The sequence below is a fragment of the Phyllostomus discolor genome, chromosome 3 (genome assembly GCF_004126475.2).
Source record: "Phyllostomus discolor isolate MPI-MPIP mPhyDis1 chromosome 3, mPhyDis1.pri.v3, whole genome shotgun sequence".
Taxonomy (NCBI): domain Eukaryota; kingdom Metazoa; phylum Chordata; class Mammalia; order Chiroptera; family Phyllostomidae; genus Phyllostomus; species Phyllostomus discolor.
The window spans coordinates 80,058,637-80,130,725 of record NC_040905.2 but is presented as its reverse complement, the minus strand read 5'-3'; positions in this window follow the sequence as shown (position 1 = coordinate 80,130,725).

The window sequence follows — 72,089 nt, the reverse complement described above, 5'->3', positions numbered from 1 at the left end:
TATTTCTCATATTAGAAATATATAGATTACATGTTGATTTTTCCTCCCATTTTGTATGTTAATAAATACACTTTTGTTGTACTTTTAATTACTTTATTACATTCTATATTGAGATAACATAATTTATTTAATTAATTAATTATTTACAGGCCTTTAGATTGTTTCCAAATTAATAACATAATAAAAATGCTGAAATAGAAATAACCCTTCATAGAAATTTTGTGCACTTTCTGCTGTCTCTGCGGGATAATATTTAAGAATGGAAGTACTGTGATACCTAAGTTGCACATTGTAATGATTCTTATATATATTGCCAAGTTGTCTTTTATAAAGGTCATACCAATTTTTATTCCCAAACATATTATTAGAATTTGTTTCTTCATTTTAGCCAACACTAAGAATTCTATCTTAAAAATACTGGCCAATTAATAGACAAAACAATGCTATTTCATTTTTGAATGTGTATGTTTGACTACTTAAAGTGCTAAATGTTTTTCACATGCTTATCAGCAATTTACACATCTTATTTGGTGTCCTGTCTGCTTGTAGCATCTGCCCAAGTCTTTCCCACAAGGTATTTATTTATTCTTATTGATTTTAAGACCTCTTTACATATTAATGATATCAACATATCTCTTTGTCATGTGTGTTAAAATATTTCTTTTATTAGTTTGTGGTTTGGAAAGAGGCATTTTCCAACAGGTTGTGTTTTCTATATTTTACTTATGATAATCTTAAAATGGGTAGGCACAATGACACAGCATTTGGGCAAGGAAGCCAAGGAATATGGGGGATGTGGGAGAAGAGTGGGGCGAAGTGAGGAGGCAGGAGAGCAGAACTTGCTATGTTTGTAAGTTGTGAACTCATATACAAAGGCAAATAACTGACTGTATATTCTTATATAACCATTTGCAAATCATTAAGAATTTTTTTCTCACAAACAGTAATTTGTAGTGGGACAGATTAATGGACAAGTAGTGATAGGTCAGGTTAAGGTGAATAAGCTATTCTATGTGATTAAGATGACAATTAGAAAGGTGCATTAACTCTTAAGGTCATTAAGCTTCCCCATGGTACACTGCAGTTGTAATTTACCAGTGACCTTTAAAAGTGGGTGAACTTTCAAATGTGTTTTTAGAGAGATTTACTCAAAGGAGTGGATCCAGTAGGAGTTGGGGTGAGTGTATGGCCTGTACACACGGGCTTATTAGATGCCCTTTCCTGATCTAACAGCATCAATAATGATCAGATTATTGAAGATGGTGCCTCTGACCACCTACATTGTCTGTCTGTCTCTCTGTCTGTCTGTCTGTCTGTCTGATATGTGTTTAGGAGTTCTTTTCCTTCAGAGCTGTTGTGACTCTAGCTGAAAAAAGTCTTTTCCTCTCCTGGGAGCCTTGTTTATTTACTTTCACTGTCTTATCCATTATTCCAAGGACTTTAGAACTATTAGGGAGATGGATCTTGCACATCCTTCCATGGCAAACAAATTAATTCTGATCAAGAAGATGTCACTTTTTATTCTGTTCTGCGAGGGCTGGGATGTTGAGCTGACTTCACTGACAGCTTTCATGAGTGCATCATTTAAGATAATGGATAAAATGGAACATTTTTTTGAAGCAGGTTTCATTTCTTAGCATGGCATGAATACACTTACATCACTCATGTTAGCAATACAAGTATGTGGTCAAGGGAGGTATGTTAATAAATATATTGTAATATTTTTAGAATAAGTCAGAATTTTTTCTTTTCTCACTCCCTTCTTTTCAGTAAAAATGTGGCAGATTTCTTTTTTGATCATGGCATGCAATCCTGAAAAAACATCCTGGGTAGCTTAAGTAAGGTACCCAGTGGTACACATTCAAAAATGGAATAGCATTTTTTTGTCTATTAATTGGCCAGTATTTTTAAGATAGAATTCTTAGTGTTAGCTAAAATAAAGAAACAAATTCTAAGTATGGTAAGGTACCATACAGGGATATTGTGAGGATTACAGATGATAAAGCTTGAGAAAATGCTTTGAAAAAATTGTAAAATACTTCATAAATGTTATGTACAGAGGCGATTATTTGCAGACAGAGTATGACATCTTGGCCTTTGCTCCAACTTTTGAAGAGGTCACTACTACTGACAGAAAGAATGAATGATCACACTGCTGAGGGCAAAGATAGAGGATAAAAACCACAGGATAGGAGAAGTGTATCTGCATAAATCATTAAACATGGAGGAGGAAGATTTTGAGAGGGGTGGGTAGGTGGGCAGGGGGCCTGCTTTGTTTTTGAATAGACACCTGTGTGGACTCGTAATCACCACATGGAGCCAAGAAGGGCAATCAGTTTATAAAGTCACCCCATTCATCATGCCCTTTCTTCATGCTATAGAGCCAGCACAAGGGGAAGGAGAAGCCTGCACTGGGAGCTGTGGTGTGCATTCCTGTCACACCACAAACTGTATCTGTGGGGCATCTACTTATTCCACCCGTTGCTCCATGTAAAAAGGGGAGCTTGGGAATATTGGCATTTACAAAAGTGAGGTATGTATACAGAGCTTTCTGGATGTTAATGCTAAGTGAAAGAATAAAAAATAAAAACATTTAGTAAAAGTACCAATGAGATACAGATATGGCAAAAATGACAGTTGGTAAATGCTGGGCCAGATTATCTTTAATTTCATGTTCAGCCCTAATATTTATTTATTTAAGATTTTATTTATTTATTTTTAGAGAGAGGGGAAGGGAGGGAGAAAGGAAGGGAGAGAAACATTGGCCCGCAACCCAGGCATGCGCCCTGACTGGGAATTGAAACTGCGACCTTTTGGTTTGCAGGCCAGCGCTCAAGCCACTGAGCCACACCAGCCAGGGCATAGTATTTAAGTACATAATTTCTTAAGGGAGACAAGAAGGTCAGTGGCAAACTTGACGACAGTGTATCTCTGCTCATTTCTATAGGTTTCTGTATCAGATTGGGCCATACATGTTCCTCTGTGTAGAATCAATCATTCCAGAATTGCAATATGACTTTAGAACACAGTGAGTGTAGCCGGCACAAGTTTTTACACGTATCAGAGGCAGGGCAAGCAAGGAGAATTGGATTCAGTGCTAGGCCAGAGCAGTGACAAACTTTCAGTGCACATGGTGTTTCATGGGCTCCTAACCTCATCCAGTCACTGCAGTCACATCCTCCCCTTTCTTTGCATTAGTGCTGCAGACAGAGCTGCCTGGTGCACTGTGTGATTTCACTCATCCAGTGGTTTCTCAAACGTTAAACCGTCCATTATGGAAACCACCCAGTGACCCTTCCTTTGCCTTCTTATGCCATTTTGATAGCTGAATATTTTAGAAAAGCTCTGTTAAGAGAAGAGAACTCTTAAACCTTTTGGGTACTACTTATAGGAGAATTTTGTACAACCATAAGAATACCCTGTGCATCTGATTGTACTGCTTTATTATTCAGTGATGAGAAAAACAGTAAGGCTGCATCGTCTCCCGCTGAGTCTGCGAAAGAAATGAGAAGCAATACCCACTATGTTGCATCTATTCATCAATAGTAATCAAGTACTTTATAGAACTCTTTCAAAAAGTAACAAAGTTACTCGTATCCAATCCTTTTGGGGAAATGGAATTGTAATCAAACAATTTCTTGTTTATTTTGTTCTTTCTCTTGGAGCTGTCAGGACCACTAGCAGCAATTAATGCTGCAGGGTCTAGTTCAAATGCCCTTTGAATGTTCCTCAAATGAAACACAGGCAGAACAAGTAAGAGCAAGTGTATGAGTTTTCTCAGAATTAGAGCAGCTTTGGCAGAAGCTCTGCCAGTGACCTCTCGGTGGGCTAGTGGGAAGAGAGTGATTGTAGGGCATGGCAGTTCACATACTCAGCTTGTGAGCGGGGTCAGACAACTTGCTAAGCAAACAGCAGGATTAGTCATTTCTTTTGGTTTTGGGAAAGGGTAGCAAATGTTTCTGCTGCCAAGGAGAGGTCTTTCATAAACTGACAAGTTCACTGTTTTTATCTATTTGGAATCCGATCATGTTGGAAAGAGTGTAGTGTGGTGGTTAAGAGGCCTTGCAGTCAAATTGACCTGCCTTCACAATTTGGCTCCATTTGTTAGCACTCACATGTTAAGCACTCATGGGTTAAGAGTATCTCCCCTGCGCATTTGTAAGATGGGGATAATGAGTACCTAACTCATATGTTTTCTGTGAGATCGTATATCAGATGCTTCTTTTGTACCACTTTGAATCTTCTTAATCCGTTTCTTATCCCAGCTCCTGGGCAGGTTCTGTGACTTTTGCTTCCTGATTTGGAGTTCTCTGATGCCTCAAATATGGAAAACTGACAGAACTTACTTGGTACCCAGCTGGGAGTGATATACATCAGCATACTGTTGACATAGTTCTCTGATGCATTTCAGGTTAATATTTAGTACATGGTATGAGGCAAGGATTGAAGTTCTCTTTTTTCCCCCTTTCAGATAGAGTTGATTCAGTATCATTTGTTAAAAGACTTTCTCTTTCCCATTGATATGACTGTCACTTTTGTAAAAAAATCCATTGACCATGTATGTGTGGGCCTGTTTCTGCTCTTTATTATATTTCGGTGATCTCAGTGTTTATCTTTTGCCAGTACCAAATTGTCTTCATTGCAGTAGCTTATACAAAGTCCTGAAATCAGGCAGGATAAGTCCTCCAAATTGCTATTGTTATTCCAGGATTCTTGCATTCCTATATAAATTTTAGAATCAATTTGCTAATTGATATAAAATGTCCTCTAAAATTTGGATCAGATTGGCATTTTTAAGGAAAGTTTCATATAGTCAACTTTGTTTCTCTCTACTGCATTTTAGGTTGTGTTCCTTCCTAGAAATATCCTTTTTTCAAAAGCTCTAATATTTTCTTCTAGAAATTTAATTTCATTTTTTACAGATATGTATGCATATACATATATCTATATATCTTTGTATTTGTTCTTATGTGTTCATGTGACTTATGATATAGGCATATAAAAGGTGGGGCAAAAGTAGGTTTATAGTTGTACATGAAACAGTTTATTCTTCTATCATTATTTATTAATTATTGTATTATTTTCCATATGAAAAACTGTAAATGTACTTTGCCCAATCTTGTATAGTTCATAAATGGTTACCCAGTAGTTTCAATATCATCAATGGAAAAGAATCCTCTCTTTTCCGAGTTGAAATGCACCATCACCTGAGCTCTCATGTATATTTACTTTGCTTGGTTTCTTAAGTGCAGCCTGGTCCCCAAATCTCTTAGTGTTTAAAAATCATATGTAATTTATAATGTCCATTTTTATATGATGTACTTACAACTGATTATGTATTTGTTTCATCACTAGTCTGCTTTACAGATATTATACTCCTAGTTAGGATATTAAGACCTCATTGCTGTTCAGCACATAGTTTTCTATCCTTCTTAGATATGAATATACCCTAAGATTTATGCACTGATGTGGTATAACTTCTGTTACATTAAAAGCACTGATAATGGCATGTCCCTGTAACCATGGCCAGATGACAAATGAGTCACACACAGTGTTTCTAGTTAATTAGTGTTTGCTTAAAGGTAAGGAATGGTTTATGTGAGCAGTTTGACTTAGTATATTGGGATGTATTTGTGGAAGGGAGAAGGAATACTATAATTTCTAAGCCCTTATAGAGGTAGGCACCATGCCAGGTACTTTAGTGGCTTATTTTATTTTATCCTTACAACAAATCTACAAAATGGCAATATTTGTACCATTTTACAAATAATATTACAGCCTAAGAGATGCATATTAAGAAACATGCCTAAAGTCTAAAAAAGATGTTAGCTTGGACTGAAATCTGAAATCCATAGTTTTATGGGATTACAGCTGCCTTAGAGAACATCTAGAACACATTTTGAAAAATTATTATTATTTTATAGGAATTTGGTTGGAGGAGTTGTGTTTCCTGCTCAACTTTGTGAAGTGAATTCTAGGACAGAAATCCACTTTCTGGGTTCTTGGCTCTTCATAATTTTTACCAAGGAAATTACAGCATAAACACCTGGCCTGATTTTGAATGAAGCTTCATCATTCACTGGGCATGCCATCTTGGAAGTCAATAAAGTGGAATACAAACAGAGTCTCTCCCTTAGAGTTATTGCAACTACATATATGCAAAGATCTTGTGCAAATAGTAAGTGCTCAGTAATAAGTATATTCTGCCATTGACGATAACCCTAGGATCATTTTTATCTCTTCTTTTATCATTGTGAGATCACAAAAACAAGTCAGCTGTCACTCTCTAATACACTGGTGTGGATTTAATTCTACTTATTGGTTTTCCTGTAGAATTTTTTTGTGCATTTTGTGCCTTATTTCTCATTTTATCATGGTTTGCAAGTGAGAAGATGGAAAGAATATTTAGAACCTGTGTTCATATAAAGGAGGATAAATAGGCAATTCAGAGAATTCTTGAAATCATGTTATTTGACACAAAGCTGCCTACCAAGTTTATGCCTGTGGCTTACAGTAGGATAGAGAAAGTCATTGTTTAAAGATCATGTTCCCTATAGTCAGGTGCAGACATATTTAGAGCCACATACTTCAATGACGACATAGCAACTGTTGGAATAGAAAGCTACTCCAGAATGAAGCAGTAGTACCTGAGAAAAACAGATGAGACTATTCATATGTGTATTAGGACAAGACCTAATTTGCTTCCTATTTTGCAGGAGCTTGGAAAATACTCTAAACTAAGATTTAGGGAACTGCATTTGAATTCTGACCTTAGACTAACTTCTTTTATTCCTTTGAAAAACCACTGAAATTTGTATTGATTTATATTGTCCAAAGTAGTAGCCACTAGTAACATGTGACTATTTAAGTTTATTTTAATTAAAATTAAATTAAATTAAAATTCAGTTTCTCTGTTGCATTAATTATAAGTGCTCATTGGTCACTTGTAACTAATGGCTACTATGTTGGACAGTAATGAATAACATTTGTGTCATTGTAGAAATTTGTTTGACAGCACTGAAAACCTGGCTTTACTTTCTATCTGCTCAAAATTGGACAGTGGATTTCATGGTTTCTCCTAGTTTACGACTCTAATACTTGCATGATAACAACTTACCCTGGGATGGGTAAGCCCAGGTTCTGTTAGACTATAATGTTTATGAAGATTCCAGTATTGTCTGGAAGAACTTGGTGGTAAGCAGGATGCACTGTCAGCAATAGCCACCGTTTTTTGTTTTCTCCCCACTCCATTCCCCTCTTCCCTTTTTTCCACTACTCCTCCCTCCTCTTTTTTCTTCACCTTCCTCTTCTTCTCCCTCTTCCTCTCCCTCTTTCTCTTTCAAGATAAAGACCATTTGACCTGAATCATAAAGGTGAGCCAACAAATTTCATAGGCGGCAGGTGGCTGGCTCTGTAAAGGTGGCATTATTGCCTCCCTTAGTGTGGCAGTAATAATCAATATGGGATGGATTATATGGGTAACAAATAGCACCCACACCTCAATAGCTCAAAACACAGGTTTATTTCTCTCTTATGTTAAACACCCACTGAGGCCCATCGTGGCCTCTGCTTTGCATCATTCTTAGTCTTGGATCCATGCTCCTAGAGCAAGCAGTTCTTCCCTGTAGCAAAGGGGAAGTGTGCGACTTGTGTGCAGATGCCCTCTCATTTATGACTTTTCATTTATGTTCACATTTCCTTGGCCAAGGTAAATTCAAGGCCACATATCACCCCAAGAGTGTAGGGAAGTATAATGCTACATTGACCCTGGGAAACAAACTGGAAATATTTGATGGAGAGGAGGAATGAACACCACTATGTCCCTTGGTTAACACTAAGTAAGAATGCTGTCCATGGGACCAGGAAGGGAAGCTCCAACACTTCATGCAGTTGCAGAGTGACACCAGCTGCTGTAAATTATAGACTTCACACCCATTGCCCTTCAAATTGTTGAGACACAGGTATGCTTGATCAAGTCTGCCAGATCTCCTCATTTCCTCCATTTTCAAGGGAATCTGGAAATAAATAGTGTTATATGAAGTATCTTTATTTTTAAAAATATTGGCTCATTGTTTAGAAACATTGTGTGGATCGAAGACTGTGCAGTATAGCCAAGTGGAGCACCCGCACACAGCGCCTGAAGTCTGGAATGGGTAAAAGACATAGTGGAGAGGCTGGCCGGGGAGGTAGGAGAGCCGAGTGCTGGTCCTAGTGCTATAACAAACTGCCTGTGTGACACTGAGCGAATTACCAGCCCCTCTTTCCTTGTCTATGATGTAGAAAGACTGTGCAGGACCCATGACAAGGCTAAGTATTTTAGAGTGGTTCCGGCAGTTTTATGAGCAACCTACGGTGATAGACAAAGTTACTCCTTTGTCTTCTTGCATCTGATAGCACAAATTTGATGGGAATTACACTGTAATCCCTTTCTCCGTTTTATTAGCCATGGAAGCAGAGGGCCAGCAATCTGAGAGAAGGAGATACAGATCTTAATCAGAGTTGACCCAGGACAACACAATTTCTCAAGTCCTTTTTTTCGCAGAAAAATAGTAACACTGTTCAGAGTATCTTGAAAAATGGGGTAGTTAATAAATTAAGAGCTTCGACTTTGGTATTAGATAGACTTGGGTTTAAATTGTGCTTTGCTCATTACTAACTCTATGACCTGATCTTATTACTCACTCTGCTCTGCCTCACTTTCTTCATTGATAAAACTGGAATGACAAATACAGTAATGATACCTACTTCATAAAGCTGTTGAGAAGATTAAGTTAGAAATACATATAAGGTGCTTAATATTTAAACTGTCTGTGCCCTGACTTCTTTCCCCACCCATCCCCTCCCACACATGACACTTTAGGAACATAAATATGTGATGCCACAGATTTCCCTGAAATTGACTCAGTGTGCGGTGGCAGAAACTGCTGGGTTTATGACTTCCCAAGTTTTTTCTAATCAGATCTTATGTAAATGTAGCTTTATGCCTCTGGAGTTAGGAATCCAAAAAGAGATGTCTTTATGGGGATTCTTGTTTTGGACTTGTTTTACATGAATATTTCATTTTAAAAATTATGTCTATACTAACCAGAGGGGATTTTTATTGTGTTACAAGTCTGGTAAGAACCTGAAATAACTGCTTAGAGCTTTCAATACCATTGATGTAAATCCAGCTGGCGTAACTAAGGCCAGCAAGATTGTTCTTCCAATTCCATCTCCAAGTTAGAAGATTTGAAACAGGCTGGCAATTAGCAAAGAAAATATTTCTTGATATTTATTGAGGTTGTGTTTTTCTTGTGATGAATTTGGCCACCTGTGGACTCCGAGGCTAACTAGAATTATTGCAACATCAAAATTATGTTAGCCTTGATTTAAGCTTTGAAGACCCTCTGAAACTTAAGCTACTGTGGCATCATTTTATTGGGTGTTTATCTATGATGTCATTGCAAGGACCAGATTTGATCATTGCATAGTTGAGTATCAAGACAATAAATATGTTATATCTATGATTCTAGGTAAACTTTATTTTTTCTCAAAAAGTATGATTGCATATGTTAGATTATACTTCAGTAAAACCTCTTCAACTGTTTGTTATGCGATTCTGAAAATAAGATGACTTCGGGGTCTTTTTTTAAATCATGAGCACTCAACTTGTTCATCTGATAAAACATTTGGCTTTTATTACACTAGTTTTGTTTTCAAAGGCAAAATTGAGCTGTTTTTTTCTCCTTCAATTAGATTCTGTCATAAATGCTAGTTATTAAATTCAAAAGGAATATGCACTTTTTGGAATCAAGTTAAATTTTAGTTCTAATCTGTTAGAGCTGTTCCACAAAAGACAAAAATCTGTGTAGGTCTTTTATGGAAGTACAATGTGCTCTTTACAAAAAGGGAGGCTTACGGTTTTTGCCCTGATTTTAAAATTATATATGCTCATTGAAAATATGTAGATGTCTCATATTTCCCTACCATGAACAAATAATACTGGTTATACTATGGTTTCTCTTCAGAATGAACAAATCTTTCACCATTTACCAAATAATACTGGTGATATTTTGAAATATTATGTTTTTGTCTCTGCTCATGCACATAGCAACATAAAAATTATATGCCAAATGATTCCAAATTACTTATAACATTTAAGTGGGGGCATCTTTTAAATTTTTAAATCATTGTTTTGAGTTATAATTTATATATAATAAAATGCACATATCTTTAAGTGTTCTCATTCATAATATTTGACTGTAGTAAAAATCAAAGCAATCCACTACCCAGAAGAAGATGAGTACTTGATCACAATGGGAAGTTCCCACCATTCTGTCAGCTCTCCTCCATCAGCCTGTAAGAGGCAATCATTGTCCTGATGCCTGTCCATGGATTTATTTGACCTATTCACAAACTTCATATCAATGGAATTATATATTTTTCTGAGTTCTAATATTTTTACTCAATATAATGCTTTTGAGATTCATCTTTTTATTGCATATCAATAGTTTGCTCTTTTTACTTGGTAAGTGTATTCTATTGTACAAACATACAGTTTGTTTACCTAGTCTCCTTTTGATGGAAGACTATTCCAGTTTGGGATTATTAAAAATAACAACACTGTAAACATTCCTGTGCAAGTGTTTTATAGATAAATATTTTCATTTCTCTCAGTAAAACCAAATGTGGAATTTCTGGGCTGTGTAATAGTTGTTTGTTAACACTTATAAGATATTGCTAAAGATGGAGGCATTTTTGTATGGTCACATTTTATGTCTCCTTTTCAAATACCTACATTTTTAGTTACAAAAGACATTTGCTGGTGGAAACTATAATTCCTGCTTAAATCTTCAGGGATATAAATTTAGTTGATGTACTTTCTTTGCCTTTTCTGCCTTGGACTGACTGTTTTTTGACCTACTAATGGGTGGGCAGAGAAAAGGAAAGACACTGAACTTCTGAACTTCATATAAGTCGGTTTTGCTCCTCTTAAGAGCCCACAAGCTAAAAGGGGTAGAGAACAGATATTAGACACCAATTAAACAGTGTGATATAGAAACAGATAATCGAGCATAAGGGTAACAAGGAAATAACATCAGTAATGTATCTGCATCTTTTCTAAGTTAAACGACCACGTTAAACTCTTAATAGTCCAATAAAACAGTAACTATATTTTAATTGAAGTAAAGATAGTTAACCATGTTGGAAAAACATAGTCTTAAATCTAAATTTATTCAATACTTATATTATGCCTTTCCTGGGACAAGTAGTATTTATAGAGGTTTGGTTTTCTTCCACCAGAGTGCTTATTCATTATTCAAAAATTTCTAGATTCTGCACCCATGTCCCTTGTCTGTTGGTTTGTTTTTAAGGTACTCCAGTGCGTATCAGTTTGTGTGGACTTCATTGTTTTCTAAAAGGAAGTTTGTCTGCCTTCTGGGATTATCCAGGTGGCTCCATATTCAAAGCATCATGGGAATGAGACTGTTACCTTCATGTGTATCTTAGAAATTTCTAGGGTCTGACATACTAGACCAGAAAAAAATGAAGCCAAGAGGACTGCATGGCACTGGGCAAGGGTTCACTAAATTCACTGGGGGAACAAGAGAGTGGCATCTTCCTATTGTCTCAACTGTTCATGCTTTTCTATGTCAGAGAGAATCACCTTTTCAACCTGCTACCTTGAGTAACTCAATTCTTGGCATGGCATAAAATCAGGCAATGTACTAGGAAACCTCACTCAATTGCCTGACTATTGTTAAAATCTTATCTTATTAAATTCATGGATAAGACAAGTTCTTTCAGTTTTCATGGTCAGGAGGTGACTCAGAAATGAAGACTACAATTAAATGTGTAATATTCAAAGTCATTTCATGGTTTTGAGGTAGAAATGTCTCCTTGCTGTGTGTTGGGAAATCTTCCAAACTCCCCTGCTTGATTTCCAAATGGTTGGAACTAGAAGTAATTCTGCTTTGACAATCTGCTAATGAGCCCTTGCATCATCCTTCCAGCTGCCTTATGTTCAGTGGAAGTGATCAAAACACCTAAAGAAGATTCAGATATCCAAAGGGCCTTAAGATTTCTACTTTATGTAGGTTACTTTGAAAAATAGATTTACTCTTCCCTGCCCACCAATTTCATATGACATCTCTTTAAACACATAGTAAACTCTTTTTAGGTCTCCCTATCTCTTGCTTTATGTATCCCCACAATGCAATGAGTTCCTATAAAATGAACACATGAACGAATGAATGAAAGTTCTTGCTCAAAGAAGAGATATATAAATTAAAATACATGATGCCCATCTGAAAAAGCACAGGAAGCCATTCCTGAAGGGATATTAGAGCAAAACTATAAAGCTAAAAAAAGTCTGGAGTGCCTTTAAGGAACAAAACATCATTTTTTTTTTTTCTGAGGGTAGTTAGTGGAGAAAAAAAAGGACTGGAGAGTTTGGCTTACTATATATTTGCACATTTTTTATTTTAACTATGTGTTTATGTAAAATTATCCAGTTTTGGCTTCTACCATACTACTAGACCATAGCCACAAACATAACACAGAAGTGACTTACATAAACCCCATAACCCATGTGGTCTAGTCCTAGCATGGAGCCAAAGTAACAGCAATTCAGTAAGAAAAAATGAAAGATATAGACTCACAGTGAGTGTGTGTGTTCAGTTGCAAAGAGGCACATGAATGATAGCTATTGATGATTTGATTTGAAATTATTGAGGGTTAGTTCAAGTTCATTTGAGAAAAAATGATGTTCTCATTTTTTTCCTGGGATCCTGTGCTCAAATTTCCAATGTTCTCCCATAGCACTGCTGCTCAGTCCCGGGGGAGTGTGTGAGGGCTCTGGGCTGCCTGGATTCTCTCCCTGTTCTGCACCCTCATTAACACTTTACTCTGGGTCAAGAAAGTTCCCAAGCAATGTAATGCTTTATTTTTCCTCTTTGTAACACTGCCATCATTTCTTCCTGAGATTCTTTGCATTGTCCCCTTAAGTTAAAAGCTGTCTTATCTATTCATGAGCATGTGCTACCACTGAAAACTTAACCTTACACTTTCCCTTCTCTTCCAGCTCAATCTCTGATTATTTCGATCAATGACGTTGTCTTAGTCCATTCAGTCTATGGTATTCTGTTATAACAAAATATCATAGACTGGATAGTTTATAAATAGCAAATTTATTTCTCATGGTTTAGGGGGTTGGATCAGGGTGCCAGCAGGGTTGGATGGGGCCCTCTGCCAGGTGGAAGGGGTTAGGGGCTCTGTGGCATCTCTTATAAGTGCATGAATCTAATTCATCAGGGCTCCACCCTCATGACCTAAGTACCACTTAAAGGCCCCACCCCTACCACCTAATTGGGAGTCAGGATTTCAACATATGAACTTTGAGGAGACACAAATATATAGACTGTAGCAACTTTGATTAAAACAAGACCAGTTTAGCCCTGACTAGTGTGGCTCAGTTGGTTGGATATTGTCCCACAAAACAAAAGGTCACTGGTTTGATTCCCAGGCAGGGCATATGACTGGGTTGTGGGTTCAGACACTAGTTGGGGTGTGTATGAGAGGCAGCAGATGGATGTTTTCCCCTCACATTGATTTTTCCTGCCCTCTCTTTCTCCCTCCTTTCCCTTCTCTCAAAAAATATATTTTTAAAAATGCAAAAGGAAACTATAAGCTTTCTCTGTGAAAAGCATCAGCAGGAGTTGTCAGAATATACAATTTATTGCTTTTCATCTGTTTCACAGTGAAGGATCATTTGGGCATGAAGAGCTGTCTTAAATAGACTTGGTGTACTGCAGTGCCCTCTGACATCTATATTAGCAAGGTCAAAATCAAACTAGTAGCCAGAAAATGTTATTAATGGAGCTAAAAGTGATTTGGTCTCTGACCTTATTCATTAATTGCTGTTAGCTATATCTTAGTCATAGTTTTAGCTACTGCTATTTCCCCAAGGGAAAGACCAGTTTGGAGTAAAATACAATGGCTAAATCCATAATGATGATGTCATTATTCCTTAATGATTGAGATCCTAATTTAATTTATGTACTACTTTAGTTCAGGAAATTAACTGATGAGTCCATTTGTTTTAGACACATAATTGTAAAGCACAGATGTGTAGCAAGGCTTTTGAATTAAACAGAGCATTACTTCACTTCATCCCCTTTGTGATACTTGGCATTTTATTAATATTAGAGATATAAAGTCTGATTACATGAGATTACCAAGATGGGAGCCACATTCAGTGAACGGCAGCCACTGTCTAGGTCTGTGGGACATATTCATCCGGCCCAGAGTGGGGGCGCAGAGCAGACTCATTTATGCAGCCTCAGCTCCTTTGAAAGTACTGTGGGGACTGGGTTTTTCCTAGGCTGTCTGCAGGTAGCATGTGGCTGATAGGGCATGAGTACAGGGAGCGACTGAAAGTTCATATTTGCTTGCTGATGGAAATCCTCAATTTGATGCAAGGCCTTCTGTTCTGAAAACATGCTTTCCTTTTTTCCCTGCCTTCGCAACACTGTGGACTTTAGGACAACTTGTAACCTGTTTCCTAGATAAACCGATTAGTGGCTGTGTGACCCAGTGGCTATTGCTGAAACTTCACTGAGACAGTTTGTTTATTTTTACATGGAGCTCTTGGCCTGTGTGTGTGCGCATGTGTGTGATGGAGTGAGATAACGAGTTTAAACTAGGGCCTGATGCACAGGAGCCATTACTCAATATATTCAGTCTTTTTTCCACCTTTCATTAATCTCATCTTTAGTGGCTGGCATCGTTTGACCCTGAAAAACTATTTGTAACATATTTGCTCTGAGCAGTGTGTTTTCTAGGATACTGACAATGGAATAGCAGGAGCTCTGAATCAAAGCATTTATACAGGATTAGGAAGGGACAGGTTCAGAGCTGAGAGGAAATAGATTAATTTCAGCTTCAATTTTTATAACTTTATTGGTGAGACATAGTACAAATGGGCTGCCTAGGCTAACAAATTAAGTGTTTGTGTCTAGGGACAGACTTTAAATCACATCTCTCTCTGTCTCATAGGTGTGATCCCCTCTCTCCACCCCACACCAAATTCAGTTTTGGTTAGAGATGTTTGGCTGCCTTTGTTTTCTAGGGCAGAGTTTCTCTGGAGAGGAGCATTTCTTCGTAATTTAAAGAATATGAAGTAAGGTGGGGAGAGTTGAAATGTCTCAAAGAACACTGATTAAAATGATGAAAGATTGAATAAATGGGTCTTTAAAGTCATTCTAAAGTCTATTGAATCTCAGGAGAAGATTTTAAAGGTGATAGGGAGACATAACAAACCTACATTAAACAATATGCATGTGCCAGTGAATAGCTGTTTTCTGTTTCCCTTCAAGGGAAGAAGAAAGGGGCTTCTTTTCAATACTAAGAGTAATTTGGGTGCAATGTGAAGATGCAGCTCTTGCCTATAATGGTTAGCAGATACCAGAATCCAGCCAACAAATGAGCCTTGTGATTTCTTTCTCAAAAGAATTGTGTTGAAAGAAGACTTATAGTCTTTCTGATGTGGACGGATAGCATCTTGCCCAGTGGCAAGCAAGTTGGCCATTTTTTCCCCTGTGACCCATGGAAGAACCATTTAGACACAAATTTCAAACTGTTCTTTGCTTTTAAGTAGTTCAGGTGTTTATAGTTCTGTGTAAGATTTCATTTAATGAAAGGGTTAATGCTGATAGAAAGTGTTTAAAATTTACGGGTCTAATGGGAGATGGAACTTTATCATTGGCTAAAGGCAATGAAAACTGTGCATTGCTCTGGGTGCTTTACTTGTATCATTTTATTTCCTATTTACCATAATCCTATGAGGTAGGCATAACTATGCCCATTTTCTGGATGAGAAGGCTGAAACTTAGAGAAGCTGGACGGCTTGTCCATGCTGGTGCCTGCTGACTTGGAAGCCTGTGCTGTCTCCATAGCTCCACGTGCCTCTGTGCCCCTTCCCAGCTCCTGTGACCAAAGGCATGAAGGCAGATGCCTGCTTCCTTCCCTTCCCTGGGGACACAGCAAAGTGCATTGGACAGAGACTGAGTTTGAGGATGGCTTTAGAAGAATTCACCTTCTCTTGCATTTTCCTGTTTATTTAGAAATACTGTCTTGTGGTTCCCTAATCAAAAAACTAACTTTTTAGAAATGAACATAGACCCTCAAGTGTTTCTGAAGCCTGGAGAATTTAGTAAGGTAGAATTTACAATGATCTTCTACTTCAGTTTTATCATGTGGGTGAACATTTAAGAAATTATAATAAACTTATTGTTAAAATGCCATCCCTACTATTTCTTAATCTATCAAACTATATTTTTAAAGATTTAGACTTTTAAATTTCTAGTGACAGTTCATCACTAGATTAAAGAGTTTGAGGTCACTTTCTAGATGACAGTATTTTTTAAAATAATGTTTCCATTCTTTTTTTTTAAGATTTTATTTATTTATTTTTAGAGAGGGAAGGGGGGGATAGAGAGAGAGAGAAACATCAATATGCGGTTGCTGGGGGTTATGGCCTGCAACCCAGGCATGTACCCTTGTTGGGAATCAAACCTGCAACACTTTGGTTTGCAGCCCGTGCTCAATCCACTGAGCTATCCAGCCAGGGCTAGATGACAGTATTATTGGAAAAGTAAAGGAGAGGATGGGGAAAAACAGATGAGAGAAACTCAACAAATAAGAGCCAGTCAAAGATGGGAATAATTGGTTCCTAAAGTGAGAAATCTCTCTTTCTTCATGCAATATTTTAGAACCAAAGCCTCTTTCAGTTCATGGCTCTAAACCCCGAACTAATCCATGACTTTACTTCCATTCTCTTCTTGAACTTGGAAAATAAATATACTTAAAAAATATCACCATTGTTCTATACTAGCACAGAACTTCAGAATCAAATTAGTTTATCTGTGTTAAAATATTTTTATGTGTTTTATTTCCTAAATATATTATGAGGTGATCATTTATTTCTAGAATCATTTTCAAGGAAAGCTAGTGCTTACTATAAAAATGAAATATGTGAAACTAAAAATTACCCAAATGCCCAGTAATAGTGGAATGAATAAATATGTTATTTTTATACAGTGAAATACCACATAGCATTGAGAATAAAGCTCTATATCTGCAGCAAAATGGGTGACTCTCACAAATGGAATGTTAAGAAAACAAAGCCAGGCACCAAAGAGTCCACAGTGTGTAACTGTTCATGCTCTTTAATTCCATTAATATTAAGGTAAAAAAACTAGCAAAATGAATCTTTGCTGTTCATAGTCAGCAAAGAAGTTTTCCCTAGGAGAGGAATAGCAACAAGGAGGAAGCGCGGAGGAATTTCTGGGGTGCTGATAAATATTCCGATCCTTGTTTTGGGTGCTTGTTAAATAAGTGTGTTCCCTTTGTGACAACCCACTGAGCTGTGTGATGAGAATTTGTGGATGTTCCCATGTCTATGGTTCTTCAATCCAATGGCCACTAACAGTCCAATCTAGGCAAAACAAGCTACTAAACATCTCCCAAACTAACTAATGGATCATTTAGGCACCAAAAATAGTCTTTAAAATTAGGACACTGTGAAGACAAGGGTTTTTATGATGCACTTATTTTCAAATTATATCATCTTTGAAATTAAAATATATGTAATAATTCACAGTGTCTTATTATAATTAGCAGTGCTTCCTCTTTCTTAATTGCATATAAGATAATGGCATCTAAATATTGATGGTGTGCTAGATTTGATGAACTACAGTATTAAAATTGTATTACATGATATAAATAAATGCCTAAATAAGTGGAAGATTGATATTTGTAGAAATGAATTCATTGTTTTCATTTGCAAATACTACAGGGAGGTTTTATGGCATTTTACAACATTTCTACAAAATTTGTTTGGAGGAATAAAGTATAAGCAAACCTAAAATATTTTTGAATAACAGAAATGAAAAAAGATCTTATTTACCATTCTAAAAATATTTTAAAACTAAATGAATAAACTTGAATAGATAAGTAAAACAGAGTAGGGTCATCCAAAAAGTAACCAAATACATATGAGAAAATAATGCATATTGAAAGTGGCATTTAACATCAGGGTGGAAAATTCAGGGGAAAAAGAAAGAAGGACATGAGTGAAACATGACTGGCCCTTCAATCTCTCACATTTAGTTTGTGTTTCCAAGAATTATGCATGAGAGACAGAAGGTATCCGGGCTTTGGCTTATGACAGACAAGCCTGTCAGTCTCCCTATGTCAATATTGACCCTTTTTCTCCTTAGGGTACTCGTGTTTGCCTGAGCATGGCACTGTATTGGGCTCCTTTCACTTCTAGCATCTCCAGCGAGCTCCTGGATACGAAGCAGGCCAGCCTTCTATGAATGTGTTGACAGAGACATGTCATTGATAGAGAAAAATCTCAACACCAAACAGTGACTTTAAAAAAGTGAAAGCTGTTGCCTGAAAGTCATCCTACTCCATCTACTTCACATCACAACCCTCCCTCCAAAACTTAAAAGAACCCTTCCACCCTAGCTCCTGAAATTAACTGATACTCTAAGTGTAATGGGGTAGGAGTATTTGGGCTTTTTAAACATACTATTTATAAAGGGAAGTGATAGAAAAGTCTGTTTCCAGAAGAAACTATTTCTTATTAATGGAGTATATGAAATTCATAGGACACAGATCTCTTGTCAGTTTTTAAAAAAGTTAGGTCAGGAGAAAAAAACAAAAAAAATTCGATTACATTTACAGCAGCAGCTGAAGAACAAAATCAATGAAAGGAGCATACTTATTAGAGACTTGCAGTTGCCATAAAACTGAAACAAAATCACAGCAACAGTGTCTGAACTTCAGATAAATTACTCTGAATTCAGAATGGGAACCTGGAGAAATAATGGAAATGATATTGCAGTCAGTAGAAAAAGGCCAGAGCTTTTTATATCCGTTGCTTTTTTGAAACTTGTAGTTATTGTCATGATCAAGTAGTGATTTATTTTATTTTAATTTAATTTAATTTTATTGTGGAGGGGCCTCTGTTATTTCTCCAGCAGACAATTTTACCTTCCATATTGTACCTGCATTGAAATGCTGGAGAGTTGTGATGCTCAGATGTTCAGAGCAGAAGCAGAGTTTTCTGGGAACCCACAGCAAGCTGCCCCTCAGGGAGAATCTTGTTTTCTCTGAAAAGAGGGCAGATTGATAAAGGAATGGGTGAAGAAAGTCCATCCAGTTCCATCCTGTTTGCTAACTAGAGACACAAATCATCTTGGTCCAGAGGCCTCTTCTAAGCTCCAACCTGGTGTCGAAAGTCTTTTCTTCCCCAACCTCCATGCTTTCATGTGACTTATATCAGGCTCACCACATATGTCTTTTGGTGGCATCCAAACTTTGGCAAATGGTTATGAAATGCTGCTCCTGTCCTTAATGATTGCAGACAACTTGTCAGCACACCAAGATCTAGAAACAGTATACCAATGTAGAGTGAGTCCTTACAAAGAGCTTTTCTGACCTCAGAGTCACTCACAAGATCTTCTAGGGTACTATGCATTTTCAAATTTCTCTTTATTGCCCTGGCCAGTTAGCTCAACTGGTTGGAGCATCATCCTGTACACCAAAAGGCTGAGGGTTTAATTCCTGGTCGGGGCACATACCTAGCAATGTGCATGGGCAACTGATTGATGTTTCTCTCTCTTTCTTTTAAATCAATGAATATATCATATATCCTCAGGTGAGGATTAAAAAACAATAATTTCCTCTTCATTGGCGTTTCACTCAATTTACTGTTTTTAAGGGAAGGGTGGACATAGAATAATGATTACAGGAAGAAGAGAAGAGAGGTTTTACTTTTATCTTTCTAGATAGAAGAGAGAAGTATGTTTTCAGGCAAAGGAAAAAGACTTATAGAGGTTGAATGCACAAGAAAGACACGGTAATTAGTTAAGAGGGCAACATCTTTAGGGAAACTTGAGTGGGTGAGATATGAAGCACAATGAAGAAGTTCACTGTGCAGGGGGAACTAATGGATAGCAGTAAAGATGATGATGGCAGCAGGGAAGAAGGAGCAGCTGAGGAACTTCTCAAAAGGTGAAGTTGCTTTTCTTAGTGAAGAAGAAGGCAAGGCCATTGGCCAGTAGTGGGAGACTAGGGGGTACATGATTTGAGGAGAATGGGAAACATTTGAAATAAGGGACAGAGGGAAGTCACAAACATCAGTTAAATTTAAAGACTAGATGAATAGATTATCATTTGCAATTGCATCAATACATCCTAGTGTGTAATTTTTTTTTCCTTAGTGGTGTTAAGTCAGAATGTAGGAGAGAAGCTAAGGGGATGGCTTGATTCTCAGCCACATAAGCTCCAGGGCAGTTGATTTGATTCAGTGCTCTACCCCCAGTGCCTAGGGCAGTGCCTATAGGAGTAGGTTTTAATATGTATTTGTTAATTGATTGAATAAATGAAGAATAGGAAAAATGGAGAGCAAGAGAATTGAGGGTAATACTGAGTTTCTGAAGTGTTTCAATATGGGGTACACATAAGAAGTAAAAGGAGATGACTGATGGACTGGCAGAAAAGAGGCAAAGAGGCAAAAGTTCTCAATAATAAACTATATTAAGTATACTAAAAATAAGAAAGTGATCTATAAGTGTAAGAGATTGTGGTCTAAGACTAAAGCACTTCAAGATAGTATTATATTATCTTCTCATTTATACATTTTTCTTCCACTAACTTAAGAGTTCTTTGAAGGTGGGACCTTTTCTTTCATTTCTTGGTATTTTTGATAGCACCATAGAATACAGTCAATAAAAATGAATAAATTAATAAAAATACATGCATGAAATCAAGGCCCATCTTCATAGCTGACTTCCCCTTCAACTGCAAATAATTCACTCAGCACCCCTGTACCTCAGTTTCATTGTCAGCAAAAAAGTAAGATGATATTTTTATTCATGCTTTTGGTGAGGAATAAGTTAATAACAGTGGCAAATAACTCTAAGTATCTAGCAATTTTACTTTTATTCCTTAGTTTGAAAATGACCAATTCATTTCTTGAATATTCTTCTTCATTTAAGTCAATATAATCCATATTTTTTATCACTTTCAAAATATGCAGCTTCTTAGATCCCATTTTGGAAAAGACTATTAAAAGTTATCCATGACCTTTCAATAAATAAATAAGAATTTATTGAGCACCTATTATGCTAATGTGGGTATGAGAAAGTGCCAACTGCAGAGGAACATTTAGAAGTATCAGTCTTGACTCCTGAGCCAACACTAATAGATATATGAAATAATAGTGAAAATATGTAGTGATGTATTGTTACATCCTAAATTACCTGGTGCATTACATTGGTGCTATGGGGATTTAAAAGAGCTGAGGTCAATGAGGACTTGCACGCACAAATACGTATTCATGGAGGAGTGGGAATATATCTGAGAATGTCTTGATTTCCCCTTCATTTCTGAAGAATATTTTTGCTGAGTAACGATCTGGCTTGACAGTTTCTTTTTCTTTCAGCACTTGAAATATATTGTACCACTAACTTCTGACCTGCATGGTTTCTAATGAGAAATTCATTGTCACTCAAATTGTTTTTTTCTTATAGATAAGGTATCATTTTTCTCTTGCTGCTTTCAAGATTTTTTTTTCTTTGTCTAATTTTACAAGGTCAATTATGCTATGTCATGGCATGGGTTTCTTTACATTACCCTTTTTGGTGTTCATTCAGTTTACTGAATCTGTAGGTTTATATCTCTTCCCAAATTTCAGAAATTTTTAGCCATATTTGGGGAGTACTTTTTAACCCCACCTACTTTTTCCTTTGCTTCCACATGAATATTAGTTATTTTGTTAAACCCCATGGATTTCTAGCCCTGGCTGGCATAGCTCAGTGGATTGAGCGCGGGCTGGGAACCAAAGTGTCCCAGGTTCGATTCCCAGCCAGGGTACATTCCTGGGTTGCAGGCCATAACCCCCAGCAACCGCACATTGATCTCTCTCTCTCTCTCTCTCTCTCTCTCTCTCTCTCTCTCTCTCTCTCCCCCCCTCTCCCTCCCTCCCAATAAATAAATAAAATCTTTAAAAAAAAACAAAACAAAACAAAAAAAACACATGGATTTCTAAGGCTCTGTTCATTTATTTTTTTAATCTATTTTTGTGTATTTTTCAGATTAGTTAGTTTTAGTTGACTGGTTTTTTCCCCTCCAATTCTGCTGTTGAGACCATTCACTGGACTTTTTTTTATGTTAGTTACTATATTTTCTAGTTCTAAAATTTCCATTTAGTTTTTCTTTGCTGATATTTTCTACTTATTTACTAAGGCTTTTTGTTTTTTTCATTTGTTTCAAGTATATTGGTAATTTCTCATGGAAGTTTATTATTTTAAATTATGTTTGCTTAAAATCAAATAATTCCAATGTCTCATACTGTCCATGTTGGCATCTATTAAGTGTCTTTTATTACTAACTTTATGGTCTCCCTGATTCTTGGTATGAGGAGTGACTTCTAGTTAAAAGCTAAGACATCTTAGTATTATTACATTATGAGACCCTGAATCTTATTTAAATCTTTTGTTTTAGTTGGCTTCCTCTGACACCACATCTATGAGATGGGAGTGTGCCATCTCATTCTTGGCAAGTAAAAGTCCACGTTTTCCATTTGGCCTCTTTTGACACCAAGGGTTTAGGGGGTGAGGATTCTCATTGCTGCCAGATAGGGGTGGAAGTCCAGGATCCATATATGGGCTCCGCTGGCTGCTAACACTGTTGGGGAGGAGTTGGGCTCCCACTGGTGATGGAAGTCCCAGCTTCTTCCTCAGTCTTCTCTAACACCACCCCAGTAGGGGACTGCAGTACCTCATTACAGCCTGCTGATGTTGGAAGTGCAGGCACTCTTCTCAGCCTGGGCTGGAAGTGTGGGGGTGAGGCCACAGTTTTTTCCTGGGATGTTTGGCTGGAGTAGAGTGGCTACTGTCTAAAGGATTCTATCTTGCTAAGCTATCCTTTTCCTTATTATTTGACTACAGAAGGCAAGCTATTGTTTGTCTGTACTTGCTAGCATTTCTGGCTTAGTAGCTTCTTTAACTCTATGTGTAGGATATGTGAGGCAAAAACAAAACAAATCAAGCAACTCTCCACTGTGTTGACTCCTGGGGCTCTGAAGTCCCTTGACAGTCTATTGTCCTTTCCATATTTAAGAATCTTTATTTTTTGTCCTGGCTGGTATAGCTCAGTGGATTGAGCATGGTCCTGTGACCCAAAGGGTCACTGGTTTGATTCCCAGTCAGGGGACATGCCTGGATGGTGAGCCAGGACCCCAGTAGGGGATGTACGAGAGGCAACCACACATTGATGTTTCTCTCCCTCTTTTTCTCCTTCCCTGCCCCTCTCTCTAAAATAAATAAATACAATCATTACAAAAAAGAATCTTTATTTTCTTCTGGCTGGTGTGGCTCAGTGGACTGTGTGCTGGCCTGAGAACTGAGGGGTTGCCGGTTCAATTCCCAGTTAGGGCATATGGCTGGGTTTTGGCCGGATTCTCAGCTGTGGATGTGTAAGAGGTAACCACACATTGATGTTTCTTTCCCTCTCTTTTTCCCTCCCTTCCCATTTATTTAAAAATAAATAAATAGAATCTTGTTAAAAAGAATATTTATTTTGTTTGTTTTATATAGAATGCTCAGGATATTAAGTTATACTTAGCAATAGAAATAAAGAAAAGAATGTCTACACTATCTTTTTACTTTATTATATTTTGATTGTAATATTTTGCCATTTTAGTCTCTGTTTGTGCTTTGTTAATTATGCACTTAATTTATGCTGCAGTCAATATGAAAAATGTCATTAATGCAGAGACATTGATAAGTTATTTCTGAGAATAAATATATTTCACTACCTTGACAAATAGAAATACAGATAATTGGTTCATGGGCTCTCAGTGTGAGTCTGTGTGAGGCAGACAGCACATGAGAGGATGAGTGAAGTAGTAGTATTTGTTATCAGTCTAATGTGAAGCTGGGTACAATAGCATGTTTCCACTAACTAAGGAAAGGCTGCCATTGCCTGGATTTAGCAGTTGTTAGTACTGACTACTTTAGGAACAGTTCATTTAGAATGATAGTCTTGAGAGTACCTTGTTCATGGGCAACTATTGATCTGGGCCACATCTCTAGATCCTGCTTGAAAAACACAGGTCTTATTCTAATACATACTTTTCTATGTTTCTGGGATCATCCTCTATGACATACCCACTCTTGTGTATTTCTAAAAGTTGGAGGTGATTTCCATTTTTTCTAGCACTTTATTTTACACAGCTTCTATATTCCTAGTTAAATTTCATCTAAAGTCAAACAAGAGTAAATATGCATATTTTATTCTTTTAAGAATCAAGTTGCAGTGAACTCTTAAAATTTGTTTGCAAATTTACTTCCCTGGGATATATTCCCCAAGAAAGTTTACTTAAATTTACATAAGACCATATAATGTTTGACTTGAAAGATCTCAAGACTTCCTAGAATTGCTGGGAACATATTCACTGAATTTCCCCAAGAGGAACTAACTCTAGGCAAAGCTCCTAAACCACAAGAATCAAATCTTTCTTGCTAGCTCATTTTCTCTGGAGGAAACTTTCTAATTTATTTTCCATCTGGAAGACTTTGCTGAGTTGGAGTTCATAGCAATGCATCCTCATGGCATATATCAGTGTCCTGGCACATAACCTGTCTGTGGATAGATTTCATCAGAACTAATGGGAAGATGAATGTGTTTACCTCTCAGTCCAGTGAGCTGTTCCTCACTGAAGTTGTTCTGTCATTCAGATATAAGTCAAAAGGTAAAATTATACCATGGACAGATGGAGGGTAACCAGGATGCAAATTTATTAATTATGTCTTCTATAATTAAAATGAGATGTCACACATACACACAATAAAAAAACAAACAAATGTATACAAGAAGGAGCAACCTCTCTATATTGTCATTTGTTTTCCATGATATTGGCTGTATCTCAGGCATAAATGGATCGATGATTTTGCTAGTGTGTCAAAACTCTATGTAGAAAAAGTGGTAAATGTTTTTTGGGCTTCATGTAAGTTTCATGATGTCCCGTGCTAATGACATGCTGTGTTAGTTATGATAAGATTTATTGACAACTTAGACAGAGAGTATTAGCAGAAGAAATGAGATACCTCAAGTCTGGGTAGTAGAAAAAAGAAAGTTGCCCTGCCAGCAGGTTGAATGTGCTACATGAAGCCTTCCAAAAGGGGGAGCCCCACTTCTGCTCCACTTTACATATTTACATTAGTGCAAGTGAGTGGGAGGAAAGACTTACTAAGTAAAAGCAGCTATTATGGGACATCGTTAGGCCATCATTGGGAGACCTTGGAAGTTTTTGTACCAAGGTCACTAACATTAACCAGAGGACTTACAATTTCTCCAGCCACCCAATCCAGCTGGGCCTGACTATAAGGAAGTAGGAAGTCAAGGAAGCCTGATCATTTTTTTCCTGAGACCAAAGTTTTATGTCTTTTACTGGATGAAAATCACAATCCATAGTATACTGGTCCTTCACCATGAGAAAGGTCCTGTCAGAGCCTCTTTCTCAGTCTACCAAGCCAATGCCCATCAATATCCACTTCTAATGAATTCTCTTCTATATGCTTTATATAACACCTTTATTTTTCTTTTAAAGAAAAAGCCAACGTGTGATTACCATTTATTTTCCAAGCACTATTAGGTGCTAGACATCAATGTACTACTTTAACTACTGTAATTCTAAGATGAAGGCATTAATTTATGTAGTTTTATGTGAGAGAGCTGTGATCCAAGGAGGTTAAATATGTGTCCAAAGTCAGATACCAAGTTGAAAGAGTGTGCCCTGATGCCACAGAGTTAAAGGAAACAGATGATAAGGGAGTTTACAAATACATAAACAATAAATTTAGAGACTGAAAAGTACTAAGAAGCAAATAAAATAGGGTGATGCGATGCAGTCACTGGAAGGAGTGCTGATTTACCATGGGTGGTCAGGGGAAGTCTCATTAAGAAGTGGCACAGGGTCTGAGATGTGGATGAAGAAAAAGAACAAGTTCAGTGAGGGTTGGGGAATGAGTCTGAAAAGAAGAACAGAGGGAAGGAAATGAGCCTAACATGCTTGAGAAAGAACAAAGGAGACCAGGTCCATGTAGAAAAAGGACAATGGTAAAGGATGAGGTGGGAGAGGAGGTATATGGGTCAGACTTGGTAAGGGGTTTCATTTGAGTTGTAAAGAACAACCATTCTGCATTCATGACATTTCTCACATGCCAAGCCTTGTTTAAACAGCTTTACATACACTTAGTCATTTTATCTTCATAGCAATTGAACTAGTGTTATTATTACTAGTCTCATTTTACAAATGAGAAAACCGGAGCACAGAGAGTAAAGTAACTAGTAGTTGGAATGTACTGAGCAACAACTGGAAAAATTAGAGTAGGGTAGTAATAGAATGTGATTTGCATTTAAAATTATACCTTTGGCTGCTCTGTGAAAAATAAATTAGGGAATTTAGGCAAGAGATGATGGTAGACTCCTCTCTGGTATTAATAATAATAGGGGAAATTGAGCTTAAGGGTTTTGTTTATAATTTGTACTGCTACTGGAGTGGAGGTAGGAAATAAAATTACATGAGAAATCAGGACAGACTTCTGGGTTCCTTGTTTGAACAACCAGATGGAAGGCAGTGTCCTATGTGATAGTAAATAGTGGGAATTTGGGAGGAGAAGGTTAGGACAGTGTGAAATGGTCGTATTAAGACAGTGACACTTATTAGATATTCCAGGGGTGGTGTCAAGTAGGCAGATGGGCACGCGTGGTGTGGAACTCACTGGAGAGGTTATGTAGTGTTTGTATGCACATAAAGCCTAAGACTTTGGTGGAGGTGTGTTTTCATAAATAGATCTGGGAACAAAGTTTGTTTTTGTGGTAGATGCCTGAGCAGGGTTTTTCTGTTCCTTGTTAAAGTCATGTTAAGGATTTATATGTTTCTTCTAAGAAAAAATATGTTTATGTGCCTGATGAAGCATCCCTCCTAGTGTCAGGAGAGGGAGAAGTCCGTTTTTAGGCTTTTCTCTTCTGGATTCATTCAGCTACAGGCTCACACATTCTAGGATTTTGTTGTCTCTGACATTAGTCAGTGCATCACTACAGAAGTTCAAGGGGAATGTTGTTTAAAAACATTTTAGCTTAGTCCACTCATGGGAACAGGGATGGTACAAGGTGGGTATGAACTTCTGAAAGATGATAGCTACCCAAACACAAACAGTATTTTTTAAAAAGTTCAAACTGAGCATACTTAAAATGGACAATGATAAATTGGGGATTTGGGAGATTTTCAATGTTCTGTGATGTGAATAGTCCAATAATTACTTTCTTAGGTGCTAGCTTATCATGTGTTTCTTTATGCCTGGATAGTTCTCCCATAAAACTGAATTTGTTTTTCAAACATTTAGCAAAATCTCAACAACCATGTAGATTGGATGTCTTGGGCTTGCTTTACATTACTTTTTAAGCATCTCTTCCTGAGCTCTATAATATGAAGGCACTTTGATATGATAGCAATAACATGTCAACTACTAAACTCCATTACATTTCTTTAAATGTTTATATCCAATAATAATATTCTGTGAAAATCCAGAGATATTTTTTCTTTAATTTTAAGAGGGGAAATTTAAAATATTGTAGTAATACCTCTGATATCAGAATGCATCTTTCAATTATAATTAGCAGTGATTTTGGTTTCTTAGTGATGTATAAAATAGCTGTGTGTTTTATAATTGATGGCATTTTATATTGCTGAAAGCCACTAGTGAATAGACTTAACATCCAATAATTGATAGGGAAGCAACATGTAGAGAAAGGAAATGGATATTTAGTGACAATATTGGAATTAAAGATATATAATGCTAATTGTTGGTTGGGTATTTCTTGATTTTGGTGCTTTTTTGATAGCTAACCCATTACTTAAAAAACTATATTTTATTGATTATGCTATTATAGCTGTCCCAATTTTCCCTTTTTGCCCCCCTCCACTCAGCATCCTCCACTCCCTCAGGCAATCCCCACACCATTGTTCATGTCCACAGGCCGTGTGTATAAGTACTTTGGCTACTCCAGTTCCTGTACTGTGCTCTACATCCCCATGTTATATTGTATAACTTCCTCTTTGTACTTCTTAATTCCCCCATACTCTCCTCCCATCTGGCAGCCATCAAAATGCTCTTCGTATCCATGACCCTATCTTTGTTCTTGTTTGCTTAGTTTGTTTTTAGATTCAATTGTTGATAGATATATATTTACTGCCATTTTATTGTTCATAGTTTTGATCTTTTTCTTAAATAAGTCCCTTTAAAATTTCATATAATACTGGTTTGGTGATGATGAATTCCTTTAGTTTTTTCTTGTCTGGGAAGTTCTTTATCTGCCCTTTGATTCTAAATGATATCTTTGCTGAGTAGAGCAAACCTGGCTATAGGCCCCTGCTTTTCAAGACTGAATATTTGTTGCCAATCCCTTCTAGCCTGCAAAGTTTCTTTTGAGAAATCAGCTGACAGTCTTATGGAAACTCCCCTATAGGTAACTAACAGATTTTCTCTTGCTGCTTTTAAGATTCTCTCTTTATCTTTAACCTTTGCATTTTAATTATGATGTGTCTTGGAGTGGGTCTCTTTGTATCCATCTTGTACTTCTTATTGGTGATCCACAAAGCAATTTTTTTAAAGTTAAATATGAATTATTTTATTAACAATTTTATTAAATATTCTTTTTTTTAATTTATTTATTTTTAGAGAGGGAAGGGAGGGAGATAGAGAGAGAGAGAAACATCAATGTGCGGTTGCTGGGGATCATGGCCTGCAACCCAAGCATGTACCCTGACTGGGAATCGAACCTGCGACACTTTGGTTCGCAGCCGGCACTCAATCCACTGAGCTACGCCAGCCAGGGCTTATTAAATATTCTTAAATTTTAATTTCAAGGAGGTGCATTTTGACCTTTTGATTGTGACAGAATTTACTGTTTATTCTACTTTACTAACTCACTCTGTTTCCAGTGACTTGAGAAATAAAACAGAAGATACAAATTAATATTTTAAAGGTTAAAAATTTTTAGATCCAGGACAGTTCCTTATTAGATAGTCAGAAATTGTTGGCTTATTTTTGGAGGTTGAAAGATATACTTAATAGATTCTCCTTATGACCATTTATAACACTAAGTTTTTCATTAACATTTTCCTCTTTAAATGATGGGCTGAATAACTTATTTCCCAGAACTTGTCAGTGATTTTCTGTGTCCTGTCCTTTGTAGTCTATGCCTTGATAAAGGCACTTTGACAAACAGAATCATCTGGATTGTGTGGGACATTTGTCAATATTGGATTTATGGGGGATAGCATTTGCCCTAGTCATGTTCTAAAACCTTGGCTCTGAGTCCATCAATCTGCCTATAAAGGACAACCCTATTTCAAAAGTGACAGAGTCTATTTGTAGTAGTGCAGTCAGTTAGAAAAGCTGCCTATGAAATCAAGAAAAGAGGAAAAGGTGAGAGATAGGGGTATAAATTTGTTAAGATCTTCAGAAGAGCTTCGTTTTCTAAACAGAGCTAGATAGTATCCTACTTCTTCTACCTCTTAAAACAATAAAAGCATTTTGAAGAGGCAATCTTTTTGAGTGCCTCCTCACTGCCTCCTGCCTTAACCAAACAGCAGTATGGCAATTTATTTGAAGATGTACTTTTATCACTAGAGAAAAACATTTCAGAGAGCAATAGGCCTGTGGTGTTTTACCTGCATTGCGTAGGATGGTAATGTCATTGGGTTTTGCATGTATTCATTTCTATCATGATGAGCTCATATTTTTCTCTCCATTCCTTTCTTCCTGGGGCAAGATACTTTTCCACCATTCTCCTGGGGCCACAGAACATGTCAAGATAAGGTAATACAAGGGGCTTTTGCTAGAGAAAAAAAGATACTTTTTAGCATACTATACCAGATACTTCATAAAAGTGATTGACAATGTTAACAAGAGAAAGATTAGTTTTTCTAGTAGCTGTTTCACTATGAGGTTAGGCCTGAAGGGCCATTTCTTCATTTCCCGCTTCTATAGGTAGAACCTTAGTGGTGAATTACCCCTGTCTCTGATAATAGCACCAAAAGCAGGTACAATAGAGGTTTTAGTATCTCTTCCCTCATAACACCCATCAATACCCACTCACAACAGGCAAAAAAACCACCTCTGTTTATTAATAAAATGCTTGTTTTATAAGTCAAGCTTAATAAGTCTACCAGCTTCTACCTCCCAGCCCACCCACACTTAACAGACTACTGCTCCTAAATACCATCTGTGTATGAATTCTGGAATAGCCCCAACTCCTGTCAATTCCATTGGGTGATAACCCAGCCTTAATGGCAACCTGGGACAGCAGCTGTGAGAAAAAGGAGTCAGACCTTCCAAGATAGACATAGGGCTGAAAAGGCACCATACAGGGAACAGAGCAGAGGTGGGGGAACAGGGGAGGATGGAAATGAGATCAGAGGGTCTTCTCTCTGAAGCCTGCCAAGGTGAGCTCTGTGCAGACCAAGAGATGACTGGAGAGAAAATTAAAACATTGTTTTGGAATCTCCAAAAATCCTGTATATGGTTGGTTGTTTAATTGCAAAGACATCTTAATAATGTACTGACCCGTCCCTGTCTTCCAGATAGCAAGGTCATGGCTATAGGGCCACACAATCATAGGGATCATAGGTAATAAAATGGTAAATAATGGTTACTAAAGCTGGGAAAAGAGACCCATATTTGGTACTAACTCAAAGTGAAGGGAAATAATCTTTCATTAGTCAAAGATTTGATTTGGTGAATTTCCATTCCTTCAAATGTAAAATAGGGGTATTGGATTAGATAGCTCCTAAGGTACCTTTATTTCCTTAGAATTTTCAGTGTTTGGACTTAAATTCTGTTTTACTAGTTGTGTAATATCTAGTGATTACTTACTCTTGTGTCTCAGTTTCCCTAATGTGGGTAATTAAAATGCTAATAGCATCTTTTCATAGTTAAACAAGAAATGTATGACACAGTGAGGAGAGAATGGTAGGCACTCACAGGAGTGCTACTAGACTATTGGTCTGTGATTACCCATTTCAGCTTGTGGGTTTTATAAGCTGCAATCAGACCAAGACTTTCTCTGAGGTTGTATAAACTTCCTACTTCTTCTTAGTCATATCCTTTAGTACAATTAATAATTATGTAATAATTTGGAAATAGTACAATTCTACTGTTCCTTAGAATTGATCATTTTTCTGGGTACTTTATAGTCCTTTATTCAGTAACTTGAATTTGATGCTAAAATTTAAAGTACATTGAAAGATTTGACAAATTGGGTGATAGGTAATGAAGTAGTAATGCAAAGAAAATGGAATATGCACCTAAAAGAGTAAGTAACACAGACATTTTTATGTCACCACAGATATCAGAGTTGTCATCCTTCAGGGGGCCACATTTGAACTAGCCTTTTGGTGGTGTTACTAGATACTGATTTGAGCCAGTCTTCTACACTCTTGAGATCATAAAGAAGTCACTTTATCTCGAGATATTTTTATACAAATCATGCTCACCAGTGGGCATAGAGGAAATGGGAAACAACAGACATAAGTAATGTAGGAAGGACTTCAAAACCAGGCAACACTGATGCTAGGCACGTGACAACTTGGATCCCCTGGGGTTTGTTGGAATCACCAAAATTTTATTAATAGCCATTATCAGGAGCCATTTGATATCTAGAGGTTATTTTAAATGTAAAAACTATTTTTCTAATTATATAATTAGTTTAAGATGGAGCAGTCATAATTTACTTCTGATATTTTTCAGAAACCAGCATCTAAAATGCAAAGCATTTCAAAGGATCTAAAGCATAAGTTAAAGTTGCTTTAAGAAAAATATGTTTTTGTTTGGCTGTCATGGTGACCTAAGTATTCCTCAAATTGATTATAATATCTAAGAATGGAGAGATTTCAAACAAAATATAGGTCTCTGTCTTTGAAGAACATCATCGCAGCCGCTGTCTGTTGGAGCCAAGGCTTGCAGTGTGAGGATGGCTGCAGTTTCCACCACTCCCCACTGTTTTTCTCATGCTGAGGTCAAAAGCTATGTATTCTTTTGAATTGCCTTTGCTCTGCTGTTTTTCTTGCAACTGGAACATATTGTTTTATTCACCTATATTACCTGCTTAATCCCTGTGGCCACCTGTGTTTGCATCATGATCAAGCGTGGCATGTCCATTTTTTATGTTTAGTTTTTAAATATCCCTTCATGCCTAACTTGTCTGCATCTTTAAATACTGATAGGGTAAAGGATGCTCTTCAGCGATACATGCATTTTAAAGAAGGAGAGACTAACCTCAGCAAGACTAGTAATGACATAAACGTGGCTAGCCATGCTTTGAGCATTACCAGCACCCTTCTCTGAAAGCCATCTCTAATGGATACATAGCCTCATCAAGACATGAGGGGGCTCAAGCTCCAGCATGCTTCTTACGAGATTTTTGCACATTGGCTCAAAGGCCCCATAACCAGAAGTTTATTTGTTATCATGTTTGAACATCTGTTTTCCTAGCAGAGATGAGTGAAATACCCAGGAAACATGTTGAAGATAGCAGGGTAGGGAAAGAGGACTGAGAGACAAAGTTTCCAAGGCGAATGGGAATTTCAGTACATCAACTGACCAAGTCAGAGGTATTTATCCAAGACCTATTCTGTATACCATGGTAGTTATGCACTCACTATGATGGCATAATCCAAAGGGGGTGTTTTATGCTTTAGTTATGAGGGAAAAGGAATGAGTAAAATAAGATTGTTTAATTTTTTTAACCAGAAATTTCAAATGACTGAATGAAAAAGGTAATGATTCCTATGGGATAGTTTTATTTTTAAGTTTGTAATTAATTTCTATTTGATGATGGTTGTAGACCTCCCATAGCACTTTACCTTCAGTGAGGGTATAGTTTTGTTTTTTTTAAAAAAATAAGTTCTATTAGTTTTATAGACAAAGAGAACTGTCTTTACATTTTTCTACTTCACAAATGAAGAAGCCAAAGTGAACTTCTACGGAAGCTGACTTACTAGTTTAGTCAGTTATAACACAAATGGGTGTAAACAGAGAGTTTGTGCTTTTGAGACAAAAGCCAAACCATAATAAAACTTGTCCTGAGTATCACCTCCAGCGGACAGCCCTCTCTTGCCTTATGTTATTCCACATTGGTCTATTTGTTCTTTAAAATGCCATCAATGACTGCTACGAAGAAACTAATCTATTTTAACTAGTCTCCCAGGTAGTCACTTTAATCTTGGGTTTATGTTACTCTTTTTATCACTCTGTTCATTTTACCTCTGAATTTATAGTTATCAGATTTATAAAAGTGACCCAGAGGCCTGGTCATTACAAGTAAAATCAGTGCTCTCAGTACTGAGTCTATCATCTGCTCTTTCTCTATAGAAAGTTCCCTTCTATCTCTTAAGTTAGCTATAAATCCTAAATATTAAAAGTTTCTTTGGCTGCAGAAAAAAATCAGACTGATTGGTTCTTCACAGATGACTTTCAGATATAGAAATACATGGACTTTCACATGCAGAAAGATTTTCTAATAATGAATTTCTTTACCTTTCACTATCTCAAAGAAAAACAAGCATAAATAGAGACCCAGGGAAAGAATTAAGCAAAGCAGTATAACAAATCCAAACAGAGAGCCAGAGGAAAATTAATATAGTTCCTGTTAAACTTCTGATATTCTAGTTTCAGTTTTCTTCAAAACAGTGATAGATTTATCCTTTTATCTTACTTTTAAATATTTTTCTGTGACTGCAATGGTGCCTTTGATACTTAGTTTAGGACCTAGATTTCTTCATCATTATCTTGTCCTAAGGAGAGAGGAAGCTCTGCAGTCATTTACCGTTTCCCTATTATATGTACTCATCACCCCCACACAGTGTTTGATTTAACATTTTGTAACAATACAGGAACAAGAATAAGAATCCAGCATTTTATTTTGTAAAGCCTTATCCCTTTATGTGCTTATAATCATACCTGACGATGCTAATTTTTAGAAAATGAGCACATTTGAAAGAAAATATCAAAGAAAAAATATATTTAAGTGAGAAATACCTTGCTCTTAAGGACAATATAAATGATTTACTATAGATATCTACAAAAAGTTAAGAAGCATCTAGAAAAACTAATCAGAGTTCATCTAGTTTAAATAATAATCAATTAATAATAAATATACAGTCAGTCACCAGTATGTGGGGTCCATTTGGCTCCAGCTTATTCAACTCAGCCCCATTCTGCTGACTCATTCTTAGCCCAGGAACTAGGTCAAGTCCAGTAGGGATTCAATCCATGTCATCAGAGGGCGCACTGCTGTACTCTCTTAGCTATTGGTATTGCCTATACTGTTAGTTTACACATGTAAATTATGCTAGAACATGTATAGCTGTGACATAAAACGGATGACACTTTTGCATTTTGTAATCTTAGGGACAAAAGTTTCGCTGTGCTCAGTCTCTATGTTGCCCAACTCCAAAGAGTTGCATTCTTGCAGTGTCTCAGTTAGACTAGAGCAGGTTTTCTCAGCCCATTGACATTTCAGGGGGAGGAGTTAGTCTCAGGGATGAAGGGCCACTCATGATGAATCATCGAAGGATCTTGTTCATAGGGAGCCTTTGGGCATTATTCTCCTGAAAGATACAGAATTCACTGCTGTTCCAAAAATGCCTGAAAATTAAATACCGTGTTGTCTCAAAACCAAGTAGCCAGAGGTCCTTAGTATTATCAAGGATTAGGACACTGTTAATTAATGTAAATAAAGCAAAGCAAAACAAACAAAAACCCCATATCCTTACATAAGAGCACTCATACTTAAAGTGCTCACTAATTGAGATTTTTATTTTATCAATCATAAAGACATCTCAGTAAATGTTAAATACAGTGCCACACTATTTAAGCTATACACTTGTTTATTTTATGGGTTCCTGGCTTTCACTGTGGCCTGCCAGGGGTTCAGGATCTGCAGGTCGGGAACTGCTGAAATGAAATAACTAAAAGCAGAGGGTCCTTCCCCGGCAGAACTTTGTTTCATTTTCCATTGCAAAGAAGAAACAGAAAATTGCTCTATAATGCTAGTTAATGGCTTAAGACAGCATATGAACAGAACATATTGAAAACTCTGCTTGTAGTTGTACCAGGTCTGATCAAATAATAAATACCACTTAAAAAAATAGTAATTCATGCAATACCAGTCTCAATCTGAAGGAAATAGTTCCTGAAATACTTGCATTAGTGGATCAGGAACTACACATAGGAATTGCCAGAGTCACTAGATCTTTAAAAATTTTTATATTGATAACTTTCAAACAAAAATAGAAAATAAGTAGCATAATAAAATCTCATATACATATAATCCATGTTCAACAATTATCAACATTTTATAAACTTCCATCTTCCCATTTTTCCTAAATTATTTTAAAAACAAATTCCAGACACCATATATTTTCAGAATATATTTAGTGGCTAACAACTTTATTTTTATATGTAAATTACCATTATCATAAATAATTATATTAACAATACCATCTATCTAATAACCATTCCATGTTCAATTTGCCCAATTATCTAAAATGTGTTTTTATACAATTTGTTTAAACCAAAATTTAAACAAGGTCCATACATAGCTTAATGTTTATAATTTAGTCTTTATCTCCAAGGCAGTTTATTTTCACCTTTTTTCCTCTGTGCTCTTTATTTGTTGAAAAAGCAACTAGTTCTGGAAGAATTTGTCACATTCTAGATTTGTCTGGTTGTTTCTTTGTGGCATCATTTACTCATTCATCTTTTTCATCCATTCTCCAAATTTCCTGTAAAGTGTTAACCTAAAGTATTAATTTGATTCAGGTTCTGTCTGTCTTTTTTTTTAACTAAAAATTTTTCAAAAGTACTCTAGGAGGTGCTGTGAACTTCCTAGTGCATCACATGCAGAGGAAGCTCTACTTTTAATGATGTTCAAGGTTCATCAGTGGCTTTAGTTTTCTCAGCCCCAGATGTCTACTACAGGGCTTATCATCAATCTTTCACTGAATGATGATTATTGCCCAAATCCTTCCTGTCCTTTGAGATTATAATATAGTTATTTTTAATTTTATTATTCTTTGCCCAGGCTGGTGTGGCTCAGTGGACTGAGCATAGGCCTGAGAACCAATGGGTCATTGGTCCGGTTCCCAGTCAGGGCACATGCCTGGTTTGTGGTCCAGATCCCCAGTAGGGGGCATGCAGGAGGCAACCACACATTAATCTTTCTCTCCCTCTCTTTTTCCTTCCCTTCTCCTCTCTCTAAAAATAAGTAAAATCTTTGAAAAGTAATTTTATTATCTCTTCTGCATTTATAACTGTAATTTTCTACAAGGAACACCTTTCCTTCATGTAAAATTGCCTGAAAAAAAAGATCGTACAAGAATGGCAAAATAAAGATGTGATTATACGTTAGCCCCAGCTGCCATAGCTCAGTGGATTGAGCGCGGGCTGCGAACCAAAGCATTGCAGGTTTGATTCCCAGTCAGGGCACATTCCTGGGTTGCAGGCCACAGCTCCCAGAAACTGCACATTGATGTTTCTCTTTCTCTCTCTATCTCCCTCCCTTCCCTCTCTAAAAATAAATAAATAAAATCCTAAAAAAGAGAGATTTGATAACATGTTTTTATGTATTGATTTGAAGAATAATGACTTTATATTTTAGTAACTTTAAAGTTGACCAATGATTTAAAAAAGTTTTGGTGTGCTCTAATCAGTTGTAAACATTATTCTTTCTTATGCTTAAATTACCCCACTTTGACCAATAGGAGCTTGTTGGCTCTTGTATCTTTTTAAACATAGCTGTAATAATATTTGAAATATTTCCTCGTTTTTGGTACAAGATGTCCAAATCTGTTTGAGTATTCTCAAATCTGAAATTGCTCATTTCCCCAAAAGACCCTTTTTTCTTTTAGTAGAAAGTGAAAATTCAGTTCTAAAATGAGGACTCTTATGCATGCCCATTGCTACTGAATTATAATTTCTTTTAGACATATTCAGTGGACAGAACTTGAAAGTCCAAACTTTATGTAAAGAAAATATTTCATTAGTTCATAGAAATATTGCTATTGAATTTCAGATCATAGGATGCTTACTTTCTTTGATTTTATATTCAGATCTCCTTTCTTTAGCCTGAAAATCTTAGTATCTAGTGGCATTAACATAATTACTTAGTTCTTTTACCCTACAATATAAGCATTATAGCCAGCTCTTCTGCTAATGATAAGAACACTGAGTACAGTTTATGATTTCTTTTTGTCTTTAAGATATATCCTATGAGGACTGTATAGTGAAAATACTTTCTTATTTTTGATCTTTCAATATAATTTTTTGTATGATTATTTTACCTGTTTAACATACAGTTAGGTTCCTTTGTTTCAATTTCTTTTCAAAATGCAGGGGTGCTTTTCAGTCATTTAATGTTAGTTTTATTAGTTGCATAAAACATTTACACTGCTCCAAGTAAAAACTCAAAACAGAAGTCCAAGTTTCATTCCTACTCCTACCTCCTCTTACATATAACAATTTTTGGTAGTTTTCATTTATCCTCTTAAAAAATAATACATATGTATACAATTAATACATATGTACATGTATATATGCCTGGGTGTGAATCCGTGCCCATGCATGTCGATGTATTTGTGACTACGGACACACCAACACACATGCCCATACACACATTTCTACCCCCTCTTTCTTGTATGAACAGTAACACACTATAAAAACTCTTTGCATGTTGGTTTTTTTCACCTAACAATTGTTCTCATTTATTTTTTATAGCTTTAGAGTACTCCACTGAAGCTTATTCAAGCAGTCTCCAAATTATGGGCACAGATTTCCTTCAGTACTTTCATATTACACATACCATTACACTGAATAATCTTTGCATATGACATTTGCACTATATCAACATATTTTTGAGAGAGGTCCTAGTGATGTGATTGCTGAGATAGGGTAATTATATAAGTAATTTGCTAGAAATCAAATGACCATGGGTCGTTTCATTCGGCGTTCTCACCACCGGTGTGTGTGCACGTCTGCATCCCCGCAGGCCAACTAGAGTCCGTCTTCAACACTTTAGATGTTTGTCAGCCAGACTGGGGAGGAATTCAATCTGAAAATAGATTTAATTTGCTTTTTTATTATAAACGAGAGTAAGTGTCTTTATATATTTGTCATGCTGTTCTTCCTCCCTCCCTCTCTCTCTTTCTCTCTTTCTCTTCTTTCTTTTAGCAAAAGTTCTCTACGGGCTATTGTTTTTTTCTTCCCCAATATTGAATGCTCCGTGTGTTTTCTAGAATATTAAACTTTTATCTGTGAAATATTGATATTTCATTTTCCAGTTCACAAGTTGTCTTTTCATTCTTATGGTGAGTGTGTGTGTCCTTGTTATGTAAAGTTTTTAAAAAATGCACATATATTTACTGGTCCCTTCCTTTGTATTGCATCTAGGTGTTGAATCATAATTAGGAACATGTTGTCCAGTCTGGTATATAAAAGAATTTTTCCACTTTATTCTAGTACATGTATGGTCATATTTTTCACATTTCAGTCTCTGATGCATTTAAATGTATCCTAGTGTATGATGTGAGGATTGATTCAAATGTCTGCTCTTCCATATGACTATACACCTTCTCAGTACTGATAGGACATGCTGTGTTTAAAAACTGCTTATGCAGTAGAATCCGTTTCTGGGTTTTCTACTACGTCTCACTGGTAAGTCTGGTCATTCATGTGCCAATATCAGAGAGTTTAATTATAGAAGCTTTGTAACATATTTTATTATCTGCAAGAAGTACACTTCCACTTCTTAGGGTTTCTCTGGCTATTACTGTTTGGTTACTTTTCCAAATGAACTTTAAAATGAACTTGTATAACTCTAGAAACAATTCTTATGGTATTTTTATTGGGATTGTATTAAATTTATAAAGTAACTTAGAGAAAAATTGTCATTTTTATAATGCTGTGTTTTCTTATCCAAGAAATGGAATACATGTAAAGTTTATTTTGGTTACTTTGAGGAATGTTTTAGAAAAAAAGCCATTTTAAGTATTTAATAAAACATGATATTATAGGCAAATTCCCTTAGTTGTATTGGCAACTGAGCTAAACTTTCTAACTTGGAATTGATTAATATGGAGTCAATGAAATTTATCATGGTAAGGTTTTATTGAAAAATACACATCCTTAAAGAAACCTATTCTTATTGCTTATAAGTAATTATTTTTTCATTGCTATATATCAGATAACTTTAAAGGAGGCTGCTGATATTTCCATTTTAATATCCTGAATAAAATATTTATCCCATAGTGTATTAGATATCCAGTCATAAATTCTAATTTATATATAAAGAGGTCTTAGGGTGAGGTAAGCTTTAGCTCTTGTATTGAAATGCCCTTCTTTAAATTTTAATTGGCTGCATAGGCAATTAATTACAAGTAGATACAAGTTATCTACCCATTGGAGAGCATCAGAATCTGAGGAAAAACTGATACTTAGTTTTATTTTCTTTACTTCAGATTGGTCTCTCTATTATCCTCTTTATTATTTTAATCAAATTTTAAAAAATTGAATTTTAATAATGCAAAATATCAATTCATGCAAAAGAAAAATGACCTCTGTGCAGCAAGTGTGGGCCCTGTGGTTTGACTCCTTCATGGCTAACAGACCTGTCTTTGTGGCTTTGGGGCTCTAGGTCAGCAGAACCACCAAGCCAGCATCGTACACAATGATGCGTGAATCGGCCTGGTACCTTGCCACCCAAGGGGCCTCTGGGAATAGGTGAAAGTGTTTTTTGTCTGACATTTGTCTGGGTGTGAGGGGAAAATGCTGTTGGCATTATATAGGCAGGACGAGGAAAACCAGTGTCCTGCTACAAAGACAGTCCTCTATGATGGAGAATCATCTTGCCCAGGTTCTGGGTGAGGTATTGGAAATCCCCTGGGGCATCTGGAATCCTTGATTTTGTGCCCCTCAGTTAAGGCTCCATTAATTGGGCATTTGGGATTTCCACTGAATTCAGATTTCTATTGAATGAGAGCATAATTAGAATCAGACCAGTTGCTTATTTGTCACATTATATGTGTGTAACCAGGGGCAGAGCTGTATGCTTTTTTATAGAACCCATAAATCAACAGACACTATATAGTTTGCCAGAGAATATGAAGCTGTCTTTGGGCAGGTCTGTTTTTCTTGTGCTGAATGCTTATAATATTCTTGTGTTGGGCTTTTAGATAGTACAGAAATTAATTAGACTTAGGTTTTCCCCATTTTGTCTGTGGGAGGAAACAAGGATAGTCAAGGGAAACTGAGGCCCTGGTAGGACTTTACTTCTAGTTCTCATATTGCAATAGTTATAGGGTGGAATATGTACTTTCCTTAACAATACCTGACAGTATTTCACTATTTCTATGAAACTGCACTTCTAACACCCTTGGTTTACTAGAGGGTCCTGAATATCTAGATGACCCATTGTGTGTCAAAATCGTTCTCCCTCTTCTGAAAAGGAGAGTTTCTCTAAGTTTCAGCTCTTGCATCTAACTACTGAAATGAATGCTTCTCTTTTTGAGGGGCCATTTCTGGAAATAAGGTTATTAAACTTCAATTGAAAGAGTAGGCCTTATTTTTTTGATGGAAATGTTTGGCAAGATGTTCTTTGGAAATAATAACTTTCATTGTTATTATGTATAGTGGCTCAGGGGAAAACAAACAAACACTAGAAACCCAAAGGAAATATTAGGTAGTCATTTAACTCATCTGAAAAGAAGGAGACATTAACTTCAAAGGTGAACAGATTCACTAAAATCAAACCAAGATAGAAAAACAATTGTAACAGATTTATGCTAAGTATCAACAGAACATTTTTGTTTTAAATTCTGACCACCGGAGCCTACCCAGTCTAAAAAACCTTCCGTCCTGCAAGTCATCTTGCTTAAACATGTCAGAAATGGGCACAGGAAATAAGTGTTGGCAGTTTTCCTGCCTGTTATAAAAAGACGGAAGCCCATCATGAATGAAAGCACACAAAACTACACTTGCCATCTGCATAGCTTCCAAACCTCTTGTATTTTACAGCAGTAGCCTGCCAAAACCCCAGCAATCCAAACCCAGAATAAAAACTCTGATCTGAAAGAGAGAATATGGCACATAATAAAATCATCCAGACAGCAGAGAAATAAAATTGCAGAAAATTAGACTAAAATAACCAAACTGTCAAATAATGTTGAGAGAGCTAGGAAATGCCTACAAAAGAGGATTTGGGGAAAAACTAAAGACTGAGTATAAAGCAAACCATTGTTCAGTCGAAAGGTTTTCCAAAGCAAGTATGCTCATTGGTAAGAAAATGTTAAGCCTTTCCAGAAAATGTTACTTCTTCCTCATTTCTCATATACTAGCTATTTTTGTTTGAGATACAGCAACCCTTATGTCTTCTAGCTGTTGGGTCCCACTTTATTTTGATAAAAAAATAGACTTCGGAGAGACACTCAAACTAAGCCATGGTTTAATGGCTCTTAATTTGTCCGTTGGGATATATACAAGATTAGAAGCCAAATAAATGCAGTTTTGCACCATTTAGAGCTAATAATTTTAAAGATGTTTTTAGATGTTCAAAGGGTTTGTAACTTTGATTTTACATAGGTTAACAATGCAGCTGGAGGCCTTACAATGTAGCAAGCTCCTCCAACATCTATTAACAAATTAATCAGAAAGAAACAGGTATATGTGGAATTTTTTTAAAAAATGACCTAAGTTTCACCTGAGGAATAAAAAAGAAAATTTAAATAAATTCTAGTTTTAGGCCTTTGAACACCTCTGTTCCCATTTCCATTCCCACCTCCCCCCCCCACCACCCCGCGGTCACACTTGTGCCCTGAAAGTATTATTAAATGCCTCCCACATTTCCCTAAAAAAATAGAATGTAAAAATATGAACAGTAAGATAATTGTCATAGTGACAGATTAAAAATGTGTATATGTATCTTTTATTAAATACTCAGTTTATGCTTCTTTTTCCCCTAAATTCTCTATCTGAGGAATTTTTTCTTCCAAAATCCAGTTAAAGATAATATGGAACAATTAGGTTTTGTATACAGTTAATAATTGCACTGCAGGGGGGTGTTCTGCAGAAATTATCCCTGCTAATAGTCATCTCAAATTGAAAGTGCCTCCACATCTTATCACTAGCCCCTGAGATCTGGACAGCCTTTCCACTCAGTGCGCAAAGCCTATGTAGGTAAGGCTTGTTCTATTAGGCCAGGAAAATGGCTAAGATGTAGGTAGACTGGGCATGTACTAACCTTAGTGTGCATCGAGAAGGTTCTCTCACATTGGAGGGGGTGAGTAAGCTTTGCAATACTAAAAAACAAAATGGCTTTTCTAGTTTAGAGTTCTGGAGAATAAAGGAAGTTTACTTCATATGTTAGCACATAAAGAAGGTTGGGGGGCAGGAAGAATGGGAAAAGGATGGGGAGGGATGTGTTGTTAGGGACAAAGAGAATGTCAAAGAGAAGAAAGCTATGGGGATCTCTATTCCTTAATCCTTGTCTGTAAGAGCTCCACCAGGCAAAGGGTACAGAGGTACCCATGCCCTTCCTGGACACCTTGACCCTTCTGGAAAAGTGAAGGGGCACAGGGTAGGGTCTTTCTGCTCCAGATCATATGTCCAAGGTGCCTATGGTCTATGAATGAAATTCAAGGAATGAGACACTTGAGTCTGTCTTTCTTCTGTGAATAGTGGCAGCCCCATTGAGATAGAAGTTTCTCATAGCTGTTTTGTTTTTTTAGACAGCCCTGGGCTGGCTCCTACTTGCACCAGAATAATCCTTGTCCCAAAGAAGATTCAGTGAAAGACAAGGACCAGTGGTTTAACTGGTCTCACTGAGGATGATCTCAGGGTACCTCATGGAGCACTGAAGCCAGAAGCCAGCAAGACTATTGCAGGTCACTTTGAAAGTTCACTCTTTTTTGACCCAGCCCAAGAGCCTGACAGGATCCTTATAGACAATGACTACGTCCTAGACCCTCTGTGCATTGCTCTTTTTAACTACAGCCTTTGATACCCAGTGAGTGCTCAACCAATGATTTCTGAATAAATAAATATCCTAGTTCAATGTGGCTTTGAAGTCATTTGGAGTAGTGTTTGAAGGCTGGCTCTGCTATTCATTAGTTATGTAACTTGGGCAGGTTAGAAACCTCACTGACCCGCCTTTTCCATATCTGTAGAAGCATGGTGCTATTAACATTAAGCAAGTGTGCCTACTGATAATAACTAGCAAGGTGGCTGTAATTTTTTCCTTCCAGCTTTTCTTCCTAATGCTGACTCCTTTCCTTGGAGTTGATATTCTTTGGAATAGCTTTCTATTTTTTCTGTTTGCTTTTTTTATTCATTTGCCAAGATTAATCTCAAACACAATATCATCTGTGAAGATGTTTCTACCTCTCTGCTTTTCCTCCTCTCCTCTCACCTAAATGGCTGTAAACTCTATCTCCTTTGAACCCATGGATTATTATACTTGCTTTGTAAGTATAATTCAGTCAGTGTGGCTGTGTTTTATTCAATGACATATTTGGGGGAGGGTTGCACATTTTCTTCTTAAAATATCCTTTGTATATGAAAGAATATATAAACAAAAATAGCAAACAAAACCAATCATTTGGTTTGCAGAAGAAAAGTTAATTCTGAAAAAATTTTCTGCTTATTTGAGGATTGGTGCATTCTAAGTAAACAATTTTGTTATTGAGATGAACTAGTTCAGTGATCAATTTTAAAGGGTTGACATTAAAATGCATTGATTTTTTTTCTGCTGCCCAACTGGAGCCTATACCAATAGTTTTGTACTGTGTATCATTTGAAAAGTTACACAAAGGAAGTTTCTTTATGAAAAATGTTTTTTTAAATTTTTATTTTATTTTATTGTATTTTATTTTAGATTTTATTTATTTATTTTTAGAAAGGGGAAGGGAGGGAGAGAAACATCAATGTGTGGTTGCCTCCTATGTGGCCCCCAATGGGGACCTGGCCCCTCAACCCAGGCATGTGCCCTGACTGGGAATCGAAACTGCCACCCTTTGGTTCAGCAGCCCAAGCTTAATCCATGAAAAATGTTATTCAGATATGCCAATTAGAAGAATAGGTGGAGTTTCTAGTCCAGTGGATGAGTCAACCAGATCTTTTTGTGTGTCTGTGTGTGGTGGGGGGGGCGGGGGGGCTAGTCCTAGTATGTTTTTAGTTGATATTCTAACACTTTTCCTGATGGAATATCTAATGATGTTTAGAAAGAAAATAATTAAGTGAAGAATTAGAGATAATAGAAGGAGCCAAAATATAAATATAACTCCTTAACTAAGAGTCCTTATAAATAATCTAATCCAGTGCCTCAATTATTTTATAGGCAAAGAATCAGATCTCAGAAAAGATTTGCTCAAATAGCAAAACTAGTAAGTAGAAAAGAGCAGAAGAGATTCTAATTTACTAATTAGAATCTAATGTCTCACTTGAAAGGCCATTATCCCTAACTGTGTTTTAAGCTATGTCCATCTGATGCCAAGACTAAAAATCAAACATTCAGATAACCCTGTTTTGTTGTGTTAAAGGCATGTAATTAGTTATGGTTAATTGAATGGGTTTACCTTTCTTAACATATTCTTTTAGGCTGGATAGTAATAGATTCAAAGCAAGTACATGAGGAAGTATCTGAGGATGGACTACATCTGTGGTAATACATTATTGCAGGGTACGCTCATTATAAAGATGGCTGTTGCTCCATCATGAAATAGGAATTTGAGCATGGTAGAATAATTAAATTGCAAATCAGATATTTTTATCCATTTTTTAAAATCTGCATAATTCAGAGTCATTATTGTATTCCTGTGGGGAAGAGAGCCTCCGCACTTTTTTATTAGCTTTAGTTTCCAGTAATCAATCAGTAATTACATAATAAAGTGGTAAAATTGGATGTTTAGTACAAAAACATGTAATTACCGCATTCCTGTGTTGCAGTCAGCTCTTGATGGTGATTACCGGTGGATGGAGCGGTTAGAATATGTGGGGGAGCAACACTAATTTTCCTCTTTCCCTTTTAAGTTCTTCTGGCTGGTCTTAAATTCAAATTGATGTGAGACAAATTAAAAGGAGAAAATAACCAAATTTATTATGAATGTGCCCATGGGGGTCTCATAAAAACTGTGACACCTGAGCCCTTTTGAGTTAAGAGCAAAGGGAGGTTGTGGTTTGGGACTTCAAAAGGCAGAAAGACAATTCACAGGGGCAGTGGAAGGAATAAAGGTTCAGTAAACAAATGTTTGCTGGGCTACCTTGAAACAATGGAACATGGAAAGGACTCTGATCAGATGGGCCCTGCTAGGTTTCTCCCTGACTACCTAGTTCATATTAAACTAGAGTTATCTGTGACGATTGTTCACTTCCTGGAGCAGACCCTTTATCTTAAATTCTTTTAGGCAGTTAGGGGGAAGGTAAAGGTTTTTCCTGAATCTTGTTTTTTTTAAAGTAACCAGCTCAAAATAATCACTATCTTCCCCAAAGGCATATTTGGGGTGGCATGATTCTGTTCCTTCTCAAACACTGTCTCTCTGGGACTCCCTGAAAAGCCCAGCTGAGCAGGACCCGAGACATTTCTACTCTTGATTCCCAGTCTCTGATGTGGGAGTGAAAGCAATACATTTGTATTAACACCTTATTTTCAATAATTATACCACACAATTATTTGAATTCCCTAAGCCATATCCTCAGTTACAATGAACACATTCACTTGCAAAAAAATAAGCAGACTTTTACTTTCTTTCTTTCTTTCCATGAGGCAGGTAACTGAAGATGCTAAAAAATTTAGACATTGAACATTTGATGATATTAAGAATTTGGTGAGGTACTTTTTTAGAAATGATAATAGTATTGTTATGTTTTGTTAAAAACAAAACAATATACCCAATATGGAGTAGCTTATGCTAAGTCCATATCACAAAATCAAGAGTTAATTACAGCTTCAGCTCTCCCAAAAGTGAAATCTTAAACCAGTCAAACAAACCATCTGATCAGCACTAGTTAGGTAATCCTCCAGACTGACCCCTGCCATCCCCTAGCAGGGGTGTTTAACGGTTTGGAATCTCTGGGCCACACTAGAAGAAAGAGACTTGTCTTGGCCACACATTAAATACATCACAACACATAGTCACAAAAATATCATAATGTTTTAAGTATATTTATGATTGTGTGTTGGCTGCATTCATGGACATCCTGAGCTGCATGCAGCCCGCAGGCTCCAGGTTGGATATCCCTGCAAGGGAAAGTGACCTTGTGGTAACCAATTTGCCTTTTGTGTTGTATGACTTCCTTGTTCCTGCTTCCTTCTGTCTACAAAACTCTTTCATTTTGTAGTGCTCCTAAGAGTTTCTTTTTATCTGCTTAATTGGATGCTGCCTGATTCACGAGTCATTGAATAAAGCCAATAAGATCTTCAAAATTTATTTAGCTGAATTTTGTTTTTAACAGTTTTTAAAGAGTCATTTTTATATAAAGGTACGTACAGGAATAATCATGAAGAAAATTATATGATACCTGAAATTTGCTTCAAAATAGTAGAAATGGGGAGCAAGTAGAAATGCATGAGAAACAGGACAGGCTGTGAGTTGGTATTTGTTCATTTGTTCAGGCCATTTGTTATGGTTTTCTACTTTTGCTAGTGCTTGAAAGTTTTATTTAAAAATTTAAAAAAGTAAAGTAGATAAAATAATTCCATTTTCACTACAATAGAAAAAGCTGCCAACAAGCTCTCCCAGTTAATACAGTGTTAGGCAAAAGTCGGCTTCCTGTTGTAAGTACATGAAACATAGTTTTTTGTATTATTATTTACTAATTTTTGTATTATTTTCTATACAAAAATTATGTTATTTGTGATCCTATACCATACTGTTGGGTCACAAATTGAAAATTCAAATAACTCCAATAAAGTAAACTGACAATACAAAGACAAGCTTGGTGGTAGGGAGAGATATTTTTAAAAAATCAAACAAACTTACCTACAAATTCTTGACACACATTAACTTTGTTACCATCTGATGACATAAGAGAGCACATACTAATTAAATTCAACAAATGTATATTTTAATGGCACCAGTTTTGCCAGGTGCTAAATTCAGTTTCATGAAAATGTTTCCCTAATTGAGAAATTATTTCTTATCCCACTTTATAGTACTTCACTTTTCATCTAACATCCTCAAGATCCACTCCTGGGGATGCTCTCCTGGTTCCTGTTGGCAGATACTGGTTAGGTCCTACAGGTCTTCCAGCATGGAATTTCTCTCCTGCCTTATAGGCCCTGCATTTCTGATTTGGGCCATGATGTGACTTGGCTCTATTTTTTATCTCATGGCCTGGTGGAAAGGGGAACAAAGCCTGCAGAGGACAATCAGTGTCTTATGAACAACCTAGACTCATTTGAGTCATCTTCAGAGTCTTAAGCAAGGATAGTGTGGAGGGAAGAGGGCATTTCCTCTAACACAGGGCTGTAGTCCATTTCTGCAGGAGCAGGGGATTCAAGAGAATCTACAGTTTAATTTTCTTAAACTCATTTTACCAGATAAACTTTTCCTAAATTTGAGTCCCATTACTTTACTTCACTCTCAGAGCCTTTTCAGCAAAGAGAGTGAGGGAAGTATAGGGTAGGGCATGGCTAGGAGCAACACGCAGATGCATTTTCATTTGGAGTCTAGCTTTAGCCAGATCCCTTGTGGAATAAAAGGGCCTGAGGCTGACTGTGGGCTGCCCTGCGGAAGGGCAAGTAGCTTCTTGGGTCGGTGGCTCCCATGTAGTCAGGATTAATCTATGGATAAGGGGCAGTGGGAATCTGTTAGCAACCAACACTTATGGCAGCTGAGGGGTGGGTACCCTGCCTGGTAAAAGGAGTCTGGAAGGAGTACAACATTAACCACTAAAAACCTCTTTCTAAGTTTCATTTTTTTCCAGCTGTTATTCTTCATATTGCTCAAATTATTTTATCTATTAAAAAGAAGTGGTCTGCTCCTATTTATTCATTCAATACAGATGTAAGGAGCATCTGCTATATATTAGACAGAATTCTAAGCAATAAGAATTCACTAATAAACAGGACAGATAAGGGTCCTTGTCCTCACACGGCATGCATTCTAGCGTCAATGAAGGCAATGAACAAACAATGTAATTTCCAATAGTTTTAAGTAGTAGTAAAAAAAATAAAACAGACATCATGATAGTGATTGTGGGTGTTAATGAGGACTTCATTTTATATGGGGTTTATAACCAACCTTGCCTAAGTCTATTCATCAGGAGTGGACATAGTAGAAGGTGGCTGGATAAAGAATAGAATAACAGTCAAAGGTTTCTAATCTGTCCTGGCAGCAGAGGTCTTGCAGCGCTTGGTATATTTATGTTTCTACATATTGAATTATGCCTGTAATTCCCTACAGATGAATGTTGAGTGTGTCTTGCTAGTTATCCATTAGAGGACATAAGAGGACGTGGGTAGCATAGGAAAGAATTTAGATTTTTTTCTAAAGAATGTAAATTTTTCTCTTTGAAGTAATGGGAAATGATGGATCTTTAAGCAGGGTTCAAGAAGAAAAAATCAACCAAGTAAATTTAAGGATCTAATTGGCTTTATTGAATGACTCATGGATAGGTTGGCATCCCATCTAGTAAACAGAAGAGTACTTAGAGAAGTTGTATAAGGCAAAAGGTTTTCCTAGAGAGAAAATGGGAGGGACAAGAAAGTTGTTAGCAAAAGAAAGGAAGGATTGCTTGAGGCAAGGATAGCTTTCTTTGTGGGAGGGCAGAAGGGTCTTATCAGGCAGATTGGCTCACTGGTGTTGACTGGGAAATTCCAGACTGACTGGTTTAAAGCCACATTTCTAGGAGGAGCTGAAACAGCAACTGAGTGTTGGTTTGCTATCCCAGAGGCAAGGGACTCCAGCTGGGTGGGGCTCCTTGTTTCCTCTCCTTTACAGCATTAGGACTCTATAGGGAGAGGGCCCATGTGGACACAAAGGTTTATGTGTGTGTTTGTGTGTGTGTGTTTATGTAAGTGTGGATAGATAGATATATGTCTATTTAAAAATTAGACATATGCACTCTGCTTTTTATGTGGTATGTCCAGTAAATAATTTCATTTGAGTACACATGCATCTAGCTTACTCTTCTTTTTAAGATTAGATAGTATTTGTTATGAACATAATTAACTCATTCCCATTGATAGGCATTTGCATTATTTCTACTGAATGTGTGCATGTGTGTACCTATGTAAATATATTTGTGGGAATCAGTGTGGGATAAAATTTTAAATTCCACAGATTTTTCCAAATAGTCTTCCATAGAATTTATACCAATATACGCTCTCACCTCCAGGAAGTGAGAGTGCCTTTTTCTCATCTCTTAGCTGAACCCTTACATTAGATTTTTAATGTTAATGATCACACTTTTAAAATCAGAATTTAATGTATAATATACCATTTTAATTTGATTTTTTCTTATTATGAGTGAATTTGAGTAGATTTTGAGATAATTAGAAAGGAGAATCAACCTACCAAAGAGCATCTCCGGAGTTAATGAGAAAGAGGATCAGGCCTAGAGCCCGTATTTCCAAAATTATAAACCAGTAAAAACTACAGTCCTATAGTTTGCTCAAGATTCAGCCCAAAGATTCCCTCCCCTCTCTGAGGTCAGTTCCCTGACTGCTCCAGAACAGTGAGCGGCCCCTCCTCTGTGCAGCCTGTGCGTGTTCCTGCTCAAGTCCTGTCACATTATGTGTGTGTGTTATTTAATTGAGTGTTTAAGTCTTACACACTTGCAGAAAAAATCCAAACATTTTTGAAGTGCCTAATGTAAACAGGTACATTTTAATTTTGTTCTTTTAAACCCACCCTTCTAGTGGAATCCCTTAGGAACTGATTTATACAAATCTCAAAGCTTTATTATATTCTTTGCTTATACAAATATAAAATACATTAATACCTAAAGTTAAAAACAATGTTGTAATCGAATAAAATATGCTATTAGGTAGCTTTATTTTTACAACAATAATATAATCTAAGTCAGTACATACAAATCTATCTCACCCTTTTTAAGAGTTCATAGAGAACTCTATTGAATGGATATAACATAATTGATCAAAACATTAATTTATAATAAACTCATGGGCACTTCGCACTTATCCCAGGTTTTTTTAATACAAATAATGATACTATAAATCCATATATATGTACCTTTTTTGCCTTTAATATCATAATTTTATTCAAATTACTTTGTATCTTGAAGTACTTAAACTTTTACTTATTTGGATATATTTCCAGAGCAGTATTCAAAGGGTCTGCAATTTTAAAGTTTACAAATATTTCCAGATTACTTTTTCCAAAAATTTTTTATAATTTGTAACCTTACTAACAAGTATAAGAGGAAATATTTTCCTAAGCCTTTATCAGTGTGAAATGCTGTCTGTCAGTCTTTAAAGATTTTGTCAAATTATTGCACAGAAGTTTGGTACTTTCTTGTTTTTATAATTTGTGTATTTTTCTGACTGCTATTGAGATTGTGTTTCTTTACATTTTCTGATATATGAAACACCTTTACATAGTCTTTCTCCATTTTTATAATCATTAGTTTATCCATCTTAGACTTTCATCAATATTCCAGTTATTGTATGTTTTGCAAATATTTTTTAAATCTTTCTTTTGTTTTTGACTCTGTTTATGGGGTTTATAGTCATGTATATATAGAGAGTCAATATGTCTACATTTTCTTTATTAGCTTATGAGTATCTGCTCTTATTTAAGAAGATCTTGCTAAACACAAGGTTATAAAATATTCTCCTAGATTTATTTTTTAAAGTTTTATCATGTTTTCTTTTTACACTTAGTCCTTTGAAGCACTGGTAGTGAAAATTTTGATATAGTGTATTAATATTATATTTTTCCAGCTAATGATAGATTTTATAAAGTAAAATCCATAAGTTCTAAGAATGAGGAAACTGAGGCTTACTGGAACAAAGTGAATTGACCAAGATCACTTCAATTGTTTGTGTGCTCACTTTTATTTTCTTTCTCCTCTAGATTTTAAGTTCATATGAGTAAAAATCTTTATAGTGCATTGTTCATTTCTGTACCATTGACACCTGACACTTTTAATAATATGAATGAATAAGTTCTCTTGATCATTAGACACAACAGTGGAATTGTCATAGATGGCTGAGAGGGTTAGACCTCAGTGGTTATCACCCCAGAACTTGGAGCCAAAAGCAGTGATTATCCATCCTGAAGTATTGAACCTAGAAATGTCTTTGGCAGAGATATTCCAATGTTCTGGGCATGTAATGAGGAAGGGAGAAAATCTGAGTACACAAACCATGATATGGTTATTCAGATCTAAAGATTTAAATGTGTAGCCATTGATAGAATGAATCGTCCAGTCTACCAAGTTTTCACATATCTCCATCACAGTTTCACTCTGCTTTCTGATGTGGCAACACTTCTCCACACACTTCTTGTGAATTGTGGGATTGTGGCAGGTCATTCTAGTAGAAAACTCCATCTAACTGCATGAGCTGCCATCAGACATCTCTGTGAAGTGCTGTGATTTAGAACGGAAGCTGAAGGATCATCAGTCATCTGTCCCAGTGGATACCCTGAAACAAATGAAGATACTGAATTTCTTTAGATTAGAGCTGCGCCTTTGGTGTTCTCAGACAGGATGCTCAAGTATCAGTGTCAAATCCTGCTCAATTGAACTCCGCTTAATCAAAGATTAGCTGCTTGTTTTGATGTTGAGTAATTAAGTAGAAAACCTGGAAGTATGACTTGTATTTCATCTTTGTTCTGAATATAGGACAGAGTACACTCTTTCTAAAGCATTCAGATATATTTAACTGAAACAGTGTTATTTATCTCAGAAGTATTACAGATAACGTTCTCTGCCCCACATTCTCAAACACCTTGCCTGGCAATCAGTCGCTGTTTTTATTTGCCCACAAAGATGCTAAAAACCAACAGGCAAGTCATATATAACTCCAGAGACTAAGTTGTTTGAATTTATGTTCACTGGGCCTAACCCCAATTTCTCTTCCCACTTGCTTCTGCTCAAAGCCCACATCTTGACTAGGAAATACGTAGGTGACTGAACCTGCAATTTCCCAGGATGTATAAAACCAAATTAGGTATATTATAAATTTTTTTTCATTCAAAGTTCTTTTTACTTGCTGACAAAATTTCATCCAATGAACTTGTAAAAGAATCACCAAGAAAAATTAACTGTTCTCTGAAAAAAGATTATGAGTAAAGGAGTGTTGGTGGAGGGATTGGGCAAGTGTCACAGGATGTCAGATGTCACATGATGCCAGTTGGAGTCAGAGGTAGAAAGGGTCAGCAGTGCCTGAATCTCCCAGTCTCTCTAGCCTCATGGAGAAGAACACTTGGGCCTGATTCCGATGCATCCTGCTTTTCTTATACTCTGTCTCTTTATAGTGGGGGCAAAAGGAGAAGGTCTTTGCAACTGAGCATGGCCCTGCAAGCTGAGACAGGCCCCATGCGGGTGCAGATAGGCTGTCCTGCCAGTGCCTGGAGACCTCGTGGGAAGATGAGGCCACTGGCAGTCCCTCTGGTACGGTTTGTGGCCAGGCAACCAGGGAAGAGCTGCTGGGGCTGTCCCATGGTTATTCCTCTCTCCACATAGCGACAACACAATTCCCACTTAGTAAGAACAACAAATTAGAAACCAGTTCCTGTCCGGGGAGGTTAAGGAACATAGGGAGAATTTACAGAAATGCACTTTGACCGACTTAATGCCTTGAACCTTCTCTCTGTTAACCATATTTCTCTCTCTGCCTCCTGCAGCGTGTGCCAGTAATTTTCACAGTGTCAATTCAATACTAAAACAATCACATGGGTTTCTTTGAGAGCAATGCCAATCTATTGCTTCAATGTACAAGTATACACACAAAAGGCCTACTCTTTCTCAATGCACTTGAATAGTTCTTATTAATGTCAACGATTAATGTTAATGGTAGTTGTGAATGTGTATCAAGAAGTGAATAAAATGCATTTGAAAACCCTTTAACAGATCGTTCACACAAGCCCTGTTTTTATATATGTATTATAACATGATGAAATGAGTTCTTATTCTTTTCTCTAAGTCGAGGCAATATTCGTCAGTGTTCATTTCTTTAAATGTCATGATTGTACATTTCCTGCATTCAAAAAATGAGTCAGAAATGTGGTTGCAGCCAAAAGTATGTGCTGTTTCAAACCAACTTATGTGGTGTAGGAAGAGTGAATTACTGATGGTATTTTCATTGTTGTGGTTATGGTCATGACTTTTTCAAAAACTGCAGTTTGAAATTGACAATGCATCATCATGTTCCTTTTTCATGCAAGAAACACCCCCTTAAAATAGTTTTCTTTTTTCTCTGAATTCCCATAGGCAGATAATATTCATGATCAAGTTGCATAGAAGCCCTTTATTCATAAGGGATAACAACTGAGATATATCAATGAAATATTCATGACCTCTGCTTTTCTAAGCAGTAGGCAGAGACTTGAAACTACCGAATTTTCTTCTTTGAAAAAGATTTAATAAAACAGCACCTGCATGGATATGTGTGTATGTGTGTCTACATGTTATTATAATGAGAAGACAGGCAATGAGGGTCAGGAACCCTTGAGGGCAGCTCATTCAGCTGTGTAGTCTTGATGCCTACAACTGGTCTTGGCATGTGGTAGGCTCCTCTGAATATTTGGAAAATGCAATTGCCACAGTATTCTGGAAACCTCCAGGCTCTGTGTATAAGCAATGTCAGCCAATCCATAAATTCACCACAGTTTCTAAGTTTAGCATCAAAATGTTGTCCTTCAAAGTCTGATTTTCCAAGAATATTCTGGCGTAGTCAAGACAAATGAATAGATGTTTTCCTTATAGCTTTTATGTTGTTTGTTTCTGTTTATTACAAGTACTATTTTAAAAATTGAATGATGATAGACATTGTTTTGATAGGATACTAAGGATATTTTATTAAAAACAGAAGAAGAACTAGAGTAGAACATGTTTTAATATCCAGACAATACTTTGCAATTTACTTTAAATAGGAACCATAAATGTATCATTAATAATTTTATGTAAAATTAACATGGAGGTCATCTACAGTGCAGCTGTTTATAAATTAAAGTCCATGAAAGTATAGCTACAGCCAGCTATCTGATACCTATACATTGACATCTTTGGTGTTTTCCGGTGGGACAGTTCTGTTCGAAATTCTGCTCATGATAGAAAAATAGCAGCATACCCACTGACTAGAGAGATTGTCTAAGGACTGGGGAATCTGGGTATTTTAAATTCTATCTACGTTCCAACATATTTAGATATTCCTGTCTCTGCCTTAGAAACATGCTTTATGAGATCTTGACATTTTACAATCACAGAAGTTTCTTTAAGTACTTGCATAAAACTTTTTATTCAGATTTTGCAGGAAGAATATACAGATTTATTTTACTATTGTAAAAGTTAAAATATAGCAAAACAGCAATTTAAGAAGAAGGAACACACATTAGATATAGTATAGTATTCTGTTTCTCTCTTTTTTTAAGTAGATACAAATTAGTATGGAAAACACGTAACTTAATTCCTTTTTTATTACCTTAAATTTAAAGAATCATAATACAGTAGGATATTAGATGAACATTTTCTATAAATTACAGAGGTTTAGAAAAGCTTTCTATAAGCAGATTTGGGGATTTAAATGCCTGATTTCCTCCTGAATATTTCTGCCTTTCAGTAAATGCACATTTTTCTAAAAACACAGTGATAAGGGTTAGATTACAAATATGGCTGTTTAAAGACAAGAAGAGAAAAATTGTCTAATTTGGAAATTGTGGTGTTTCGCTTTGTCCTGGTTGCTTGTATTGACTGAGTCAGTTTTATGCAGACTAAGCGAGGACTGAGGCAGAAAGAAGATATATATGTTTCCACATGAACTTTCAGTCATCATGCAGAATTGAAAACTCCAGCAGTTTTTATAGTAGTTCTAAATGTTTCCTCTAGAGCAGGAAGTGATCGTAAACTTAAAAATGTGGAAAACATCTCCTAATTATGAGCATGTTGGGCTCTGAAAAGCTATAAATCCATTTTTTAAAGTTCATTTCTTCCTATGAATAGAGGCTAAAATGAACTTCAACTTGAAGTTTCTCTATGCATTATATTCAGTACTCATGCCTTCCATAAATATTTTTTGAGCACCTATTCTGAACTTGGTACAGTTATGGCAACTGGGCAAACAGCAATAAAAGTAGAGACATAGATATATCTACAATATAAGGTTAGAAAATAAGGAGGACAATAAATAAATATTACATACAGATGCACATAAAGAATGACAGGGGCTGTAATTTTATACTTGGCGGTATACTACTTGGGCAAGTGGGCATCACTTTTGTCAGTGATGAGTAAGGTATGGGTGTGAACTGTGTGTATATCTGGAGGATTATGCTCCAGAGAGAGAGAACCAAGAGTGCAAGCAACTTGAAGCATGAGTTTGCGTGCTGTGCCTGCCATCAAGAAGGCCAGAATTGCCATGAGGGATGAGGGAAGGGTTAGAGGTCAAAAGGGTAGCCAAGCTGTCTCATTACAGGACCTCGTAGGTGTGGTGAGGCCCTAGGATCTGTTCTAGTGTGATCAGAGGCAGCAAGGCTGCATGTAGGGATGGAAAAGTAAAAGCACAGGCTCTATTTAGGAGGCTAAGGCAGATCTTAGCTAAAGATGATAGTAGACTGGACTGGTGGGATGATGAAGGAGTTGGTAAGAAGTAGTTGGATTTGTTAGTAGACTGGAAATGAGTTAGAGAGGATGGCATTGAAGATAGCCCGAGAATTTTCAGCAGCATATTTTCAAGTGACTTTTTTCAGTTAGTGTTATTCTTGAGTAAGTACATTTTACTAAGCTTTAAAAATATATAATAGAATAGGTTTGTCTGCTCTGAAAAATCTATTAAGTCTGATGAATATCCTCTAGATGATCTCCGCCTGTCCTTCACCTTTGCCAGGTGGCCCGCTCTTCCACAGAACCCTGGCCTTCTCTTAAAATAACATTGAGCCCAAAGGCACCCAAATGGGTGTTTATCTCATAACTATACTCATGAAATCCAATTCACAAACCACATTCCTTTACTTCTGACTTAGCGTTCATTCTTTACTCTTCATTGGTTAATTCATTCAACAAATATTTACTCATTTCTTTGACAATTGCTAGGTATCCAGGACTAAATAGATGAAATTTTTCCTTCAGGGAACTCACTTCAAATGGCAGGAGAGGTGAAATAAATAGATGAGTAAACACATATAGTTTACCATATGCTTGGTAAGCACCGTGAAGAAGACTAAAGCAGGAAGAGGAGAAGGTACACTGAGTTGGAGGGGGAAGAAGAGAGTATTACAGTTTAAGTCAGATGTCAGTGAAGCCCTCTCTGAAAAGGTGGCATCAGAGGAAAAGACTTGAAGCAAGTAAGGGAACAAGAAGCCATGTGTGTGCATGTGTGTGCATTGTAAGGAAATTGGTCCAAGGAAAGGAAATATGTTCAAAGGCACAAGCTGGGAATGTGCCTAATGAGCTTTTGGAATAGCAAGGAGACCACTGTGATGGATGGAGCAGCTTCAGCCAGAGGGAAAGGAGTGCTAGGTAGGGCAACATGGGCAAATGAGGGCAGACGGGGGAGGGGCAGATTATTAGAAGTCTGAATGAGAAAAAAGGCATTGGAAGGTTTTGGGTAGGGGAGTGGAATGTACTTGTGTTTTAATGGGCTCAGTCTATTGCTGTGTTTAAATTGAGAATGAAGTGTGGGGGCAGATGTAGAGGAAGGAAGACAGTTGGGAGGCTATGTCAATATTGTCATTATTGATTGCACAAGCACAGTGCTCCACACATGTTCCAAGATTTTCTTGCTGTTTTTAGAGTCATTCTCACTATCGAATGATTTATCTCATGTGCCTGGAAGGCATTTGTTATTTTTTCACCACTTTCGCTTTACCATGTATGTTTTAAATTATCTCCCATTTCCTTTGTGTTGAGACTGTAAGTTTCCTCTTAGTAGAACTTTAAATCTTCTGAGTTTATTTTGTCTTACCAAGAGTTACCTAGGATAGGGCAAATAATTCTTGCAAAATATCTCAAGACTAAGACAATCACAATAAATATTCTGCAGATAAGGGCCATTGTACAAATCCATAAGAATTCTAAAATTATTTAATGCTACTACCATCTGATTTCCGCTAATGCAAGTGGGCATATTGACCTGCTTTTCTGGTAGAGTAAAATAAATATAATTTGGTTAGTATCCATGAAAATGTGTAAGTTGAAAATTTAAATAGAGCAGCCTTTGTCCACGTTTTCAATAATCTGAAAGTATGTAATTGTATCCATATGTGTGTGTGTGTATATATATGTGTGTGTGTATATATATGTGTATATATATATATTTTCACTTTGAAGTGTGCTTGCTATGCCAAAATTATAGCTAGCTGGTTTTTAAAAATTGACTGTGAATGGTAGCTTTCTCTAGTCTCATAATATTTGCCAAATTTCTCAAGGCTCATTTTACTTTGTGCTGCATATCTGACTGAAGGGTTTATGTCAAACTTCTGTATTCAAGTGCAGTGAAAGCTGAAACCGTGACAGTGGATACTACTTTAACTTACTCTCAAAGGATTGTTTCTCTGAAGTCAAAGGAATAGAAATACATTTGTAAGCAACTTTTAGGCTATCATTTTTGCAAGAAAACCCTAATTAGAGCATATAGTGTAGAGAGATAGATAAGAAATACAATGTGAACCAAAAAAAAATAAAAAATTAAAAAGACACCACCAAAAGATATAGTCTTATTTTTCTATTCACTACTAATATAAGGATATGTCATGTGTGCTCAGAAATTACTAGGATTTACTTTGTAAGGACTATATGGCCTCATTGTTCCAAGAAATCGGCCTGACTTTAAGTGGGCAGTCAGAGAACCCATGAAAAGCCCATCAATTCCTCCTGCCTGAATACTTCTACACTGGATACAACGACTCCCTCCCTGGACATGGAGGAGATGCCCCCGTGTTTGTTCCTGTCCAAATTGCTATGCAGCTGCTGCACTGGGCTGCTGAGGACAGCTCTTCTCAGCACAGGGAGAGAGAGTGGGAGAATGATATCCAGTGGGAAACAAAGGGAGAGAATTCAGGAATCTGAGGAAACAAAGGGCTGCTGGATGTTAATGAGAAGACAGGGAAAATGTGTTCTGATATTTAGGTTACATGCGTTACATGAGAATAATGCTAAGTGAGCTTTCAATAGTTCCAGGATTCAGTTTCTGATTTAGGTAATCTGCTTATTGTCTTCTGCTAATAATATATTAAAGATGAAGATATAATTTAAAATTTAAAAGTATAAAGGTCTGATATAAAAGTTCTGACAAACCAAAAGTATGTGACACAAAATTATTTTCAGATTGTCATAACTTCACTTTTTAGAGACAACCACTAAATAAATAAATATATATAATATATATTTCTTACCAAATCATTGTGATTAATTTATAAGCATACCATATATAATATACTACATACAAGAGTAGAGGCTGGGCAAGAATTTAAAAGTTTTATTTAGTTTACTTATCAGACTTTTTGTTTATGGCCTTTATAGATATTTTTGAGGGCCTTTCCTGCCCCATCTTTATTTTAAAGATCTGTTTATCTCTGGTATTTTTGTGGCGATATTTTTACACTTATAACAATACAATATTTATAACTTATTCTTCTCTGGGCTTTTATTCTAAATCCCAGAGAAACCTTCTGCAATTATACTAGACATTTGGTAAGTCTTCTATTTACATATCCAGTGTGGCTTAAATAATTTAAAATATAATGACAGGGCTTTTTCTTTCTAAAATAACACCTAAATATTAACCATCACTGAGGACCAAAGACCTTGTCCAAAATATCCTGCAAAACAGTGGAACCTAAGCTCTTTGTCCCGAGTATCTTCTCCTTCAGCTAGTGGGGGTCTAATGCATGGTTTCTTTCTCGCTTGGAATGCAAATACTTTCGGGAGAGGTTAACTCTAGCCAGTGCCCATGAAAGAAGTTCACTTGTCACTCATGGCTTATTATCCACTGAGCATGAATATCACCTCAGAATCATTCTTAACTTATGACTACAGGTGAATATAAACAATAGATCAGTCAACCCTTGCAGTGAAAAAATATATATATACCCCTTATATACATTTTTAATATTATACCCATAATGAAGTTGTAAGACCTAGTCCTAAGGGCTGATTTGTGATAGAAAGCAAGGGGAACAAAAGAGGATTACATAAAGGAAGGCTACATAGGTGTCCAAAAAAGCTTTTTTATACTTTTACAAAAAAATTTTACCATGAATTACACCTTATTTCTGGAGTCCTGAAGACTGCCATTTTTATCCTGGGAAATCTGCTACAAGAAAAATATCCCCAATATCTTCTATAGTTAAGTTTACATATTGTTAAAGCAGGAGAGAAACATAAGGTAGGGGGAAAGGATGGGAGGAAAATGTGGAAAACCATGAGAAATATGAAACTATTTTGTAGCCACATGAAAAAACAGGAGTAGAAAAGAAAGTTCTGCCCTGGCTGGCGTAGCTCAGTGGATTGAACGCGGGCTGGGAACCAAAGTGTCCCAGGTTCGATTCCCAGCCAGGGTACATTCTTGGGTTGCGGGCCGTAACCCCCAGCAACCGCACATTGATGTTTCTCTCTCTTTTTCTCTCTCTCTCCCTCTCTTTCCCCCTTCCTTCCCTCTCTAAAAATAAATAAATAAAATCTTTAAAAAAAAAAAGATCCTTTCTAAAAAAAAAAAGTTCTTTTAGGTGCTTGGCAAGGAAAACATGCTGATAAAAATAAATTTTTTTTTATTTTATTTATTTATTTTCAGAGAGGGAAGGGAGGGAGATAGAGAGAGAGAGAAACATCAATGTGCGGTTGCTGGGGGTTATGGCCTGCAACCCAGGAATGTACCCTGGCTGGGAATCGAACCTGGGACACTTTGGTTCCCAGCCCGCGCTCAATCCACTGAGTTATGTCAGCCAGGGCTAAAAATAAAATATTTTTTAAAGATTTTATTTATTTATTTTTAGAGAGGGAAGGAAGAGAGAAAGAGAGAGAGAGAGAGAGAAACATCAATGTGTGGTTGCTGGGAGCCATGGCCTGCAACCTAGGCATGTGCCCTGACTGGGAATCGAACCTGCGATGCCTGGTTCACAGCCCGAGCTCAATCCACTGAGCTACACCAGCCAGGGCTAAAGACAAAATATTTTTTTAGTTGAGAGACCTATGTTTTAAAAATATTTCCAATTAGTGAGTATTATTGCAGACCAAATTTTATTGCAGAGTAGAAAACCAAGACACAAGTACTAATACTTCAATGTAGTGACTTTGCATTTTAACAAAAATTACTTAGTTTTGTTACTAAAGAAGATATATCAATCATCATTATATCCATTTTATAAAAGATATGTATACATACACATATACTTGTGTGTATGTGCACATGTTTGGGTCTACCTTGCCTGGTCTCAGGAAGCTGTAACCCCCAGTGGCGAAGGCTGAGTGAGAGACCTCCAAACCAGGAGCCACTAAGGAGACAAAACTTATTTCCCTGGCATGAACTGTGCCTGTTCTGTGCCTGGCCTCCAATGCTTGATCAGTTAGCCAATGACAGATAGGATTTCCCAAGGAGAGACTCGCCTAAGACAGGCATGATCACATGGAGGCCTCAGGGGAGAGACTGAGGGGGCTGTGGATATGAAAGGGGGGATGGACATCTACCCCTGTCCCCTCTTGTTTTTGTCAAAGCCTGGGTCGTTGTTCTTAGTTGTGAGAAATCCAAGTCTCCTGGCTACCTTTGTCTCCTCTGTCCAACTCAGGCCTGCGGAAATAACAGGGGTGGTGAAGCCCAGACCAGAGTCAGTGGACCCCCAGGGTAATCAGGCCTGGGGCATAGAATACGCAAGATCCTGTGAGATCTGCTTGCTGGAAGATGCTATTGAATTAGAATATGAAGGCATGGGCAGAAAATGAGACTAGCCTTTTAGGTCCTGTAGTCGTTTTAAGTGATAAAACACAAACTCTCTGCCCAGAATCCCAGTGGGAGTTCTGTCAGCACCTTTGAAAATTACCTACTTGTTTGATCTCCCCTGCCAGACTGGAATCCACAAACCATGTCTGTTTTCTTGATAAAAGCCTACTCAGGCGGGGACTCAGGACCTTCTCCACTAGAGAGAGTGGCTGTTTCATCCCTATTTCTTCACAGGACTTGGTTGTCCCTGTGTATGTTTTTCTCGTGTTTTGACGAGCCATCCACAGTGTTCTGCAGTCACTGCAGGCTGATGGCTGCGTCATGTACATGTATGTGTGTATGCCTATACCTGTTATCTATGAATTGGTAAGCTGCATAGCATAGTAACAGAAGCAAAATGAAAACCCAGATTTTCTTATTTTGAGAATAGAATGCAGACTGAGTATCAACTCATCCAATTGCCATTATTTAAAAAAAACAAAAACAAAACCAAAACTGAAGCAGGGAGGCTAGAGTTAGTGTTAGTGGCAATGTCAGGTTGGCATACCAGGAATATTGATTTCAGGCTGCTTTTTCACCCTTTATACTGACCAAGAAAACCTTCCTGAGAGTAACCCACTTTGTGGACACCAAGCTTTTGCCTGGAGAAGCCTATTCCCAATCTGAGAGAACAATGGGATTTGAGTGAGCCCGTAGTTTAAATGCAGCCATTCTTGCACATCCCACTCTTCTGAGTCATCTCCCATCTGTGGTTTCTGGGCCCATCTCTGCAAAATAGGGCTCAATGCATAGAGACCCTGCATGGGTGAGGGAGAAATGCAGCACAACCACTTCCTGTGGTTAGTGAGTACATTCTAGTCAATAATTTCTTTGATATTGACACTAGATATGCAAGGAGAAAATTTTGGTATGTTTGAAAACTTCATGATATGTATATCATCAATTAAATCTCCTCTCTTCCTCCTCCCTCCCTCCATTTTTTCCTCCCCCAGGCTTGCACATGCAGGAGCATGCTCTCTCTCCACACCCCCATCTCCATGGTTCTTAACAGTAAATAATTATAAATTAACACATGTTAATTTTACTTTATTGCATTTCGGATTCACCTTCAATATTCATTTTATTATGTTATTTCCACATCTGTTATCTATGAAAAATAAGTACACATAAAATACATCTGCAATGTAAGAAAAAGCAGAACTTCATAATGGTCGAAGGCAGTTAATTCATAAGGTTCAATTAATATAAAAACAAGAGTAAATTTATGTAGAGAAGGTACTATTTTTATCTTTTGAGACATTTAATGTACAAAGAATCACAAAAATAACACGTTCAACACTTAGGATTAATAATGATCAATATTTCTTCATATTTGTTTTTATATTGTTTAATTGCATGAGATCATTATTATATATTGTGAACATTGCAGATATGACTAAACTCATCTTTTTCCAACACCTACATTCCTATTCTTCTTCTTCCAACCCCAGAAGCAGCCAATATCAAATAGTTAGTATTCATTCTTTCCTTTTATTTTACACACATAGGTATGTATTCAAAACCCAAGAGTATTATGTTGGTGTATTTTTAACTGCCACAAATTAAAAAATGATGTATAGATTAGTCTACATCTTGCAGCATTGTGTTTTCAAGACATATCCACAATCTATCTGCTTTATAATATTCCATCCTGAGCTAATGCCCTATCATATGAAAGTTGTTATCCATTTCGCTACTTGTAGATGCTTAGGTTACTCCCTTGATTCTACTATTAATAAGAAATGCTTCTTTGTGTGTCTCTTATATATGTATTCCATTAGGTGTGCACTCAGAATTGCAGTAGCTGAATTGATCTGTGTGATACATTCATACTTAAATTCATTAGAGACTGCCAGGTTGTCCTCTAAGTGACTGTATCAATTTATGCTTCTATTGGCTACACCTGAGAAAACCATTCTTTTTCCATGTCTTCCCAATATATGACATGATGAGACATATCAATTTTTATCAATTTGGTAAATTAAATAGAATGTGTTATTAATGTTTAATTTTTTCAATAATTAGTGAGGTTGGATGACTTTTCATAATTTATTGGCTGTTCTGGTTTCCACTTTTAATCTGTTTCCTGTGGTTAGTGAGTAAATACATTCTCTTCAATGATTTCTTTGATACTGAGACTAAAGGTGCAAGGAGAAAACTCTGCTATCCTCTTTTCTGATTGACTACATTTTTCTTATTATCAATTTGTAGGTGTTCTTTACAAATTCTGGAATCTAGAGGAGTTAAGGAAGACTCAGTGTTTTTGGCCTGAGAAACTATAAGAAAGGAGTTGCTAGTTAGTCATATAGATGAGGCACTTTTTAAAATGTACATCAGTTTATTAGGACAGTGGTAAAACTATTTCAAGTAGATTTTTTCCGGTCTTCTGGATAGTAATGCAATAGAGAGAGCAGCAATAATTAAGGTTTCAACTCCTAAAGCCAAGAGCAATATAGTTCCTGGTTGCTCCTCCTGCTCTGGGACAGAGCTAATTCCACTAGCACTATTGTTGCTGTCAGGAGTCACATCAGCGATGAGGAGGGGTGCAACTAATATGGCCACTTTCATCTCTCTTTGAGAGCTTTCTTCCTTTCAGTTGTCTTGGGCCAGCTTTAGGGATAAATGTGATATTTTACAGGTATGCATCTCACAACAGTTGAAACGTTATCCTTTAGAGGATAGTGCACACTGCTTGGTCATCTATCTAAAGAGCAAGCACTGCTCAGAGAAACTGGCTCGGCTGATGGCTCCAGTAGCTTTCACATGGCATGTAATACAGATCAGACTTCAAAAGTCACCAGAAAATCTAAATGTGTAAACTTGGAACTAAAAAGAAGGTTACTAAGCCTTTGGTTGCTATGTTGCAATCCTGTTATGTCAGTTACTTGAAATTTCACCTTGTTTATAGTGAAAGGTGAAAATTGGGCTTTTAAAATCTTACTTAAAGAATCATTTTCCACCTGAGTTCTTGTAGTCTACTTTATTTGAAATAGATTTAAAGTTTGTTGTTTACATTTATTTTTAAGGTCACTTACTGAAAATGAAAAGATTGTCTTTTCGCCATTGAATGCCAGCACAGTGTTGCATAGGAGTGGTGAGAGGGAATATTCTAGACTTTTTCCTGATTTTGCAAAGAACAATCAGCTACCTAGTTTTTCAACATTAAGTATAATGTTAGGTGTCAGTTTATTACAGATGTTCTTTATCAAGTTGAGGAAGTTCCCCTGTACTCCTCATTTTATGATACTTTTTATCGTGAGTGGATATTAGATTTTGTCCACTAGTTTTTATGCATCTATTGATATGATTACATGATATTTCTTTAGCCAGTTGATACAATGGAATATATTAGTTTTTGAAAAATCGAACCAGCCTGCATACCTGGAGTAAATCCCACTTGGTCATGGTGTATCATTCTTTTTTTAACATTGTTAGATTTATTTATCAATATTTTATTGAGGATTTTTGCATTTATGTTCACGAGAGATATTGGTATGTATTTTTCCTTTCTTGTAATGTCTTTGTTTTTGAAATTAGAGAAATGAGTTAGGAAGTAATTTTTTTTCTTTCATTTTCTGGAACAGATTGTAGAAAATTTGTGTCATTTCTTAAATATTTGGTAGAATTTTACTTTCACACTTTCACTTTTTCCCACTCAATTCTCCATTAGGGTAATCATTTTTATTCTTCCGAAAATACATTGTTTAGTAATTCTTTCTGTACATGTTTGTGTGTAGAAATTCTTCCTTTTATTTTCATGCTTGTTTGTTCAAATTTTAGGCTGATAAACATATTTCCTGGTGCTTTGGCAGTATTATCATTCTATTGTCATCTCATTTCTGTTTTTGATGACGAGGCTCTCTATTTTGATTAGGCCTGTGTTCTTTCTGATGGGTCTGGTCCCAGGTACTAGTTAATGAATAATGACATTTTTCTCCTTGTAGAAAATGTTAAGAATTTTTGGCTAATGATTTTTATGTCTAGGTGGCATTTAAAAAATCATTCTTTGAATTTCAGAAGAATTTTTAGTCTGAAGAATTATATTTTTGATTATTAAAAATTTATATCTATACATTTTCCCCAATTCTCACTATTTTTTCCTTTGGGAATTTCTACCAATTCTCCATTTTTTACCTTCTTCATCATACTTTAAAAAAATCTCTTGATAGCTTTCCACTATTCCTGAGAGACTTGTAGTTTATTTCATTAAAGTAATTTATTATTTAACATCTCTATAGATTTAGTTGTTGAATGTTTTATTTCAATGACTATATTTTTATATTATTTTTGTTGATTCATTTTTGTATTTTCCTTTTATAATATTCTTTTTATATGGATTCCATTTTTGCTCTCTTGAAACATACTTATTTAAAGAATTCCTTCAAATTGTTCTGTTGTCTAGTTCTTTGATTGTGAATTCTCCACTTTATTGGGTCTATGGACTCTATTTTGTGTTGTTAATGTGTAGTTTTCTTCTGTGGATGTATTTTGGAGAATCTCCTATTTCCTTTTTAGGTGACCAATAGGTTTCATCAGATCCAAACCAATATTTAGATTTTATATTTGTTTCTCAGTTCAAGAGTTCTATAACTGAAGGGTGGGGTCAATTCAGCCCCCAACCTCCCCACACTGATCAGTGTATGTGTTTCTTATTTGGCATGGGTAGGGAATCCTTTTTTTCCATGTATGTTCTGGCTAAGCAATTTTTTCCAGGCTACTAGCACTTTGCTTCTGAAAAGAAAATTCTAAGTCATCATTCACTTAAGTAATAGCCCTTCCCTAGTCCCCAGCTTTATATAGTTCAGAGCCCAGTGCTATTTCCCTGACCTTAATGATGAGAACTCTTGAATCTACTCTTTAAGATTGGCTTGAAACTTCAGCCTTTAAGGTAGGGCTGTCAAACTCATTTTCACAGGGGCCACATTAGCCTCGTGGTTGCCTTCAAAGGGCCAAATGTAGTTTCAACTCCTTAACAGTTAGGGAGTAGTTACATTTATATAGTCCTAAAATTATTTTGGCCCTTCGAAGGCAGCTGTGAAGCTGATATGGCCCCTGGTGAAAATGAGTTTGACATCCCTGCTTTAAGGCATATATCTAGTCCTTTTCCCCGTGGTTCCCAAAGCTTCAATTCTTGTTGGCTTTCTGGTACATGGATATTTTCCTGCTTTGTCTTTAAGCTTGGCTATATATATGCCTCAAACAGCCTTAATTGAGAAGACAGATATACCTGTGTTTACTCAACTCATCATCTTGACTTTAGGTTCCAGAAACTATTCTCTTCAGGGGGTGTGGGGGAGAGTGAAATGAAGCTTAAATACCTAATTGTCTAATACTGAAGTTTATGAGCTATCCTTTGAAGTGAATATCTTATGATTCTTAGTTGTAGCAGTTCTTTTTGTAGTGATTGTCTTTAGGCTCAGCCCAGTAGTTTCAAAAGGAAGATTCCTTGAGTCTCTCATGTCAGTTTTCCTGCTTGGTGAAAGTGGAATATTGGAATATAATTACTCTCTTAAGCTCCCATTTTTCTATAAGCTTTCTGCTCTGTTAAAAGGATCCTCTGGATAAGCACAAGTACCTTCACTAATCATTTAACCTTTTTTCCTTTTAGTTTTTCTGAGACTATCAGGCATATCAAGCATAAATATGAAGAATCACTAGATCATTTAACAGCAACCTTCTTTATCAAACAACTGCTTTTATTTTTCATTTTCATGAAATTTTGTTATGAAGTAGCACTCATCTCCAAAATCAAAGTTTCTTCTACACAAGTCGACTAAAAGACACACAACCTGACTTCATGAAGGTTGTGACAGTTGATTCTTACTGTGGAGTAGTATTACCACAGACCTATTGGCAGTGCACACTTATGACTGCCTCACAGTTCTTAACTCTGAAACTGGGGCATGGCATAAGTGGTTCCCTGACTTGGGTCTCACAAGACTGCAACCATGGTTTTAGTTGAGATTACGGTGTCCTATGAGTTTCTGCAAGGAAGAATATGCTTCTAATCTCACTTCAATTGTGGCAGAATTCTGTTTCTTACAGTCATAGAATGGAGGGAATGTGTTTCTTGCTATCTGTGGGCTGGAGGCCACTCTCAGTCCCAAGAGGCCACGGGTAGCTCCTTGCCATGTGGGGCTCCCTAGTATGGTCACTTGCTATTTTATAGCCTGCAAAGGACAGGGCAAGAGACTCATGCCAAATAGGCACTACAGTCTATGTGAGGGACAATCATGTCATCATGTCTGTCCCATCATGGTGGACATGTACTATGGCTGGTGTCTTCAGATGTGTTATGAAGGGAGCTTGATGGGATCAGAATAACTAGGGTGGGTGTTAGGATATCTTATCAGGAGCTATTATTTGGGGTTGAGCAATAGTGTGTATGAGTGAGGAAGGTGTGGGCACAAGATACTTGTGGACTTTGAAACTTGTAAGAAGTGACAACTAGATGATCTGACTGGGTTTGTCTCTGTCTTGCAACTTTACCATTGCCTGATAAATCTCCCCAAAGTCAGCAAGTGGAGCAGGGTCCAAGTGCAGGTGAGGAACTTGCTAGGATTTTCATCCAAAAGCCCTTGGCTTGGGATTCCCAGGTCATACTCCAATGGACCATGAATGAGTAGTTGCTTTCTCTTGAGATCTGGGGCTGCATCTTTCATTCTTGGAGGCAGGAGTCCTGCAGCTGGTCTGTGCTGGGTTTGGACTTTCTCCAGGTTATGCTTCTAATACCCAAAAGAACCATGGATGACTAGGGCCTTTATAGACTTCCACACTCTTTCCTGTCCACAGATACAGACTCAGTCGCAGTACAGTCAACAGCAGGCCCTGATTCACAGTGGCCCCTGGAGGCACCCCAGGGAAGTTCCAGTGTCCTTGCAGGACAATGGGTGGTCATTTGTTGCCCAAGCTCCTGGCCCCAACTGGAGACCTGGGCTGCAACCCATGCATGTGCCCTGGGAACCAAACCAGTGACCCTCTGGTTCCCAGGCCAGCACTCAGTCCCCTGAGCCACACCAGCCAGGGCTGTTTTTTTTTTTTTTTCCCAATTAGAATCTATTGGGATGATATTGGTTAACAAATTCATGCAGATTTCAAGTGTATAACTCATCAAAACATCATCTGCACATTATGTTGTATGCCCATCACCCAAAGTGAAGTCTCTTTCCATTCTTCTTTATCCCCTCTTTGCTCTCCCCAACCTCCTTCCACTCTCCTTTCCCTTTGGCCATCACCATATATTGTCTCTCTGTGTGTGTGTGTATATATATATATATATTTTTTTTTTTTTTTTGCTTAATCCCTTCACCATTTTTTCACACAGCCACCCCTTTTTCTATTATTAGGTGAGTGGATAAAAAAGCTATGGTACATTTACACAACAGAAAACCACTTGGCTATAAAAAAGAAGAAAATCTTATCTTATGCATCTGCAAGGCTATTAATTTTTTAGGGTATTTTTTTAGGGACAATGAGAAGGCATCAAAGATTTTTTCAAACAAAAAGGGACAGCTAGAAGCCTATTATAATTTTCTACCTGAGACAGAGTGGTGACCCAGACTAGGGAAAGAGCAAGAACATGGCACAGTGGATGGGTTTAACTTGATGTGGGTGTTTTGGGAAATGAAGAAATCACCATGACTCCCAGGTTTCCACTTCAGAGACTTCCGTTTGCTGAGATGGTGGACACGGGGAAAGGGTGGGACTGCCTGAGATGGCCCATGTGTTAGTTTGAGGGCAACATTGGGTTTGAGCTATATGTGGAATTGGCAGCTCATTATGGAGGTCTGGACCCAAGAAGAGAGACATTTATGGGTGTAAAGGTGATAATTTTCAGCCAGTTAATTTTTTCAAGAATAAAAACAACAGAGCATATTTGATAGTGTATTTCTGCCTGTGTTTGCAGGGTATATGAGAAACCTCTGTGAGAGAGGTTGGCTATAGACTTTTAAAAAATTAATTAATTTTTATTGTATTTTTTCCATTAACATTTAGTCCCCTTACAACCAAACTGTTGTCCATGTCCATGAATCCTTTGTCCACTTTGCTCAACCTTTCTACCCTTTACAGCCCAGCCCCCTTAGCTGTCATCTTGCTCTCTATGAGTCTGTCTTTCTTTTGCTTGTTAGTTCAGTTGTTCACTAGATTCCACATATGAGTGAAATCATACAGTATTTGTCTTTCTGACTGGCTTCATTTAGCATTATATTTTCCAGGTCCATCCACATCATCACAAAGCACAAAATGTTCTTTTTCATGACCAAGTAGTATGACCAAGTAGTATTCCATTATATAAATGTCCCATAGTTGTTTTATCCACTCATCCACTGATGGACACTTCGCTGCTTCCATATCTTGGTGATTGTAAAAAACACTGCAATGAACATAGGGGTGCTTATGTTCTTTTGAATTAGTGTTTTGGGTTCCTTAGATATATTCCCAGAAGTGGAATCACTTACCACCTTATACCACACACCAGAATACATTAACAATGTATTATAAGACTTTAACGTTAGACCTAAAACCATAAAAATCCTGGAAGAAAACATAGGCAGCAAAATCTCAGACATAGCTTGTAGCAATATTTTATCACAAATATCTCCCCAGGCAAGGAAAACAAGGAAATATAAACAAATGGTACTGCATCAAACTAAAATGATTTTGCACAGTGAAGGAAAACATCAACAAAATAAAAACACAACCCACAGAATGGGAGAACACAGATACATTTGATAAGGGGTTAATATACAAAATTTATCAAGAACTTACAAAATTCAACACCAAAAAATCAAACAACCCAATATAAAAATGTGCAAAGGACCTGAATTCTCCAAAGAGGATATACAGATAACCAATAGACATATGAAATGATGCTCAATGTCACTAATCATAAGAGAAATGCAAGTTGAAACCACCATGAAATATCATCCCACACCTGTGAGAGTGGTCATCATCAATAAATCAACCAACAAGTGCTGGTGAGGATGCAGAGAAAGGGGAACCCTAGTGCACTGTTGGTGGGAATGCAGACTGGTGCAGCCACTGTGGAAAGCAGTACGGAGATACCCCAAAAAGTTAAAAATGGATCGGTCTGTGGACTTTACTAGTAAAGAGCTCGTGTATGGGAAACTTTTTTTTTCTTCAAAATGGCAATACCATCCTGTGGTTTTGATCAGGGAAATACCTACTTTTTTTTAATTTCCGTGGGCTAGGTGGGCAATAAAAAAATGTACAGGGTGAATACAGGCATTCCATGACCTCATGTATGCTGCAAATCTCCCCAAATGTATAAGATGTTCCCAGCCCACAAACTTGAAATGTTACATCTAAACCTCTCAAAGTGGGTAGAGTCTTATGTATTCAAATTGTGATCAAAATATGATTTATGGCTCTGGCTGGTGTAGCTCAGTGGATTGAGCACAGGCTGCAAACCAGGCATCGCAGGTTCAATTCCCAGTCAGGACACATGCCTAGGTTGCAGGCCATGGCCCCCAGCAACCTCACATTGATGTTTCTCTCTCTTTCTCTCTCCCTTCCCTCTCTAAAAATAAGTAGATAAAATCTTTAAAAATATGTGATTTATGATAGGGACTAACACAAATACAGGGCGGGGAGGCCAAAGTAGGTTTATAGTTTTGAGTACATGGAGCAGAGTGTTTATTCTTGTATTATTATTTATTATTATATTATTTTCCACATAAACAACTGTAAACCTACTTTTGCTTCACCCTGTGTTCTATGTAGGACTTTTGTGGTGATAAAATTATTCTGTTCTGCTTAATGTCCTTCTAGATGCAATGTTTAAACCATGTGTCTGCTAGGTTGAATAGCTTGCAGGTACATATGCTTCCCAATCCCTGTCTCTATCTTCAGTCCCATCATACAGTAGCTTATCATTTTATCAAAGGATATACATTCTGGGAAGATAAAATATATTTCTAATAATAGAAAATATTAAACTATGTGTGGTTATATACTTATCTTTAATCGTACATTTATATCTCTAGTTATAAAAAAATTGGTGCTATGTCCTCAGTGTTCAAGAGAATCATGGTATCATTAATATGATTGTTTTTGTTGTGTGAGTTACTTAAGTATGGTTTGCATAAATTATGGAAATTTATACAATAGCCTCAGGCATCAATCAGACACAAATGTAATAAGTAGAGACATGTTGGCACTCTACTTTTTCCGCCTTCTATTGAGTTTGTATTGCTAAAAGCACATTTTCACTCTTAGGACTCTCAGAGATTTTTAGAAATGGTCTCAAAACCCCAAAGTCCTTAATAAAGTTGCTGTTCCTAAATGGAAATATCTGCACTGTTAGACAGGGATGAAATAGTTTTCACATTAAGGGTCGTTGATGGGACCATTAAGAACTGAAATTAACATCTTAAACCCAAGGCTAGCAGATAAGTTAGGTTATTCTTTAACTAATGGCAGGGATGTGACAAAATTGTGTTAAAGAAAAAGAATGGGACATTTTAACTGCACATTAAATCAATGGTCATCTGAACAAAAGTGCAGCCAATATCTTTATAAATGACTTGCAAAATAAGATTAGATTTCTATAGTGAGAACTGTTACTTGTGTAGATGGTTTATTAGCATATTGTAATTTTGCATAAATTGGAGCATTTTAAAGTTATAATGTAAAAGTAACTGCTTATAAGATATATGTGTAACAGTTTGGAATTTAAAAGGGTAAAGAGCCTAAGTCACAATGTAATCCATTAAAGAGAAATAGCAGGCATGTGCAATATTGCTTCAAGCTTAACACTGATGGTTTGGAGGCTTAATCAAACTGAATTAACTTCCACAAAT